The 72089-nt window shown below is 37.5% G+C and overlaps 4 protein-coding genes and 1 long non-coding RNA gene across 7 annotated transcripts in view; 4 read left to right on the forward strand and 1 right to left on the reverse strand.

Moving 5' to 3' along the window:
* Positions 1-890: 890 nt before the first annotated feature.
* Positions 891-39112, forward strand: LOC136824993 (uncharacterized). 3 transcript variants are annotated; one of them, XM_067080991.1, is made up of 3 exons: positions 891-988; positions 16528-17344; positions 37851-39112. In XM_067080991.1, coding segments are annotated over exons 1-3 (1269 nt in total). In that variant the 5' UTR covers positions 891-987; the 3' UTR covers positions 38302-39112. The 3 variants fall into 3 exon arrangements, with proteins under 3 accessions (XP_066937092.1, XP_066937091.1, XP_066937090.1); XM_067080990.1 differs by lacking the exon at positions 891-988 and adding an exon at positions 8049-8140; XM_067080989.1 differs by lacking the exon at positions 891-988 and adding an exon at positions 8068-8205.
* On the reverse strand, positions 24704-28826 carry LOC136824998 (uncharacterized). The gene is made up of 3 exons (XR_010849204.1): positions 28693-28826; positions 27619-27706; positions 24704-24811 (listed from the first exon to the last, which is right to left on the reverse strand). It is a non-coding gene; the product is annotated as an uncharacterized lncRNA (long non-coding RNA).
* A 5143-nt stretch (positions 39113-44255) lies between the features above and the next one.
* LOC136824996 (uncharacterized) lies at positions 44256-64333 on the forward strand. The gene is made up of 3 exons (XM_067080993.1): positions 44256-44781; positions 54678-55491; positions 62329-64333. Coding segments are annotated over exons 1-3 (1266 nt in total). The 5' UTR covers positions 44256-44780; the 3' UTR covers positions 62780-64333.
* A 3434-nt stretch (positions 64334-67767) lies between these two features.
* LOC136856698 (uncharacterized) lies at positions 67768-68397 on the forward strand. The gene has a single exon (XM_067134757.1). The coding sequence runs from the start codon at positions 67768-67770 to the stop codon at positions 68395-68397; it is 630 nt and encodes a 209-aa protein (XP_066990858.1).
* Positions 68398-70859: 2462 nt separating this feature from the next.
* Positions 70860-72089, forward strand: part of LOC136824995 (uncharacterized) — a 6150-nt gene continuing 4920 nt past the window's right edge. Inside the window, exon 1 of the mRNA XM_067080992.1 lies at positions 70860-70937. Coding sequence (XP_066937093.1) covers position 70937 — 1 coding nt within the window. The 5' untranslated portion in view covers positions 70860-70936. The remainder of the gene's footprint in view (positions 70938-72089) is intronic.

A 72089-nucleotide genomic window follows, 5' to 3' on the forward strand; every position in this document is an offset into this window, starting at 1 on the left:
GGTTGAGTAACTTTTGTTCATAAAATTCGTATTTCTGTTTTTCTCGACCATTCCTTGAATTTTCCATGCATTTCACAAACCCCTTCCTTTAATTACAGTTAATTACTCAATTATCTTATCACATAGATGCTGTCGCTACATTTTTATCAAACTCTCAAATAAATACAATCATACCCACTTTCTGAAACCTTCCTCTGTTGTTGCTGCAATTTGCCTCCACTGGACAATGATCAGAGATGCTTCCAGCCACCCTCACGATTACAATCACCTTCCATGTACTTCTACTAACATATAATCTAAAAAAATTTTTTCTCTATACATTGTCTTTTCTAAATATATGTGCGACTGTGCATGTCCGTTCTTTGAAACTAAGTAAATATTATGATACCTTAGCAATTTCCTATTTTGCTATCAAATACATTCGTGAATCTAAGTAAGGTCATGGCCAGCCTATTCCATAAACTAAACCCGAAGTTCAACCCGTTTCCATTTATCATAGACTCCTTGTATGACCTTAGCCGTGATAAAGATCACTGACAATTACTACAAATTTGCGAAAATGTCGCTGATTTTAGTTACTTTGATGGTATTTAGCTCTGAACGATACAAAACATTAAATGTTATTTCAGAATGTGTCGTAATAAGGGCACTTGCTCACAAGCGGGGGAGTTTTTATGCAATAAGTTTTATTTCCTTCTCATCGAATTCGATCAGAAATTTAAAAATCTCTACAAAGCGGATGATCTCTCGTGGTCCTCGGTGTTATGCAACTCCCGACGCTCGATACTTATAGAGGACGTGTTTACCTAACTACACACAGGTTGCCCAAGGACACAGGAACCTCTCGGGCGCAAAGTCATCCCCAACAACGGCAACTGAACTGCAGTGTTTCACGAGACCGAGGGGCAGTGCAGGGTCGTTTCTGGTGGAAGGAAAGTCAAAATTGCGTGACGGCTCCAAGGCGGAATATTTTACCTGAACTTCACAAGTACTGAACAGTCTGTTGTTGAATGTTTTCGCAAACTGTTGTGTTCGACGCTGACTTGCCAGTTATCATTGGCTCTTTTAGTAACCGCCAGAGTAATTAATTATCTTTTACTCAAGCAGTGAAGATTTGAACTAGTCGTTATCTTCTCTGACGTACAGACACAACCTAAGTAATTAACAATATTAAATTATCATTGTAAACAAGAAACTTGTGAAACAGTGTAGCTTTAATACGTTAATTGTACCATGAAAAATAGTGCCATTTTTATAGTATTGTAGATTTTTTCATTAATATGAAAAGTGAATAAGAACAATGGACAGGTAGCAGGACTTCAGTCAGAATGGGAACAAATGTCTGAGAATACGGACATTTGGGGAATCAAAGGATATCTCGAGCGTCTTGCCACTCTGTTCAAAATTCCTGGTGAAGAACAATGAGTGAAGGCTATTCGGAAAATTTCGCATACGATGGGCGCTCTCTGAAATGCATTGATCTTTGCTAATCAAGTTTTCTCCTCTTTGGAATCCTTAAGATTCCCGTAGTTTATGCCATCCAGGAATGGCATTATACAAAAGATCAATAATTCCGCAGATTTGATTTTCTGAAATTTAGGCGATCAAACGAAGCCCTTAGCCACTTTTAGCCATTCAGCCCTTAAGGCAGTGAACCAAAGAGATTGGGAGTGGCTGGGCACCGAGATAAAGGAGGTGTAGGAACAAGGATCTACCAGTGGATCTGGGTGAAAATTCCACAGTTGCACAGAGAAGTAATAGCTAGAGAGGTTGGACAGAAGACTGAAGAAAGGTATGTCTACAAAAATAAAAGCGTGGGCGCCAAACATGGAAAGAAGCGCTACAAGAAAAGAAATATATATTTTTTTTCATTCCTTGTAGCATTTCCATCCATGTTTGGGGCCCACGCTTTTATTTTTTTGGACATGATTAATTGTAAAAAAATCCTGGTGTGTCTCAAAAGATTTATTTTTTACTTTGTAGTGCATTTTAATAAAAGCGTGTTTTAAGATATGTTTTTTATATTTTTTTTTATTTTATACTTTCTAGTTTTGACAGGCTGTAACCGGTTTATGATTGCAGCTAACGAAATTGATATCCTGTCGAGCCAAAGAACGTTTGAAAAATCCGAAGAGTTATTTACTGAGTCAAAGAAGTTGTGAAAAACCCAGAGTTTCATATGAACCCGGGTTCGTTTCCCACTATCGCACATCAGAATTTCTTCATATTTCTTGCACATGGATCTTAAGGCTTTGCAGTGACAAGGTTCATTTCCTGCTACCGCACATCAGAATTTCTTCATATTTCTTGCACTTGAATCTTAAGGCATTGCAGTGACAAGGATCATTTCCTGCTACCGCACATCAGAATTTCTTGCACTTGGATCTTAAGGCTTTGCAGTGAAAAGGATCATTTCCCGCTACCGCACATCAGAATTTCTTCATATTTCTTGCACTTGTATCTTAAGGCTTTGCAGTGACAAGGGTCATTTCCCGCTACCGCACATCAGAATTTCTTCATATTTCTTGCACTTGGATCTTAAGGCTTTGCAGTGACAAGGATCATTTCCTGCTACCGCACATCAGAATTTCTTGCACTTGGATCTTAAGGCTTTGCAGTGAAAAGGATCATTTCCCGCTACCGCACATCAGAATTTCTTCATATTTCTTGCACTTGGATCTTAAGGCTTTGCAGTGAAAAGGATCATTTCCCGCTACCGCACATCAGAATTTCTTCATATTTCTTGCACTTGGATCTTAAGGCTTTGCAGTGAAAAGGATCATTTCCTGCTACCGCACATCAGAATTTCTTCATATTTCTTGCACTTGGATCTTAGGGCTTTGCAGTGACAAGGATTCATTTCCTGCTACCGCACATCAGAATTTCTTCATATTTCTTGCACTTGGATCTTAAGGCTTTGCAGTGAAAAGGATCATTTCCGCTAATCTCAGAATTTCTTCATATTTCTTGCACTTGAATCTTAAGGCTTTGCAGTGACAAGGATCATTTCCTGCTACCGCACATCAGAATTTCTTCATATTTCTTGCACTTGAATCTTAAGGCTTTGCAGTGACAAGGATCATTTCCTGCTACGGCACATCAGAATTTCTTCATATTTCTTGCACTTGGATCTTAAGGCTTTGCAGTGAAAAGGATCATTTCCCGCTACCGCACATCAGAATTTGTTCATATTCCTTGCACTTGGATCTTAAGGCTTTGCAGTTACAAGGACCATTTCCCGCTACCGCACATCAGAATTTCTTCATATTTCTTGCACTTGGATCTTAAGGCTTTGGAGTGACAAGGTTCATTTCCCTTCTACCGACATCAGAATTTCTTCATATTCCTTGCACTTGGATCTTAAGGCTTTGCAGTTACAAGGACCATTTCCTGCTACGGCACATCAGAATTTCTTCATATTTCTTGCACTTGGATCTTAAGGCTTTGGAGTGACAAGGTTCATTTCCCGCTACCGCACATCAGAATTTCTTCATATTCCTTGCACTTGGATCTTAAGGCTTTGCAGTTACAAGGACCATTTCCCGCTACCGCACATCAGAATTTCTTCATATTTCTTGCACTTGGATCTTAAGGCTTTGGAGTGACAAGGTTCATTTCCCGCTACCGCACATCAGAATTTCTTCATATTCCTTGCACTTGGATCTTAAGGCTTTGCAGTGAAAAGGATCATTTCCCGCTACGGCACATCAGAATTTCTTCATATTTCTTGCACTTGGATCTTAAGGCTTTGCAGTGAAAAGGATCATTTCCCGCTACTGCACATCAGAATTTCTTCATATTCCTTGCACTTGGATCGTAAGGCTTTGCAGTGACAAGATCATTTCCCGCTACCACTCATCAGAATTTCTTCATATTCCTTGCACTTGATCTGAAGGCTTTGCAGTGACAAGGATCATTTCTACCACACATCAGAATTTATTCATATTCCTTGCACTTGGATCTTAAGGCTTTGCAGTGACAAGATCATTTCCTGCTACCGCACATCAGAATTTCTTCATATTCCTTGCACTTGGATCCTAAGGCTTTGCAGTGACAATGATCATTTCCTGCTACCGCACATCATAATTTCTTCATATTTCTTGCACTTGGATCTTAAGGCTTTGCAGTGACAATGATCATTTCCCGCTACCGCACATCAGAATTTCTTCATATTTCTTGCACTTGGATCTTAAGGCTTTGCAGTGAAAAGGATCATTTCCCGCTACTGCACATCAGAATTTCTTCATATTCCTTGCACTTGGATCGTAAGGCTTTGCAGTGACAAGATCATTTCCCGCTACCACTCATCAGAATTTCTTCATATTCCTTGCACTTGGATCTGAAGGCTTTGCAGTGACAAGGATCATTTCCCGCTACCACACATCAGAATTTATTCATATTCCTTGCACTTGGATCTTAAGGCTTTGCAGTGACAAGATCATTTCCCGCTACCGCACATCAGAATTTCTTCATATTCCTTGCACTTGGATCCTAAGGCTTTGCAGTGACAATGATCATTTCCCGCTACCGCACATCAGAATTTCTTCATATTTCTTGCACTTGGATCTTAAGGCTTTGCAGTGACAATGATCATTTCCTGCTACCGCACATCATAATTTCTTCATATTTCTTGCACTTGGATCTTAAGGCTTTGCAGTGACAAGGATCATTTCCTGCTACCGCACATCAGAATTTCTTCATATTCCTTGCACTTGGATCTTAAGGCTTTGCAGTGACAATGATCACTTCCCGCTACCGCACATCAGAATTTCTTCATATTTCTTGCACTTGGATCTTAGGCTTTTCAGTGACAAGGATCATTTCCCGCTACCGCGCATCAGAATTTGTTCATATTCCTTGCACTTGGATCGTAAGGCTTTGCAGTGACGAGATCATTTCTCGCTACCACACATCAGAATTTCTTCATATTCCTTGCACTTGGATCTTAAGGCTTTGCAGTGACAAGATCATTTCCGCTACCGCACATCAGAATTTCTTCATATTTCTTGCACTTGGATCTTAAGGCTTTGCAGTGACAAGATCATTTCCCCTACCGCACATCAGAATTTCTTCATATTTCTTGCACTTGGATCTTAAGGCTTTGCAGTGACAAGGATCATTTCCCTTCGCACATCAGAATTTCTTCATATTTCTTGCACTTGGATCTTAAGGCTTTGCAGTGACAAGGTTCATTTCCTGCTACCGCACATCAGAATTTCTTCATATTTCTTGCACTTGGATCTTAAGGCTTTGCAGTGACAAGATCATTTCCCTACTCGCACATCAGAATTTCTTCATATTTCTTGCACTTGGATCTTAAGGCTTTGCAGTGACAAGATCATTTCCGCTACCTCAAATTTCTTCATATTTCTTGCACTTGGATCTTAAGGCTTTGCAGTGACAAGGATCATTTCCTCTTCCGCATCAGAATTTCTTCATATTTCTTGCACTTGGATCTTAAGGCTTTGCAGTGACAAGGATCATTTCCCGCTACCGCACATCAGAATTTCTTCATATTTCTTGCACTTGGATCGTAAGGCTTTGCAGTGACAAGGATCATTTCCCGCTACCGCACATCAGAATTTCTTCATATTTCTTGCACTTGGATCTTAAGGCTTTGCAGTGACAAGGTTCATTTCCGCTACTGCACATCAGAATTTCTTCATATTTCTTGCACTTGGATCTTAAGGCTTTGCAGTGACAAGGTTCATTTCCCGCTACCGCACATCAGAATTTCTTCATATTTCTTGCACTTGGATCTTAAGGCTTTGCAGTGACAAGATCATTTCCCGCTACCGCACATCAGAATTTCTTCATATTTCTTGCACTTGGATCTTAAGGCTTTGCAGTGACAAGATCATTTCCCGCTACCGCACATCAGAATTTCTTCATATTTCTTGCACTTGGATCTTAAGGCTTTGCAGTGACAAGGATCATTTCCCTTACCGCACATCAGAATTTCTTCATATTTCTTGCACTTGGATCTTAAGGCTTTGCAGTGACAAGGATCATTTCCGCTACCGCGTCAGAATTTCTTCATATTTCTTGCACTTGGATTTTTGCTTCATTTCCCTACCGCACATCATTTCTTCATATTTCTTGCACTTGGATCTTAAGGCTTTGCAGTGAAAAGGATCATTTCCGCTACCGCACATCAGAATTTCTTCATATTTCTTGCACTTGGATCTTAAGGCTTTGCAGTGACAAGATCATTTCCCGCTACCGCACATCAGAATTTCTTCATATTTCTTGCACTTGGATCTTAAGGCTTTGCAGTGACAAGATCATTTCCCTTCACGCACATCAGAATTTCTTCATATTTCTTGCACTTGGATCTTAAGGCTTTGCAGTGACAAGGATCATTTCCATACGGCACATCAGAATTTCTTCATATTTCTTGCACTTGGATCTTAAGGCTTTGCAGTGACAAGGATCATTTCCCACTACCACACATCAGAATTTCTTCATATTTCTTGCACTTGGATCTTAAGGCTTTGCAGTGACAAGGATCATTTCCCACTACCACACATCAGAATTTCTTCATATTCCTTGCACTTGGATCTTAATGCTTTGCAGTGACAAGATCATTTCCCATCGGCACATCAGAATTTCTTCATATTTCTTGCACATGGATCTTAAGGCTTTGCAGTGACAAGGATCATTTCCGCTACCGCACATCAGAATTTCTTCATATTCCTTGCACTTGGATCTTAAGGCTTTGCAGTGACAATGATCATTTCCGCTACCGCACATCAGAATTTCTTCATATTCCTTGCACTTGGATCTTAAGGCTTTGCAGTGACAATGATCATTTCCCACTACGGCACATCAGAATTTCTTCATATTTCTTGCACTTGGATCTTAAGGCTTTGCAGTGACAAGGATCATTTCCTGCTACCGCACATCAGAATTTCTTCATATTTCTTGCACTTGGATCTTAAGGCTTTGCAGTGACAAGGATCATTTCCTGCTACCGCACATCAGAATTTCTTCATATTCCTTGCACTTGGATCTTAAGGCTTTGCAGTGACAATGATCATTTCCCGCTACCGCACATCAGAATTTCTTCATATTTCTTGCACTTGGATCTTAAGGCTTTGCAGTGACAAGGATCATTTCCCGCTACCGCACATCAGAATTTCTTCATATTTCTTGCACTTGGATCTTAAGGCTTTGCAGTGACAAGATCATTTCCCGCTACCACACATCAGAATTTCTTCATATTTCTTGCACTTGGATCTTAAGGCTTTGCAGTGACAAGATCATTTCCGCTTCACGCACATCAGAATTTCTTCATATTCCTTGCACTTGAATCTTAAGGCTTTGCAGTGACAAGATCATTTCCCGCTACGGCACATCAGAATTTCTTCATATTTCTTGCACTTGGATCTTAAGGCTTTGCAGTGACAAGGATCATTTCCCGCTACCGCACATCAGAATTTCTTCATATTTCTTGCACTTGGATCTTAAGGCTTTGCAGTGACAAGGATCATTTCCCACTACCACACATCAGAATTTCTTCATATTTCTTGCACTTGGATCTTAAGGCTTTGCAGTGACAAGGATCATTTCCCACTACCACACATCAGAATTTCTTCATATTCCTTGCACTTGGATCTTAATGCTTTGCAGTGACAAGATCATTTCCCGCTACCGCACATCAGAATTTCTTCATATTTCTTGCACATGGATCTTAAGGCTTTGCAGTGACAAGGATCATTTCCCGCTACCGCACATCAGAATTTCTTCATATTTCTTGCACTTGGATCTTAAGGCTTTGCAGTGACAATGATCATTTCCCGCTACCGCACATCAGAATTTCTTCATATTTCTTGCACTTGGATCTTAAGGCTTTGCAGTGACAAGGATCATTTCCCGCTACCTCACATCAACGCAGCCACCAGTTGACTAAGGACTTTCGAAACCATCACAATCCAAAGTCCACGGGTGATGGCGGCGTTGGTGGGTGTGGATGTTCACTTAGGGAGTGTAAAAGATTCTTTATCAAATAACTCTCTCTGTTTCTATCTCTCAATCTTTTCTTGGTCCCGATAGTCAGTCGCGATCGTTCTTTTTCCTAGAAAGGAGGTGTTCGTTCGTCGCTGGTGCCTCGAGAAAGGGAAACACCGGGAAGTTGAAAGTAGGAAAGTTTGTTGTGCATTTGTTCTTTCTTGCAGTCTAGGATGTCAGTCGCTTCTGACGTCGGTCAGTATCTGTCTGAATAATTAACTTCGACATTTCATTTCAGTTATGTACAAAGTACAAACGGGCGCATTGCCAAACAGACACGCCTCTCTCTCTCTCTCTCTCTCTCTCTCTCTCTCTCTCTCTCTCTCTCTCTGTGCCGCTAATTGTTCGGTTGATTCATAAAATTTCCTAATTGATGATTATAAATAGTACTAAATATTACAAAACAAAAACTCTAATGATACCCGCTATCAGTTTGGAATGACTTCGCAGTATTAATTTTGATAATGTAAAATCTGAATCACAGGTCCCTTAAATTCTTTTATTAGCTGCGCTTTTTTTTTTAACGCTCTGTAGCATTTCTCATATACATAACATATTAAAGCGTCACTAACACTAATGAAGAATTAGAGGAATTTGTTTCTGGTGATAGAAATTAATTTCTCGCTGTAATGTGGTTGGATTCCACAATGAGCTGTAGGTCCCGTTGCTAGGTAACCAATTGGTTCTTAGCCACGTAAAATAAGTCTAATCCTTCGGGCCAGCCCTAGGAGAGCTGTTAATCAGCTCAGTGGTCTGGTAAAACTAAGGTATGCTTAGCTTTTTCAAAGAACACAATAAATTTAGAACAATGACTTTCTTAACTTTGCAAAATTTCAAGTTTCTTGGCTTGTATATTGGTTGGAAAGTCTTAAGTTTTCTATTGCTTTCGTTGAAAGGAATTTTGGTTCTAAATAGCACACAACTGTCTTCCTTTGCCTCCATTTCATCAATTCGTTCTAGGCGACCATCATATAAGAAGAACATATTGGTGATCGGTATTTAATGACTTTGGGTATATATCCCCTACTTGTCCCCTTTTCTACCAATCTTTTGGAAAACATGAAATGGCCTACTTTTTCACATGCTTTAACAAAGCCGAAGTAAATTACCGATTTCCCTCCCTGCTTTGAAAATATGATAATCGGGTTAGTCATGTAGAGGAGACTGCTTACATTAGACACTTCCCACTTACTGTTTACTATTTTCCTAGTATCTAGATAATACGTGAGGTTAGTGACGAAGTCCAGTACTGAGCATTTCAGAATGTTTTTAGGTCCTTGCAAGCATGAAAATTTCCTACTTTGATAGTTGTTAGCATGTTTTTTTTTAATAGGGTTACAGAGAGCTGGTCCGATCCCATTGTTGAGTTTAATCTTATTGTGGCAAATTTCTTTTTATCATACATACGAAAACTTGATATTTCTCCGTCGTGGGGTAGTTGTTGGTCAGGTTAAAGAATGTAAATGCATCTTTTATCTCTTGATTTAACGGCGAAGGCGTATACTCTAATTAGTATTTTTTCTTCTGTTCAGAGGTGTGATAAATAACCCGCTTGGTTTGAGAGGACCAAGACCTATTTTCACTACCAAATATCCAAGTGTTCGTTTTCTTAAAAGGTTCCCGCCATTTCTGCTCCAGATACAGATAACGCGTGTCATCAGGTCACGTCGTAACCTGAAAGAGTGATTTATTAGTCTAATATGTGTGTTTATTTATCTTTACATTGATCATCTTCATTTTTACTGGTTTAATTTTAGAAGTGACGATAAGCCCAGCTTACATGAATAAGCGTAAATAGTTATTTTTCACTATTATTTTAATAATTTCATCACTCACCTTACGATGAATGTTTATTTATCTAACCTAAGAAGACCTCACTTAATCGCCTAAGTCAAACTGTGAGAAATGTGGTTCTTAAGGGATAATGCAGTTGGATTTCTTCTACGTATGATCATACCTGCAAGCGCATGTATGCCAATGTATTTTACTGATAGAAACATACGCGTGCTCACGCATTTTCTTTTTGTTATTCGATGTTAATATAATTAATATCATTAGTATCATCATTTCTGCAGTCATACATATACCTATTATAATTATTATCTGAAACGAGTGTAACCTCTTTTAAACAGGTTCTCTTAAGGCAAGAGTTCTGGATTCTTTCAGGTTTTTAGAATCCAAAACTCCTGCCTTTCTTTGTACCATTACTATGAACATCGGCAAACTTTTAACAAATATAGCTCTGGATAAGAGAGAGTAATAACAAGAAATGAAAATATTTTGCATAAAATCATTTCAGTTGCTGCCGTTATCTTTTTCAACAGAACGCTATAATTATCAGAGTTGTTGTCACCCGCAGAACTGAGAAACCATTACCGCGATAAGCACTTGAGTCTGTAAGTGGGACCATTTGCGCTTACGTGAGGCTCCCCCGCCCCCGCCCGCCTCACCTCACTTTCACCATCCCCCTAACGAGGTACTTGCATGATAATAAGAAACAACAGAATTTATCACTTTTACTCTTATACCCTAATCGCATTTTACTATAACGAGTTGAAATTAGCATTTCTCCCTTTTCTTTTATTTTTCATCAGTCTACTATTTCAGACTAGTTCTACCAAACGCATTTTAGTAGGCCTACAGAGAGAAAATAGAATGTCATGAACGAAAAGATGAACTGAGTAGTCATATCGATCAGGGAGAAAGAATGGGCTCTCCAGCCTCTTGAAAGAATAATGATAAGATATGGTATTCATCAAGGTCTGGTAATCAATAAAAAGGGAAACGCGAACATCAGGAAAACCGATGTTATCGAAAAATGACAGAAAGATATATTTTCCGAAGATGACGTGAGCGATTTCGTTATCTACAATCTCTAGATGAGTGGTTCGTCTAGAATGTCGTTAAGAAGCATACAGTTAAAAAAAACTATCGTACTATGAGGGAATTAAAAGGTGGATTAACAGTGTTCTAATTTTTACGTGATGTGGATTAAGAAATTATTGTAAATAAAATCTTCACTTTCTTGTTTCCATCCAATTCACAGAAGTCAGAAGTAAAATGTTAAACTTTACCTCGCTGCAACATATATTTGTGGCTGTTTGTGTAGAGGCGAAGAAAAAAATAAACAAACGCTCATTTTGTGTGTAAAGACATTTTAGTGTTATTCCCTTATTAGAAATGAAAGGTTAACTGACACTTTTAGCATATCAGCTTATAAAATTAAACTGATATAAATCCCGGTGTTTGTAAGTAAAGTATTTCTTACATAAAGTTCTTGTTTCTATTAATTAAGCACGTAAGAGAATTTTGCTAACTTTTTTTTTTTTTACAACAAACGAACTTCACATGATTTCCCTCAAGATCTCTCAATACTTATCAAAATATGACATTAGTGATTGTACTGATTTAAATCAGCCTCATTTTTTTTTTTAGATAACATCCCCAAGTTTCTTTTAAACTAACTTAAAACCACTATATCATAAAACACTTATCGTTTTATAGTTGTCAAGCGAACTTGATCAAAAGTGGGTCTCGGGAGGGCGAAGGAGCACTGCCAGACGTACTTTCCTCGTTATGCGAAAAAGGCAATCGAGATTCTTTAAAGAGATCTATTCCACAAAAATGTCAAATTATAATTAAGGTGATATTGTAGTTAAAATATTTCTAGAAATAGCAAATGAAAATATCAACTGTGCTAATGTTCCTTTGCTTCAAGTGCTGCCAAATCTGCGTTTACCAAAAGGAGATGGAGAGGCAGAAATCAACGAACAAATTTTAAGTCATTTGTATTTTTCTGGAATATGAACCATCGCTTTCATACGTGAAGTTCCCCACGCAAGGCGCGTTTCGGCTGTCATTGACTAACTAGAAAAACAAAATCCTATTAGGGCAGGCTTGTGGACACGCAACCAAGTCTACTGTTGGAATCAGCCTAAAGCTCATATGACGGGAAAGATCGGAAAGCCAGGGGTGTTAGAAGAGACCAAATTCCTTTATAAAAGCTATTAGTCCTGAGGCCCAAATGGAAAACCCCACCATATTTTGAAACTGATAGCACCCCCCCGCCCCTACAGAAAAGGTTGACACTTATATATGAAGGAATGGACCCTAAGAAGTAAATTCAAGGGGATGTGGTTGTCTGCAGCGGCAGCATCAGGGAAATATGAGCGCTTTTCCATATCATGTAATACTTGTCCCGGTAAATGTGCTGAAATGGTGCGAAACTTCAGTCGACTTTCACATTCGTATAATCTTAATTGTTTTACATCTTAAACTGTTATAATTTACATTTAACAATTATAAATATTGTCTCTGATTAATTGTTTAGATATGTCAGTGTCATTGTGCAACTGTAAAAAACGTGATACAGTTATATCTTTAACCTTCAGTATTTCTTGCTCTTTTGTGTGTGCGTGTGTATTTTGAGAACTTGAAGAATAAATTTGATAACATAATGTTACGATTTAATTTGTGAGGCAGTAGATCTTTGTGAACAGAAAAAATGCTGCCATGGCAATTGAATACCATTGAGGCAGATGCCAATTTTATCATTACTAGTAATGAGGTTGAATTAAGAAACATTAAAGTGTTTCGTAGTAGTAGTAGTAGTAGTAGTAGTAGTAGTAGTAGTAGTAGTAGTAGTAGTAGTAGTAGTATGAATGATGGAAGTGCAGGTTGTACAGTATAAAGTGAAAGGAGGCATAGTGGGATTAACCATGAAACTAGGAACTTGTCTGGGTGTTTCAATACCGCACATGAACGTACCGCTATTACTGCTTCCATGAAGTTAATGTGTGACATGGTAGACTTGGAACATTCACATGGAAAACACAAGGAAGCTGCACCACGTCGCATGTAGCAAGATGAATCAGATGTAAACAAGATCGTTAATTCAATCACTGAGTCCAAAGCAGACCTGTTTGACATGAACGCAGAATTGGGTCCATTCTCGAATATTGCAACTGGCATTGTTCCACCGGAAGAGGTATCCACTAAACTTCTTTCTGCCAACGAAATTGGAATGAAAGCCGTGAAACAGTTTGTTGAAGAGAGACCAACCCTGGGTGCTACTGGATTCTTTGAACCACTGCCAAAGCTCAACATCAAGACATTTGCATCTCTGAACAAGAGGTGCAAATCAAATTCTAGCAGTGAGGAAAGACTAGCCATCGATGCAGACAGGGAACTATTTAGTCGTCTGGTTGTAGCAGCGCAAACCAGAGAGATTGATCTCAAACAGGTATTCACACATGAGCTTCCTACAGTTCCATATTCCCTAGTACATTCTGATGGCAGCCTAAATAAAACTGCTAAGAGCAAGCTATTGCCCGAGTTAGAAAAAGAAGCAGAATCAGTGTCTCATTTGCCAGCTTCCAACATATCCACAGCTTGGATCATTGATGGTATGGCTGTCCTTCAGATGATCAGGCAAGGAGGTACAACATGCTTTGGGGAACTTGCAGGATTGCTCTTTAGAATAGTATATACTGGCCTTTACAGGCATATGAAAGTTGCAACAGAGATGATGTTGTCTTTGATCAATATGACCTCAGAGGTTCAATAAAAGCAAATCCCTTCTCCTTTGTCAAACTTCTCTCACTAAACCTATCTTTACACAAAGGCCCACTGAAATGAGACACTGATATACAAAACAAACTAGACTTTATTGACAAATTTAACAAAAGTAACTCAGCAAAAGCTACGGTCATGAAATGGCGTGATTCACACCCCCTACCAATGGAAAACATAGCTAGAGGGAATACTGTTTCACAAACAAGCTTAGTCATTATTCTGTGCCAAGCTATACTAGTGAATAACATCCTGGTCATCAAGCAAAGTAATAAGGTCATAAAGACCACAATAAATGTCATATCATATGTAAGAGTAAAAATACCACTTCCAAATATTCGTCCTCCCAGGACAATGTTCGATTCCTGTTGGGAGAAACATATCATTATATTAAAACCTGAAATGAATGTACATACATACATGTTCAGACAGAAAAATGCCTAATGGAGCATAAAATGGGAAAATACATTATGTAGACATCGTTCAATTTCACTGTTTCCAAACCGGGGGTTTTCCTTCTAAGGTCTGGAAAAGATATAAATGTCACTGGCCAATTTTCAGACAGAAAAATGTCTAATGGAGCATAAAATGGGAAAATACATTATGTAGACATCGTTCAATTTCACTGCTTCCAAACCGGGGGTTTTCCTTCTATGGTCTGGAAAAGATATAAATGTCACTGGCCAATTTTAGTGACTTTACTACGGCCGTAAATGATGTATCTTCATAGAGGTGATCTTATCACACTACCACTAACCAAATAGACCCAGCTCTCTTACTGCAATTCACTTGCAAGCCTCTATCCCCCAGATAATATACCGTGGGAGATCGCACACACATACGTACATACCCCACCGGAACCTGGGCACTTCCAGCGCATCGGTTCAATGTTCTATCATGCTGTCTCCATGTGATCGGACCATGATCAAATAGTTCTCTTGTATCCAACTGAGCAAATTCCAATGTTAGCACAAATGCACCTGCTGCGAAGAGCCACTGACAGGTCATCACATAGTTCTCCTGTTGTCCAAAGACTTAGTATATATATATATATATATATATATATATATATATATATATATATATATATATATATATATATATATATATATATATATATATATATATATATATATATATATATATATATATATATATATATATATATATATATGTATGTATAAACTGAACCAAACACTGACCTTTCCCTTTTAAAGCTGTCCCTTTTTTAATGATACTAACTGATGATGGAGAATGACAGGGTTATATATAGTTCACCTCAACATGATCACAATTTTCACAGGATCACAGGATTAGATAAACACTGGTAATGGCAACCTTACTGCCCTGCCTTAGTCATGTGACCTCACACACCTGATTAAAAATATTACTGGATTAGGCAGCCTCTGGTCACATTAACCTCACGTAACTTTAATTCATTCAAGGTTGATGTTACTTATAATTTTTTTACAGAGGTTTAAGGCAGCCGTTTTATTTAGCATCCTTCGGGCTAGCCCTAGGAGAGCTATTAATCAGCTCAGTGGTCTGGTTAAACTAAGGTATACTTAACTTATTTAGCTACTTTGCTGCAAAAAATTCATAAATTTACCAGCAGTTCTGTGCAATACTTTTTTGAGAGACAAACATATCCATGAACAAAAGGAAATGATTCAATGATCAACCGTTCCGTTGAAGAAAGATAGACAATGGCTCAGAATGACTGTTATGAACTATAAGTTTCATCTGTGAAGTTTTCCGGACTTTTGCTTGTAACTACAGTATTTGTATTTTCGCATGGCTTTTTTTCTTTCTTTGACTTTTTCCCGGATTCGAAAATCGGTGGGTCGATCGATCTACAAAGCGATGAAGAACCGGTGAAATAGTAAATAAGGAGGAAAAAACAATGATAACAAGAGCAGCAAGTATGATGGAATAAGAATCTGCTTCATCCTGGAAACTTGACCCGTCAATTCACTTGTCGACTCGGTTAAGTATGCATAAATGATGGCTATAATAAACACAAATCAAAAAATATACAGTAAAATCGTTGACCTTCGAATCATTGATAAGAGGGTTCTCAGATACTGAGGGAAAAGAAATGATTACTCTCGAGTGGTATTAGTAAATAACATCGTCACGGTTACGGTTCGATTTACTCAAAAAAAAGTAAATCTAAGAAAATCTTTAGTTTGAAATGGGAAATGTGGTAAACTTGACATCTAATAGTTTTGCAAATGTAGAGATGCTCATTCCATCGTATTTGGAAATATATCATGATACTTTTGAACCGGTGATGATAATGATTAAAGAAAAAGAGATCAGACCTCCTGGCACCATTGTAGGCATTAACATTCATTATGGATTTCTGTGTTAAAAATAGATTTTATCACGGCAATACATTGCTTTCCTTGTAAATATTTTCTATAAGAGTAAAGTAACACTTCTTTGAATCTTAGATGTTAATTATTCAATAAGGAAACGCTGATATGAAGATGATATAACTCCTCCCTCGCGTTAAAAAAAATGATTGGCATAGCATTATTGGTTTTTAGCTTTTTTGATGCGAGTGTATGTGTATTTTAAGTTCTCAGGTTTTGCAAGCCCTTGGGTTGAGGGTACCGTAGGTTATGCCCAAAGTTTCAAACGTCCTGCATGTTGTACTCATGATCTTTATAGGTTACTAGAGGTATGCACACTAAAAAAATTCAACACATTCTGCAAATAATTATGTGAACTGGTGTCCTCTGGATTTAGAGCTGAAGGGGAAAGGATTTCAGAAAAGAAGGAAAACTCTGATATGCACTTTTAGAGCAATCCAGTGCAGAAAGAAAATGTAAAAAATAATTCAATAACAATCTTAAAAGTAGTATAGACAAATGAATGAACGACTGAAAACACAGGTAATTACATGAAAACTGATAAATGATTTTCTTTAAACTTTTCCAGTGTCATCGCCAACAGCTTCTGTCACTGGTCCTAAGAGCCTGATTACTACAGACAATGTAAATATAGTGCTCCAAGCCGACAAGGGAAATGATGCGCTTTTAAAATCATGGAGTATTGTTGATTTCACCAAACGTGGAGATAACCTGGCCTGTGAAGTAACAAGTGTAGAAGTTAAGTACTCCAAGTGTGGTCAAGAAAACTGTGACGTCACTTATGTAGTGAAACTGAATCCATTTAGGAATTTTGGAGATTTTCAAGAAATGGAACCAATTTTCTTTACAAAGGAGGGCAAGTTTTATGAAGAGCTTGTTCCAGTGTTAAATGAAGCTCTAACTTCTGCAGGCCAAGAACCTCTTCGCCTTCCAAAATGTTTCCTTGTTTCCTTAGAAGAGGGAAAAGAACAACTTTATTTTGAGGATTTAAGAGCAAGAGGCTTCAAAATGTTTGACAGAAAAAAAGGCATGGATAAATATCATGTTGCTCTTGTCGTTTCCGAGCTTGCCAGACTGCACAGTGCATCTTACCTCTTGAGGGAGAAGCTTCTGGAGGGAAAGCCTGTAGCATCAAAATACGAGTTTCTTTCGAAAGATTTTCTAACTTTCACTCCCAATTCCGGAGAATTATTTGTATCATGGTTTCAAAGGTCCATTGATACAGGAGTAATGATGCTGGAGACCATTGGTGGATATGAGAATGCCATTGCCTTCTTGAAATCCATGAAAACTGAAGTGTCCTACTACTTATCTGCTGGTCTTCAAAGTAAGAAAGTCAACAATATATGCCATGGAGATTGCTGGAACAACAATATCCTGTTCAGGTAGGAGAAATAATGTATGAATAACGGTATTTCTAGTCTAATCAGTTCAATATATATATATAGTATATATTATATATATATATATATATATATATATATATATATATATATATATATATATATATATATATATATTATATTTATATATATTTTAAATTTACATGTACATAATAATTTTATTGTTGTGAGAGTTCAGGTATCAGGTATATATATTGAATACACACACACACACATATATATATATATATATAAATATATATAAATATATATGTATATATTATACAGTATATATATATATATATATATATATATATATATATATATATATATATATATATATATATATATATGTGTGTGTGTGTGTGTGTGTGTGTGTGTGTGTGTGTTTTGTGTGTATTCATGCATATATATAAATATAAATATAAATATAGATATATATATATATATATATATATATATATATATATATATATATATATATATATATATATATATATATATATACATATATATATAGATAAAATCCATGAAGGAAACGGAAACATTGGAGTGCTGCGAGGCCTTTCGACACTATGTCCTTTACTTAGCAGACTGAAGAAATATAAAAGTATGTTTACAAAGAAAGCTCATATAAATGACAGATGGGAATTATAAAGGAAACAGATGTACCTGGAATCCAACACAATTGAAGAATTAGTAGAACTGCCAAAACAGGATTAAATATTTAAGAGGTTTTTACAAAGGATTAGGATCAACCGTTCAGGAGCAGGGACAGGACAATTAAAAGATTATATAGGTTCGTGACTGACCACCTAAAAATTTTTTTAGTACAACACAATAATTCTCTTTTTTTTTTGTAAACAATAATAACTTTTGGCAAGGTGAACATTTTTACAAATAAAAAATTATATTAAACATACGGATACATAGAAAATATATATCAAGTAGCTAACTTGTAATTAAGTCAGTGATTTTATCTTTTAGGTCATTCTTGAACATTTTTCTAATACATTAGTGAGTCCTTTACAGCAAAATCAACATTCCCTGTCACCAGTTCACACGACAGGTGCAAGTGGCATATAGGAGTTACCTTTTCTCCTTCTATGCCCTTCAAAATAACTGAATCTCCTGTGAGATTCTTCTCCAACTGTGGGTGAGCACCACGAACTACCACACTATGGGTACTCCCCCGTATCACATAATACCTTGACTGGTACCTGCACACTCCCTCCTTGAGTTTCCAGCGTACCTTCATGGATATATGGCCCAAAGGCCTCCTAGCTGTTCAGCAGCTCACTGCTTGAGGTTACATTTCCACTGGTTGCTAAACACTCAGCTTGTTTAGTCTCAGTCTTCCCAACCATCTCAGTCTTCCTCACACTGCTCTTCGTAGTTTGTTTCACCTGGTTAACTTTAACCACTTGACCAACTGGCTTGGTCTGCTGTTGTGTCTGATAACAATCTCGACTGTAGTGTCCTACTCTTCCACACTTGAAGCAGACAACATTAGTCTTCTGTATCTGTCTTGAGAAACTGGATGATGAGGATTTAACATTTAATTGCTGATGGGTATATTGCGTTGCATTAGTATCATCACTAGAAGGATTCCCACTGGTAATAAATTTGTTCCTGAAATTTGAATGAGAACTAAAACCTTTGCTTTATTGGTTCTGTTACCTGACATTATAGTTCCCTTTGCTACTTATTATATTATAATCCTCACCCAGTGTAGCAGCTTGGTCAAGTTTCTTAACCCTTTCCGGTCTTCGGCTTCTGGGAGAAGCCATCTGTCTCTCTCGCACTAGGTATCGAGGGCTTCTCACAGAAGCCCACCCAAAACCGTCCATAACTTTGTAATAACTCGATATAGCGTCCCCAAAATTTATCCAATTCATAGCCTGTTTTCTCTGCTTGAGCTCTATAAATTAAAGAAATCCTTTCTCCCCCCAATAAATCCATAATCTACCCCAGAAAATAATATTCAAAACTACGCCAAAAATTTGGCTTCTCTCTGGCGACACTAGTTCATTTCACCCGCGTGTTTCCCAGGTGAAAGTCGCCTCTCGCTAGTTGCTGGCTTAGTTTTCACTCACGTGTTTGTAACGCTGTCACCAAGTCGGACTACATCCCCAAAATTTAATTAAGAAGTAACTGGTGGTCTTCCCTCTGATCCGATATCTCATTTCCTGACTCTGAGAAACAAAATTTTCACTGCAATCCATATTTGTAAAAAAAAAAAAAAAAAAAAAAAAAAAGTCATTCATCGTACGATAAACTAGATGCGTTTAATCACATGTTGAGATCGAAAACGTCTCTCCGAGACATGATGATGCCAGTTAGTAAACTGCTAATGAATTATTTCTAATTTAAAAGAAACAAATCCTTTGTGAAGGCTCATATATATATATATATATATATATATATATATATATATATATATATATATATATATATATATATATATAATATAAAACAAAAATGCAGAAAAATACAAAATTACTGAGAGAACCATCAAACATACAAAACCAATATTCTTCAGATATGTCAACAACATCGTATATTCATTATATTGTGGTCCAGGTACATTTACAGACCAATGTCTCATCATCCAGGCTAAAATCAAAGATAAAAATGTTGATAAGTAAATATATATATAAATTATTTTTATTGATATATAAAATACATTGAATAAATATATATAATATAAGATACATCGTTGAAATAAAAATCACGTGTGTGAAAAGAAACATATTTAAAGTTAAGTGTAGTTAAAATATACACCTTGTCTTAACAAAGTTGGTCAGTTGTATGGAAAATGTACCGGAAAGTAAACAACAAGACATACTGGTTTACTGTATATACAAGGGCGTAATGATGAAGACGTGTTTATGTCCAAGTACTCGAAATGTAACAAGTTTCACATAGAATGAATTCTAATTATTGGAAAATGGTGGTGCTATATCAGTCAGAAGGGCTTCAACACCATTTTATTTCTTAAATGTTATAATTTATATCATTTTTGAAAATTTCCACATGATTCCTAATACTTATATAAACAGTTCTGAAACTTGACAAGTATAACTGAATATGTTTCATTGATAACATCTGTGCAATCACATCTCATATTTACAAATCACAAGTAAATTATAAGTTGCATCGTGCAAATTATAAAATTTGACAACACCGACTGCATTATTTACGTAATCGTTCTTATGTAAAAGAAAAGAAGTGAATATACCAATAAGTGTGACCATTCATTAAGACAATGTCCATCTTCAACACGTAGTAAATAATTTCATACGTACTAAAGAGGAGACGCTTCTCCTTACCTTATCAGGAACAGTGTTTCATTCCTTCATATATAAATATATATATAGCTATATATATTTATATATATATATATATATATATATATGGAGGATGAAATGAAATATATATATATTTTATATATATATATATATATATATAATATTATTTATATAATATATCTGATTTAAAATAATCGTATATATATTATATTTCTATATATATAAATATATCTATCATATATTAATATCATAATCTATATATATATCTATATATATATTAATTTAAAATTATATATAAAAACTATATATATATATAAGGCCTGTATAATATATATAATCTTTTCTAAAAATGCTGTCAAAAAACGGTCGTCATCTGAAAATACTGGAAGCCCTGTGAAACTTGCCCTTCAGCCCGACCAAACACTGTTCATCCCGACTCCACTAATTGACAGAATGATGGATAAGAATGACGATTGTTTTTTTGTGGACAAGGCAAATAAACGCCTCGTCCGATTCCTATGCCCGACGAAAATGAGTGTCATCCATTGACGAATGATACATTGTTACGTCCCAATTCATTTTTATTTAATTTTTTCCATCGTTATTTTAAAGAATTGGCCGACTGAAGAATAAATCTAATTTTATTTTCCTAAAAGAATAAAAGATATAACATCCAAAGAAAGTATGCAACGTTAACTTACCATACAAATGTCTGTTGAATAACTACTTTTATATTACTGACTCATCAAAATGAAAAGCTGAAAAGATTTCCAATGACATGGATGTGCAATTGATTTGCAGTTGTTCTCTATGTCTAAAGATTATAAATAAAACACACAACAAAAATAAAAATATAATATATATATATATATATATATATATATATATATATTTAGGATATATAGTACAATAATACTGAATTAATAATCTGATTGAACATACCGAATATGGAAAAGCATGCAAGTAAATAGTTAATGAAGTTATGAACTATAATTATAGAGTGTGAGGTTCAAGACCTCAGGAAAATGACATAGTTGTCCAAGGAATAGTGACCCAGACTAGAGGGAAACCTTGTGGTCAAAATCAACCTTTATAATCCCACCTGGAATTAAATGTGAAATCCGTGGACATTTAGTTTTACAAGTGAAGATAGTCTTGCATCACTTGCCCACTCACTACAACCTCTTTCAAGTGGGGATCAGTCTTTTATCAGCTTGTAACTTCTTTCTATAATCCTAGGGATAGTCTTGCATCACTTGCAAACACACACATGTATAAATATATAAATAGTATTTCAAATTTTTGCCTAAAGTTTATACATACATATATTGATATATGAATGTATTTTTTAAACCGGTAATAAAAAATTTAGGTACAGGAAGCTTCTAACACTGATTTGTATTATTTGCTGCTCATAATCACTTGTATAATTATATATGTAGTTCACAAATCACAAAATATTTAGAATAAAATAGAAAAGTATATGTGTGTAAATTTTTATCGATTAAATTTCAAAGATAAAACAGAATTTTAGGACAAAACAACTGTAATAGTGACTGATATAGTTCTTCATAAGAAGAGATATAAAAGGAAAATTAAGATGATTTTTCAGTTGGATAAATTTGATTCTTGTCATCACAGGCACTTTTAATAATCATAATTTTCATTCGTTTTAAATGCAATTAGAAAGGAAGGAGTGGTGCCTGGGAGATGATGTAAGTGGGCTAACATATTCAAAGCCCTGTCACACTTGTTTCTGTTCATAATATGTTCAATCCCACAGATTATCTAATCATTGTACTTAAAACGTATATTTCATTTGGCGCTCGCTTCTCGTGGACATGGATTGCAGGGAAGTGTGATGACAACTGTCCAACAATCCCCAACCAAATACACGTAAGAAATCAATAAATTATTAGACCCATAAGAACAAGAAACAAAATGTAAACTAATATATCAATGTAGTTACCACAATCCTGGACTATATTATGTACATATAATTACATAATTGACCACCCCAAGTAACTAAGCATTGTAAATATAAACCCAAATCCTCTCCCAGTCACATTCCCATCATACGCACGCACGGATACGCTAATCCTCTTGCTGTCTAGGTCAAGTAAGGAACCCTGAAATAATGAAAATGAAGACACATCCACATGACAATATACTTTACTGATACTTTCAGTACATGTGGCTTTATTCCGGACGTACTTAAAAGGTTTCACCCACAAAAATGTTTTCAGTTTTATCATTGGTTTTGGTGCCTTGCAAGGAATCAGCTTTCATTTGCAATAATTATCAAGTGTATAATTGCAAAATTTTTTTGCTTACTTCATGAACATTTATCTAGGATGTAATCCTATGATTTTACTAAATTCTTTGCATTTGTTTTACACATCAGAACATTTACAGAAAAAAAATATACAGTTTAAGTAATATAATTTGTTCTACTGATTTTTACCACAACTTGCCATAAAATTAAGACTTTTCTGACTTTATTCCTGTGATTTTATTACCGTCCACCATAACTAATGTGACCTTTTTTCGGGCGCAATTCTCTTGGGCGAATTTGGGCATTAGTGAATATATAATTTGGGCGACTATTCATTATGTAGTTTGGGCGACAAAATATCAAAATCCTGCAAATTGGCACCAATCATTTGGGGGAATCAGAGTAAGGAAAAATAAGTATTTTAGGAAGTTTTCACGTGGTGATAACTCTAAACACTTGGCGGATAACTCAGTTAATTGGTTAATAATTTTGAGTTTATCAGCCTTAGTTATTCATTACTCGGCCATGTTAGAAAACCTCAAACAAACCGACGAAAAAAAAAGCTTGATATTTTCTGGCTTTTCTTTGTATAAAAATACTGAAGAATGTTTAGTGGCGATGCAAAAACAAAAACCAGATGTGAAGCCAGATTAGGTGACTAACCTAAGCTATCCGAAGTTTGCGGATCGCAACCAGGATAAAAGACCGATTTTTTAAAAATTTTTGTCCCGGCGCTCTCAACTAAAGCTATCCCAATTTACTCAAATTCTAAGATTAAATATTAAGATTTTGGCATAACTACCAAAAGCATAACCCCATCCTCAAATCCTTTGAGCAATTTTAACATTCAAAAGAGCCAGAGACAAGGCCACCACCTAATTGAACAATGCATTATGCAAAAATCCTGCATTTCTATCGCCTCACTTATCCGATACATACAAGTCCAATGATAAAGCCTGTGTTGTAATAACCGTCGACAGTCCAGTAACTTCCAACAATTTATAAGCATAAGCAATAACCACTCCCGGGACAAATTACACAATCACTATTGAAAGTTTGCTGCCTGCTTAGCTATTTTACAAACTAATTATAACCCTTACATAGCAATTTGGCCAATTCAACCCCGGAAGATCCTTAAAATACTTTCTTGGCGTTATCTGTCAGTGAATTTTCACTTAAAACTATTATCGCTTAACTCACCTTAAGTGTTCAGACGAATGCGATCTCCGGATCATAAGAAATGATCCTAAACAATTATTCCTGTCATCAGAGGGGTCAAAATACAATATCACTTTGCTGATTAGAAGTTTTAAATCTGCATAGACTATTGCAAGTAAACACCAAAATTCGAGGTTAATATACTAGAATCTCTTCAGAATTAACCATTTCAGTTACTTCATTTCTCATATCAATTTCCTCATCTTACTTCTGTCAACCAACCAATCAGTAACTACCATTCCCTTGAATTCATAGGACATTCTTTGTCTTACAAGGAGTATTACGAAGTCTACACCATCAGATGACAATTTGGGGTTAAAGAAATGGACAAAGGTTTACAGACATATGTATTAAGCTGGTCTTCATACATGTAAATACTATTACATATCCAAAGTATCCAGATTAAAAAACTGAATAGTAGGTAGAGCACAGCATCTACTAAGTTCTAGTTGTCTGGGTAACCGAATTTAGAGCACTTCTAAACCTCACAGGGTATGCACAGCGTCTACAAGTCGAGTTCTAGTTGTCAGGGTAGACTTTAGCAACCGTCACAGGACACGAATTCAAGAGCGTCTTCGAATCACAGGATATTCAGTCTTAACGAAAGCGTTGCTTTCCATTAGTATTAGTGTCGATATTATGGTCTGCTGCAGCTACACCAAGAGCCTGTGCATAAAAAAAGTAGTTAAGTTTGGTTTTAGGGTATACTAAAAGTTCCCATGAAATAACCTACCCTCTTAAAAAAAAAAATAGCCTGTTCAGTTAGTCCCAGCAGCTATTCTAAGGTTATTATAATTAAATACTATATCCATTAACAACCCCGTGTAGTACAAACCCCGTGAATTAGTATTGTTACCATTAACAACCCCGTGTATTAGTATTGTTACCATTAACAAACTGCCATCAACTTTCACATTAAGAATCCCATTATATTACCACCAGTGTTCCTTCAAACTCCCAAAAGGAAAGGAGAGTATTGTGCATCTTTAAGATATATCTAACAGGGCACCAATCTTAAAACTGAAACAACCTCATCTAACCCCGTTTTAGTGCTACTTAACTATGAAATATTACCACCATTGCAATGCAAACACTATCTGGCAACTATTTAATAGGGCGTCCTTTAGTATATTTACAGTCACAACAGGAGAATTTAATACAACAAAATCCAAAACAGGGCAAGAAATGAAAGTTGGGAATTCAGAATAAGAAAAGGGGTTCCCGAAGCAAGCTTCGGCGCTGGAGGAAAGGTGGATGAGGGTAGGGTCAATGAAAATATGCAATGCAATCTGAACTATTTCCTAACATGAAAGCTTTGCTTGAGTAAGAGGGGGAGGGGGTGGGGGTGTTGAGCGCATTGACTGAACGACGTTAACAAGGCTGCAAAAATTTGAATTACAATTTCCACTATTAACCAGCCTATTAAATACCTGACAAGTCCACATAATCCAGTCAGAAAAACTAACTTCCCATGACCTAGGCCTCTTGGAAAATAGTTAAGATCCACCTATCACCTGTATTTCCTATTTACTAGTGGGAATGAAATTCTGAATTATAAAAGTATGTCAGTTACCCTACCCTATTCTCAGCTCCACTAATACATTCAAACTTACCATCCCATGACCAAAAGGGCTCAAGTACTGTAATACCCTCTATTAATAACCTGCACGGTCAAATGTCTCCCTACGTCTGACTAACACGTTTTTAATTCCCAGCATCCTTACGAGGAACTTTAGCATTTATTACCTTTATCCTAACCCCTCCAACTATATAAAATTAGCACGTTCTTCACCCTATTCTAGCCTACCCTATATTTCAAGTTCCATACCCAACTTCCCATTAAGTGCTAGCTACACAAACTATAAACCATGCAGTTCTAGCCTAAGTAAGAAGTTGGTTGGTTTGAAATCCCTGTTGTGCATGGCGACAAAGTCACCATGCTTGTTTTTAACTTCCTGTTGTGCATGGTGAACAAGTCACCATGCACAACGTGAAAGTCCACCTTTAAGCCTGGCAAGTGGCAAACCACCCCGGCAAAGGTGGACTATGGAAGAAGTTGGATGAATTTAAATTACTTTACTTTACACGCAAAACTCACTTTGCTTTTTTTGAAAACTCACTTTACTTTACACGCAAAACTCACTTTACTTTTTGACACTTCACTTTACTTTACATGGTGAAACTCACTTTACTTTACACGCAAAACTCACTTTACTTTACACGCAAAACTCACTTTGCTTTACACGCAAAAACTCACTTTACTTTACACGCAAAACTCACTTTACTTTACACGCAAAACTCACTTTACTTTACACGCAAAACTCACTTTACTTTACACGCAAAACTCACTTTACTTTACACGCAAAACACACTTTACTTTACACGCAAAACACACTTTACTTTACACGCAAAACACACTTTACTTTACACGCAAAACACACTTTACTTTTTACACGCAAAACACACTTTACTTTACACGCAAAACACACTTTACTTTACACGCAAAACTCACTTTACTTTACACGCAAAACACACTTTACTTTACACGCAAAACACACTTTACTTTACACGCAAAACACACTTTACTTTACACGCAAAACACACTTTACTTTACACGCAAAACTCACTACTTGTGCAGCTGAAATAATTACTCAAGAGCTTTAAAAATTATCAATGTTCAAAAACTTCAAAATTCCAAAGTACAGACTTTACTAAACTTCACAATTTAAAAACAATTAGCTGAAATTACAAGATCAAACCACAGGGCAAAAGTTTACACAGTAAACATGTTTAAATCCACTAACATAAATAAAATATTAGATTTACTTTACTTGTGCAGCTGAAATTACTCACGAGCTTTAAAAATTATCAGTGTTCAAAAACTTAAATTTCCAAAGTAGAGACTTTACTAAACTTCACAATTTAAAAAAATAACTGAAATTACAAGATCAAACCACAGGGCAAAAGTTTAATATACAGTAAACATGCTTAAATCCACTAACTTGAAAAAATATACTAGATTTACTCAAACTTCCACACACAACAAACTTCCACACACAACAAACTTCCACACACAACAAACTTCCACACACAACAAACTTCCACACACAACAAACTTCCACACACAACAAACTTCCACACACAACAAACTTCCACACACAACAAACTTTTGATGCTGAAATATAACTAATCAAAAATAAAAATTAACTTAATTTAAAACAGTTCTGAAAATGAAAAATGCTAAAATTTCTTGAAATGTTCAGAGCTGGAAAAGTTAAACTTTGCAATTCTGATGAAAAAAATTTTCAAAATTCTCAAAAACTAAAGTTTTAAGGCTAAGAAAATAAACTAAATGCATTAAAACAAAGAATGAACTTAAAATGAAAACTTAAGAGTTTTGAATCTGAAAAAACTAATTTCAAAAATGTTTGGGGGTTACTCAAATCACTCAAATAAAAACAAGAAATACTCACCCATTAATCATGTTTTTTGTCATAAGGTATCGGTACATCTAAGAACGCAATAACTCGTTGTGGCACGCTTATCTAACTATACCCTGACCTGAAAAAAAATTACATATTAAAGCCGAAAATGTTCTAGCAAGTGGAAAGAACCAAAGGCTGACTATTGGTTACAATCAGCTGGGCCATCTGATAAGTTCAAAATACTAAGACAAGGAGCAGCAAGCATGGCTTTATAAATACTGATAAGCGTTATTACTAGTTTATTGCCACTTAAACCTACAATAATTAAGTTAAAATCTACTTAGTACACCCCATAATAGGAAAGCTAAGGCAGTCTAGTTGGGCCTCCCTAATCCTCAAGAAACTTTAAACCCTACTACATCTTAAGACTTGCTCTATTGCAGTAGAAAATTAAAATTAAAATATCCGTATCACTGCATAAGATTGCTAGTATGGTTCAAAGTGCATAGAATTACCACTCAAAGCGATCTAGCTCAGCTTAGTAATGAATAACCTTCAAAACAGTCTTAATACCATGTTGAAACGCAATTACAACAATACCAAACAAACATTTTGAACAGTGATTGTAGCAATTTACAAAGAATCGAAAATAACAATATTTGAATATAAAAAACCCGCAAACTTAAAACTTCCATACAACAACAAAGTTATATCTCAAATACCACAAACTAAATATTTGAGAAAAAAACGCGAAGCTGGCAATAGGACCCACTCACCAACCCAGCAAACCTTGAAGCACGCCTTCACGCCTAAAGTCTTGCAAAGTCTAATCACAATAACACATGAGAAACCGCTCAAGCTTCTCTATACCTCAAATGAATATTGGTTACACGCAAAACTCATTGTAACAAAACATGCACGTGAAGCAAATAGGCGATTTCAATCTAGAACAAACGAAGTCAGGCTAGAGAGCATTTGTACACTGCGTACCAAGACCATACAACAAAATATCGCCTGAAGTGAAGATTGAAAGCAAATTTAAAATAGAACTACTCCATTCTGCAGGAGCTACGATACTGACGAGAAAACGCAATCCATTACAAAATATAAAAAGCACCTTACTTTGAAAATGTACAAGGGACCGTCAGTGAAGGAATCATCCCTGTGGATGACTGTACATAAAACCAAAGTGAAACCAACCACCGTCCAGTACAGCACGGCCGAGAACCCAAACGCAAATGAACGAGACAGTCGCGTGTAGTATCAACGAAACCTGTCTTACCAAGCCGGAGACTCAACAAGCTGTTCTTGAGGATAACTGCCAACGACCACTGCAACTACCTGTTTGTGGGACGTCAATTTATCGCCCTTTCGCCACCGAAGAAGTTCAAGGCGATGATCAGAAAATCGACAGAAATATAATAATAATAATAATAATAATAATAATAATAATAATTATTATTATTATTATTATTATTATTATTATTATTATTATTATTATTATTATTATTATTATTGAGAGTTGCCGGGCACTCTTCCTTTTTAGCGAACTACCCCAATTATGCATCAGTAGTTAGCCCATCTGAAAAAATTATTATTATTATTATTATTATTATTATTATTATTATTATTATTATCATTATTATTATTATTATTATAGATATTTGCCATTTACTCTTCCTTTTTAGCAAACTACCTGAATTATGTTTCGGTGTTTGGTCTTTATCTGGAATTATTATTATTATTATTATTATTATTATTATTATTATTATTATTATTATTATTATTATAGTCGTTGCTGTTGTTTTCAGCAGCGCTTGGGCATAAGAGTTCATGGATATAATTTTTTAGTAGCGTACTTAATTTAGAATACTGTACTGTGTTCATCTTATCGTTCATCGTATATGGTACGGAGCTGAAACAAAGGATAATATCATTATATTATTAGTTAATGCAACATGGCGTCACAATGACATGGTCATAGACAAAAATAGTATAGAACACTTTGTTAAGGTGATTCAACGGTGAGCTTATCAACTCGCACCGATGAATGCAAGGTAATTTTTATAATTAAATTTATTACTAAAATAATAAAGGTGCGTAGGTTCGTAATCTGCTACGGTAAAAGGCCACCTTCAACGATTTGCCATATGGATTCAAGGCTTGCAGTGATAAATATATCCCAAAATTTTGGGGAAATTGAGGAGGTAGGAGGACAAAGTGGCATTAAATAAATAATTTATATATGTCGTAAGTTATATAATTAGCGGCTAATTCGAACAGTGGTCAATGAATTTACTGAAACCAGATCATATTGTTCGATCATCGCCTGATATTCGAATCCTGTTTCGATAGTATTAGGTGGCGCTATGAAAACTATTATCATCAATATTATACGTACATACATACATATATATATATATATATATATATATATATATATATATATATATATATATATATATATATATATATATATATATATATATATATATATATATATATATATATATATATATATGTGTGTGTGTGTGTGTGTGTGTGTATGTGTGTGCGTGTGTATATGTATATGGAGCTCTGGAAAATATGATCATGTGGATTATATATATATATATATATATATATATATATATATATATATATATATATACAGATAGATAGATAGATAGATAAAAGATATTAAGCCACCAATATACTGTAATATCCAGTTCACTACGCCTCGGGAATAACAACTTACATCCAAGAGGAATTATGATTAATAAATGTTTCGTCACCAGTTCTCAAGAGAGGTATAAGGTGACATCGGCTCTGCTGTACACGCCTGTACTTAGAATCGATATCAACCCATCTTCACCATGATAGCTGATTGGTAAATTTGTAACGCGTGGCTAATTATGCATTTGCCGAATTTGTCTTATACACTAAGGGTTTTTCTTATATTCACAAACATTAGGCCACAAATATCATAAAATATCCAGTTCACTACATTAGGTGGAGCTCTTAAAAATATGATCACACACACACACACACACACACACACACACACATATATATATATATATATATATATATATATATATATATATATATATATATATATATATATATATATATAAGCCATAAATATCGTTTATTGTCTAATTCACTATACCTCACGAATAGCTTACAACCAGAGGAATTATAACTGATAAGTGATTCGTTACCAGTGGTATTCGAAACGTTGCTTTATTTAGAAACAATGTTGCACTTTTGACCATGGGCTGATTTACAGTGACTTTTGACAACTGACCCATCAAGAAAGGTGTAAGTTGATATCAACACTGCCGTATAGGCATAATACTCTTTTATTTTGTTGGACATTAATAAGAGCATTTTCTACGATTCTTCGATATGAAAGCAGAAGGGTAGTCAGGTTCGATGTCCATATAGACTTGTTCTTAATGCCTCTACGTACGGGAGTTTTATTTTGCCGGTATATCCCTTATTTTGTTATGCCCATTGGTTTGAAGAGAGATCCGTCTTACTGGCTTGGTTAATGGCTTTTCCGCCGTCACAGTGAGGCAGCTGGTTGTGTTGTTTACTGATGAAATCGACTCGTTTGTCTATGTAACCGTCAGAACAGGTTCCTGGTCCCCCGAGAAAAAAAGTACACTGATACCCCAGTCTTCACTGACATTGCAATGTCATGATAGTTAGGAAATGAATGCAGGAAATAGAGAAAACTGGTCTTCTATAGACGTTGAAACTGTACTTGAATGATTCCCTATTGATATATCTAAGAAGGCTAGTTCCTGTCCTTTTCTCATTCAGTTTTGAACGTAATGCTAGAAGTAAATTCATTTTGCTGCAAATAGATACCAAAATCTTCTCAACTATTATTCCAGAACGTGAAAATGTCATTAACGTGTCGCACCAAACCGCTTTGGGACTGAGTCATTTAGTACATGCAGACATTGGCTTCAAGAGGAATAGCAGGCTGCCTATCCCACATTCAAATCTTTGTAAACCTTTCAGTTAAAAGAGGGCATGTTATTGGTTACACGGAACTTGATTAATTTAACTTTTTTTTTTTTCACTGCCCAGAGGAAATAGGTCTTCGTAAGGAGTTGACTTTTTCCCTTATGAAATTCAGGATGTCGTTTACAGGAACCTTTGTGAATAATGATTCCGCGTCCTGGCTTATGAGCGTTATGTCGTTCACTGTAATATTTAATTTATAGAATTTCTGAATAGAGTCCTCTACCTAGGAAATGTGTCAGCAAACCCGCTAAGTTTCTGACAGAGTGAAAATGAACGAGACTTAATTTCACAAAACTGTGAGTCAGAAAATGCCTTTCTTATGGGTTATGGCGAGTCCGTAGAAATATGGTAAAGAGTTGTTGATGAATCCAGGTAAAAAAGTCACAAAAAAGTCATGCTTAGGGCGCCGATGCTAACTACTGAACAAGATAATCACGATAATATAAACTATATTGCCCGGAGATCGTTGAGAATATAGAATCAATAGTCACAAAATTTATACTTGCTAGGCAATTATCCATAGCAAATTAACCTCTGAATTACCTTATAACTACTGAATGTTCATTTTAAGATTGACTTTTCACTTCTGCTTAATTAATCTTGACTATTTTAATATTTCATTGTACATATGAAGAAGTATGTTTGGAAACATGCGAAAGCTCATGTTATTATTACATTTGCATATGTATATACAGCTATGGATTTCGTAATCACCATAAATTCTTCAATATTTTACTATTGCATACCACTATAGCCTTCTGAATGAACATACTCGACAAAAGCCGAGGAAGAAATACCAATGAGGTCTATGCCCTGGGGAGGTGAAAGACAACAGCTGGTGGATCTATGCCCAAGGAGATGAATACCAATGTGGATTCTGACCACACCCAGATCGGTTTTCCTTATCCAGATTTTTGAAAAAAGACTGAATGTAAAAGTGAGAAAATATGAAAAAAGTCAGACAAAGAGACAAACACAAGAAGAAACCAGCATTGCAAGAACTGATAGACAACACCAGAATAAAATGCAAAAGCAACACATGTCGGTATCTAACAATAACAAAGGCTGTTTATATAACAACCAAGCCGACACTGAACGTCCAGATGGAAGGAGTTAGAACAAGCCCTCCCCACCAACTGCCTGAGGGGAAGAACACAAGGTCAAGGTCACTTTATAACAATCCCCAACCAAATGCTTCGGAAGAAATCAATAAATTTATTAGACCCATAAGAACAAGAAAAAATGCAAAACTAATGTAATGATGTCGTTTCACAATGGAATTGCATTATGTAAATTATAAAGTACATAATTAACCATCCCCTAAGTAACTAGGCATTATAAATATAAATAATAACCCCAAATCCCTCCCCAGTCACATTCCCCTCATACGCATGCACACACAATATACTGTATATGACACATTTTCCTACCTTTTTTATGTTTGTGATGTAACATTTATTTATGTAGCATTTTAAATATTTCTTGGTAATTTAACATTACATACTTGATTTCATTTTTCATTTATTAAGGTTTTCTTCTCAAATCTTGAGTAATTCTCGATAGTTTAAATTTTTCTTGATTAATTTAAACTCCTGATAAATTAAAGTTTTTGTGAATTAGTTTTGTTTCATAATTTAATTCAAGAATTAATTAAGTTTTGTGTTGTTTTCAAGTAAGAGTAAATTTTTCAGATTGTGAATTCTAATTATAAATTTTGAATTTAAAAAATAAATTTTTTATTTAATATTTTTCAAAAAACGGTGTTTCATTTATTGACCACTAGTGAATAGGATTGTGTGTGCATAGGGCAAAGTGATAAACATGTTTTGCTCTTTTAGTTTTGCTAAAGTGAATTAAGACCAGGGAAACGATTAAAGTTGTTTGATGGAGTGATGCCCTTTTATTCCAGTATATTACTTGTTTTATAGTGGATACCTCACACTAATCCTGATAACCCTAGTTTGATTTTTCATGTGATTAATGAGTTTTTTAAGGGACCACTGTTACCTTTTGGGTATTCAGTCGTAATTTCCTATTGTTATGAGAGTTCAGGCATCTGGCTGAAGTGAGGTAAATTTTTGAATTTTGAAATTAGTTGTGTAATAACCAGGTACTTGGTACGCATCGTGACAATATTATTTGGTGCCCAGAGACCCGGGAACAAAACAAAATATCAGTCTGGTTTATGGTTTATACTGGTGGTGTTAGGGATATATTTTGATAGGAGAGTGACCACATAGTTATTTTTTGCTTCGTATTGTGAATTATTTAGTTGAGTAACTTAGAGAAAATGACTCTGTTCGATGTTCAGAAGCTTTTAGCAGCTCCTTATATCCAAGAGTTATCTGAATCCAACCTGACTAAGGCACAGTGGACTGCTTTAGCAGTGGCAAGTGGGGGTAATGTGGCTAGTGGTATGATTAAGGCACAAATCAAATGTACTGCAATCCAAGTATTGATGGACTCTGGTAAAATAGATGAAGAGTTAGGAGAGACACAAAAGTTGTTGAATGCAGCTGAGGCAGAATTTATAAATAAACATGAGCAAAAGAAAGAGAAAAGTGATGCAGAAGCAGAGCTTAGACGTACAGAAGCAGAAGAAAATTTGATTAAGCTGAAAATGCATGCAGAAAGAGAAAGAGAAGACAGAGAAAAAAGGGAAAGGAAAGGAAAGAGAAGAAGAAAAAGCAACAGAAGAAGAAAAAGAAAGAGCAAGAGAAGAAAGGGCAGAAAGATAACAACGTAAAAATTAAAAGCAGTACTAAATGCTTTGCTAAAGTCCACTTGACATTTCTCCCTTGCCTTACCCTCCAGTAACAAAGACCAGGTGTCAAATGAGATGATTTTATGACTGTACCCAAAATCATTATCAACCCCTGACCTGACCATAGTAATCTTTGCTTGCAGGGAAAATCAGAAGCCCGTTACATATTTATGCAGACTCTTTGAGAGTTAGCCTATTGTTAACCGCCCCCAGTCAATCTCATCACGAGATCTCCCTGAGAACCTGCCCCTCATTGCTTTTACCTGTCATGCCATTAAGGTCACCAGCTTGACCTGACCCACCTGGGACTCCTCCCACTCATCCTCGCTCCTTCTCGCTAAGTATCTCCGCATTGTACCCTTCCTTCCTCGAGGCTTTTATTGTCCGACCTTCGACGGCCTTTCCAGGTACCTGGCAGGATTTGCAGCGTCCCCAAGCCGAGGATAATAGATGAACCAATTACGAAGAAACTGTCTAAACATGACCACCGTCGGTGTATCTTGTCTATCAGCCAAGAAGTCTGTCTGTCAAGGGGCTCTGATCGTGCGCCCCTAGACTTCTCTCTGATGCCGTCACTCCTGAGCGCTGATGCCTCTGCACATTGCCAGCGCCCTTTGCTTCGTCTACTCCCTCTGTGGTGGGGGAGAGTACTCAACGCAGCTTCCCCTGACGCCCTGCTGTGGGAACCTGGCTCTGAATGCCTTCATGTCTTGTCCACGGACTAAAGTAATGTGATTGGAAGTTGATTGTTCGACCTCATCATTTTAGCCTTATCCTATTTTCTACCTGTTTTCCTCTTTCCATAGCCTACCCCTTTGCAGCTCTCCCTCTGAGACTCATGTGATTTTGACCATGGTGCTTTGATATTCAATATTTTGGAATACTAGTGTTAATTCTAACTTCGCCTTGATCACAAGTGCCAGTACACAGTAAAAGAGTGATACGAGTGCCTTGCTATTTCTTACGTATTCCAAGATAAGTGTCATTCCATTTCCTTCTACATTTCAACATCCCTGGTCTTGCAGATCCATGTTTCGAGTACCTGTTGTGTGGAATTCCCTGTGGGTCAACGGTGCCATCATCTTGCAAACTACAAGTGCCATATCTGGTCAAGATATCTGGAAATTACAGTGTGCTCCCACCTCGATTACTGCACCCCATCCTGCACATTCTAGGATCCTCTCCCATCCTTGCATCATATCGTGACACTGCTTAGTGATTTATGAATCTAGTAAAGTAATTTGAATAGTGGCAAGGAGCTCCATTGATAGCTCCTGTAAATATTTTCTCTGCTGATTACTTAGTGAATTATACTTTTAAGTGACATTCTAAGTTTGTCTTAAACCCTTAATGTTATGGTAATTTGAGTATAATCACTATTACATATTCTGTTCACCAAAGCGCAGCCCCCTTGTAAGTCAGTTGCAGTTATCTTGGTCATAATTAGAGCCATTCTTTTCCTTTCACTGCTGCATGAACGTGGCAACATCTAATGTTTCATTAGAAGATAACCCCTTCATCTTTTAACGGCTGAATGAAGGTTAGCCTTCTATTGTTGAGCACTTTCAACAAAAACCACAACATAAAACGATCAGCAGTAGCGTATCTGCACATGCTCACTGCAATAGTCGCCTCCGCCTGGTGCGAACTCCTCTGCTCCCGTGATAACTTAGTTTATCCACTCCAGCACCTTTCCTCACTGACCTTAGCAGCAGGTAAGTTCTTCATTGGATGGATCGATACCGTACTCGCCTAGCACTCTTCTAGGCCTGCGTTCGATTCTACGGCCGGCCACTGAAGAATTAGAGGAATTTATTTCTGGTGTTAGAAATTCATTTCTCGGTATAATGTGGTTTGGATTCCACAATATGCTGTGGGTCCCGTTGCTAGGTATCCAATTGGTCCTTAGCCACGTTAATTAAGTCTAATCCTTCGGGCCAGCCCTAGGAGAGCTGTTAATCAGCTCAGTGGTCTGGTTAAACTAAGGTATATTTAACTTTTTTTTAGCAGCAAGTTCTCCATCTCTCACTTTCTGCTCCTATCACTTCAGAACTATACCCATTTTTCCTCACTACTTCATCCTCCATTCTTCCCTTCAATTATACTTCAAAACTCTTAATTCAAATTTGCTGAATCGCTCATTCTATTTTTTGCATTTTCCTAATCCCTCCTTCCATTCCAGCAACTTCAAACCTGTCCTATTTTCTTTCCACGTCCATAATATATTCTGTCCTCACCTTTTCTTAATAAACTTATTTGTTCTCATTACTTGTATAGCCTCGTGCTGGGGTCTTGAACTTGCAGCTATAATTTAGATAATTTCTCTTCATTCAAAGGTATTTTATGACTATGTTCATTTTCCTTTCTATCACTAAAGATTAGGTAAATTTCGGTCACGCCTGTCTTTCAGTTGCAGCTGTGAACTCATCTTCCATATAATCTATGGTGATCACACCCAAAAACCTCTCTTCTTCATCATTTTCTCTGTTGTATGAAAAGGCTAATGGTGTGCTTTTGAATCCACATTGACAAATATTACTCTTTTCACAGCACATTTCCAGTAGATTATTTGTGTCCGAACTCTCTCCAGATACTGCAAGTCTGCTAGCCACGCTACCTGTTTATCACCAGCATTTGTATATTTCAACATATACGGATTTTTACTTATTTCTGTTTTATTTTATTTTTACGATGGGCCAGATCTCCCTGCACAACCACCCTTTTTCTTTCTCCAAATCCAGCCAGGGATAGAATCAGATTCCCAGAAAATTGTTGTTTCATTTAATTTTCCATTTCTAATTCATGTATAGTTTCTGTCATAATCTTTTAATGCTGCTACACTCAGGTTCTTACAAAACAATCTACCCTAAAGAACTCGGTATTCTTTTATAATGCAGTCATCTGCACACAACAAGAACTGCCCTCTCTGTCCTGTTCCTCTCAACAACACCAGACGCAATCGCCTTTTTTTTTTTTTTTTTTAACGCAGAACATCATGAATTTCACTTTGGTGTAACTAAGCGCTGTGGCACCTCAAAACACATTCAGCACCTTCAAAGTAAAGAAGTTTTCTTTTTTAAATAGATGTTTCATGGGAACTGGTGCTTGCTGGAAGCCCTAGAACTCAAGAAATCTCTTATAAGATAGCTGCCCAAAGCAGTCATCATTCAAGAACAAGTAATGATTGTAATTAGTCTCAGGGAAGGAGGTTGATAAGTCATTTAGGGGTGCATTTTTCCATTTTGTGGCCCTATCGTCCACTCAAAATGTGGAGTGCGCACTCAAGTAAACATAAATGTACCTGTTAAAATTGCTATAGACCTTTATGTACAAATTTTGATATTTTGGCTAAAACCTCGCTTGCCTACAAATGCTAGTTTTCTTAGCTTCTGTTACTGACTAAATAACTCCTAACTGTGCTTTAATTCTCGAGTATTTTGGTACTGTCGCATGTGCATGAGGAATGATTAACAGTCGGGGGTTGTTCTCTTTTCAGATATGACGAGGAAGGTCATCCAGTAGAAGTTATGTTAGTTGACCTTCAGGCGTGTCGTGAAGCTTCGATTGGGTGTGACTTGAATTACTTCTTGTATACAAGTGTCACCGGAGATGTGAGAAAACCAAACCTTGACCATTTTATGTCCCTTTACTATTCAGCCTATAAAAGAGTCCTCGAAGGAGGTAACATGCCAATGCATTTTACCGAAGAGGAAATCGCGGAGGAATTCAGAAGCAAAAACACATTTGGTTTGCTTTTCGCCGTTATGATCATACCAGCTATTTTGACAGAACCTGAAGAAACTCCAGAGTTCTCTGACACAGATCTCGAGACCCTCATGCAGGACTTTAGAGTCCTCGCTATGAAAAAGCTCAAAACTAATCCCTTATGCAAACCTCGCTTTCTGGCAGTTTTTGATGAGCTCATGGAAAGTGGACTGATTTCCTAGTAAGTTAGTGTGGGAAAATTGTTAAGTCCGCCGAATTATCTTCCTGCGAATGTTACTGAATTTTAAACTGCACGGAATATTTTTGAATGTTAAGTGACTTCAATCATGGCACGCGATTTTGTAGAATCTTATAACAGTTGTTGGATATGTACTTATGATGTTTAATATATAAATACTTACTCATTTATTCATCTTTGTGCTTATAGTGTTTCTTGAATATCTATTGGATGGCCAAATTCACGAAAAAGTATTAATGAATTCATTGCTATACAAAGCGAAAGTTCATAAGTTTAGAATGTCATTTACGTAAAGAGGTGAGATTGTACATCTCTCCCACATTCAGTCACCACTGGCATAAGCTTTACCATTTATGTAGCAGGCCTTGGAGTTTCTTTTACGATAGGATTCTCCAGAAAGACATGGTATTTCTAGGGTTAAAACACGGAGCTAACTGTAATCACCTCTACAGCCAGGCTTCATATTTCCTTCCTGCCTCCGTTTCTCTGTTCTTTAGAGAATTGTCAAAACTGCAAACTCTCATATCGCTAACTGGCAACTGTCAATGGCGCCTCAACGATCTCGCTGTTTGCAGATCACCTTCTCTCGGCACGACTGCCAAACTGAGTCAAGAACGGATGCAACAACATATAAGACATATTCTTCATTTTCTCTTCACATATCACACGCATCTAAAATCTGAAAGCACCAGCGTATTTAGGGTGAATTTATTGTATGAAAACACAAGTTTTATTTTATCCTGATCGCATGAATGATGTAAAATCCGACGATAAATAAAAACAGGCATGAATAATTAAATGTTTCTCTCTTCACTTTTACTCGTTGTAATTCCTTTGTGTTTTATCTTACTGATTGCAAGAAATCATGATTTACTTGTACAATTAATACCGAATCCTATGATATGACAAAACTTTCCTATCTTGTGCAAAACGTGATAAATGAAGAAATATAAACATACTGCTAGTTTTCTGAGCTACAGGCATAAAAATGAGAGTGGGGCAGCCGCCTACCTCCCGGTACCAGCCAATCAGAGGCCGCCAAACATACGTCTCGTAAGCCCAAGAATCTACCTTAGTGGACCAGCTGTAAACACCGTGTGGTAAATGTAAAGTAGACGGCCGCGCGAAGATATCGTTTTTAATAAAATTTGTGGACCATACAGTATAGAAATGGGTGTATATAATCTCTGATCCCCGAGGGGCTAGTACTAAACACGGCGTCCAAAGGAGCTTCCGCCATGTTTAGTACTAGCACCTCGGAGTGGGTGACGCGTAGATAATAAGCCAAAGTAGCACCTACAGAAGTCCGAGAGTGCATGATAGGCCTATTGTATGGAATATGGAATATTATGGATTTTTAAGGAGGAAATGGGATGCTGATTATGATGTTCAGTAGATGGGATAATACAATAATGAGAACGTTAAGGTGGATGGTGCTGGGTACTAAGGAGAAAAAAGTGCTAATATAATATGGGAACGGCATTGCCAGATTTTTTTCCCACTGGATAATCGTACATGGGTCTTAATTTATCGCTTTTCATCCAAAATTATCGCAGAAACATATCGTATTTTTAAATGAATTATCGTGCGCACTTTCAACATAACATAATAAGGAGTAGGATAAAAGAGTTATTGAAAGATATTTTAATATACTTATTTAATGAAACTGGAAGTTCAGTTTTTAGAGACGTATTTTAAGAATAATTGCTATCCCTTCAACATGTTCAATAAAATCGCTAAAGAATTTTTAGAGAATATTTTTAAGCCAAAATCTGCAGTCTGCACCGTTCCCAAAAAGATAATGTATGTTTCTCTACCCTTCACTAACAATTCTGCCCTAATCAAACGAAAGTTATTGTCACTCTTGAGCCATCTGTATCCGTATGTTGACTTCAGATTTACTTTTAATAACCCTCTTACAATCGGAAGACTGTTCCGCGTGAAAGACACCCTCCCGGAGTTGATGCGTACCTGCATAGTTAACAAGTTTAATTGCCCTAAATATAATTTTTGGGACCTGCATTGGGATGTACAAGCGCCTACTTAAGGTCATCGACTCTCATAGGGGTGTCAGCCACCGTACAGGCTTAGCTTTAACAAAAAGAAAATAGTGCAATTAGACTTCATGCTATATCTTGCCACCATCACATACAATACAGTGATTTTCAAATACTCGGACAAACAAAAACAGCCATTCGCTTCCCTTTTTAAAGTCCCTCCATAATCACCAACACTCAATAGCCAAACCACCTCTGTTCCATTGATCATTGCATAGTTTGCTTTTTTTCTCACACCATTTCACCCTCTTCCATTTGCAGTCTCCTAACTCGCCCCGTTATCATTTAACTACGACATGAACAGTAGGTTCTCCAGTATTTTGTACTATATTATTATTTTTTATTATTTTGAATATTCGTTGTTTTTTTTTCTCTCTCTCAATATGTATCTTCTCAGTGATTTTATTTGACGATTTCTGTTTATTACGTGACTTATTAATTAGTCATTGCTGTTTTGCAGTTAACTTAGGTTTTTATGTTCCTTTTTTACTTTATATTATTATGTATTTTAAAGTTTTGTCAGTTATATATAACTGTTTTAATATTTTAAGATTTAGTCAATCGGTATAGTTTTCTTACTGTTTCTCTTTATTTTTTATGTAGTTCTTTAGATAAGTGGCCCTGATGATGGGAAAAGTTACGTATTCCCGAAAGCTCGGCTGTGCCTCTGTTGATTCCTAAGAAATAATAATGTCTGCAATTTTACCACGTCTTCTGGATATCCTGTTCCTCCTTTAATGAAACATACTTGTCAAAATCACAGTTTCTCTAATTTGTCTAGAATCTAAATACAAAAATATGAATATGATCTATTACAAAAAAATCAAAATTACTTTTTCTTGAATGAAATTAAAATAAAACTGCTATAAACTCACCGAAAGAAAACTAATTATTCCCATACAAAAATAAATCAATGATGATTCAAATACAAAACATATCAGCGAGAAAGAGAGAGAGAGAGAAGAGAGAGATTCAGAAGAGAAAGAGAGAGAGAGAGAGAGAGGTATGACTTTATTCATCCTGATCTTCTCTTACTTTTTTGTACAATAGTGAACAACTCGTATTTCTAACTCGTGCTTTCACGTCACTTGACGGTCTAAAGTTAATACAGGATTCTTGTCTTTCGACACATTCTGCAGTTAACAAAGCACCGTTAACAGTATCAGTATTCAGTCTGTTTCTTACTCTAGTCTAGTTTTATAAAGATTTATCTTGCTAAAAACTTTTTCACATTCACATTTGAGTGAGGTAAACTTAAAATATTGGGAGCGAAATTTGCAAGATCAGGAAAGTCATCCTCCTCTCTCTTCAAAATCTCAACCCAGAACTTATCAGCTAATATCTTATCATCAGTGACAAATGAACTTTTAAATACTGGAAGAAGTCTCCATTGGTCATCTATTCTTTGCATCAGTGACTTATCATCTGGCGACATAATTAAAGGACATTCGAAAATGATAGGGTATAAGGAAGGAATTGTTTCTCTAAATGTATTGGACAATGCATTTTCAGGCGTAAACCAGCTTAACTTGGAGATCACTTTGCCACTAAAACCATACCTTTCCTTTATTTCTAAACAAGCTACTCTCAAGAAGTCTCTACATCATTTATAAAAATCTTCCAAGTCACAAGTCTTTTTCCCTTAAATCTAACCTGTCAAGCTCAACACCTACTCCGACACCAAAGGTGCATTTCAGTATCGGGCCAGCCCTAGGAGAGCTGTTAATCAGCTCAGTGGTCTGGTTAAACTAAGGTATACCTGAAGTATCCTCAAGGTACTTTTCTTGTCTACATGGATCCACTGTTTCAAGTCTGGTCTTTACCACGTACTCTCTTTCAATAAATGAAAATAATAACTCCTTCTATAGCAATGAAACTTTTTCATGTAGTGCCGTAATAACTATTTTGTCTGACAAAAAAAAAGGCATTGAAATTAGTGAACTTCGGCAAAACCCAGTCAAGAAAATGGTAAAAGACTTTAATAAAGGGATTATGAAGACTTTTAAAAATGAATTCTGCAGACATAACTCTCTCGGACAACCAGGCATCATTGAAATAAAGCCTCAAGGCTTCCCATTGCTCTAATATACACCCCACAACAGCCACCAACGAAAGCCAACTTGTTTGGGATGGATGTAACATCATGTGTGGTTTCAGGTTAAAAACTCTTGAAACAGCACTGATGTGCTCTGCCTCTTACTACTATATACATCTAAAATTATTAAAAATGTCCCAGGCCAAATCTTCACAGGATCTAGGGAGTGTCTTATAAGCTTCACTTGCACAGAGATGTGCAGAGTGGCAAACACATTTCGTTATAAAAATCCCTGGACATTGTTGACGGAAGCGACTAGTAACAGAGTTTTGGGATCCCATCATCACGTTGCATCCATCAGAACCAAACCCAATCATGTTGGCAACCAGAATTTCATACTGGTTGAATGTTTTTATTAGTCCTTCAAAAAGATTTTTAGCAGAGGCATCTTCTGTAATACGTTCGGGATTATTAATATCATAGACATTATAGAGTTCCCAAAATTTACACTCAACTGCCCCAACATTCTTATCATAAAACCTTATTACAACACACGAAGTTTTGACTGAACCTATATCGGTTGATTCAACACAGAGTACACTAAATTTGTTTTCTTTTAATTCCTCAGCAAGCTCTTCCTTATAAGACAAACCAATGACATTTTTAACAATTTCGGTTGCTTTAGTACATTTTAACTGGAGAGCTTTCACCGTCTCTGGATCTTGGAAAATGTCCTTTAATAAATCCGTCATGTGATCCATCACATGAAAAGGAAGATTATTTCGGCAAGGACACCAAATAATTTAATTTCAGCTACAGGCTTTTTCACTTGCTTCTTATAAATCGAGGATACCGAAGGCTGACTGGTAGCTGCTCCTTCAAAAAGACTATGTTTTTGTCCTTTGCTATGATTTGTAATAACTGTTAATGCTGCTACCATCGTCACACTGCAGACTTTACATCGGGCTTTCAATGAATTATCAGGAACTTCCTGCAACCAGCTTTTAAATTCAATAAGCAATTCCCATTCTTTTCTAAACTTCTGCTGTCTATGAGCACTTGGATTAGGCCTAAACTAATATATGCAAAATATACAGCATCAGATTATTACTTATATTTGTTTTCCTAACTACCTTTTCCCATTACTGATAAATGTTCAAGAGTCAAAGTGACACAACCCTATTTAACAAACACATCTAAAATTGAGAAAAATCACAAGTCACACTTAATTCACATATTCATTATCCTCCATATATATATATATATATATATATATATATATATATATATATATATATATATATATATATATATATATATATATATATAAAAACTTAGTCTTCGTGCCTTGCTATATTTTGTCCTTTTAAACTCCGTATCTGGCTACGCTTTACCCGTTTATTTACTTATATATTTTTTTTATATCACTCAGAATTACAGGTGACCTAATAAGGAAATATAAACAAATCTTGTTACCTTTTTGGATTTAGGTGGTGTCCTTGCCACATCACTCTCTTCATCACTTGTACTCGATATCAAAATAGTATGGTAACTTTGACACCAGTGAAATCCTTCAAAACTTTCTTCGTTGATACAATGAGTCAGACTAACTATAAACTGGTTTCCCATTTCCAAATCTTGTAGAAAGACGACAGACCCTCTGATACTGACTGCTTGAAATTTATATAGACAAGTGGAGTACCTAGTTATTACAAGTTCAAGCCTAGATTTCTACTAAATTCATATCACGTCAATGTATATTTCCCATTTTTACGGTATTATTACTTGTCGTAAGGTCGTGATTACATCAGGTTACGATGACGCAATGCCCGGCTTATATTGTGCGTTTCTGTTCAATCAGGTATAGGACCCACCAATGCTTGCAAGAACGCCGTGATTCTATTTAATAGGCTAGGTTTTTAGTATAATATTTTTAATATACTTAATTTGCAACATACCAAGATAATAATCATAAAGGGAAATTATCAAGATCATAGAAACTGACTGGAATTGCACATTATATTTTATAACCTAAACCAGACGCCAAGAGTTATCGTACAAGAGCGTACGACACCTATAGTTGGTATCGTACATCGTACCAGACCTTCAATTATCGTACAATTACGATAATTATCGTACGATTGTCAACCCTGACGGCAACAGTGGCTCAACAAGAAGTCTGCAGCGCCCTCATGCAACTAAAATCCAAAGTCCACAGGCGTGCAGTATTATACACCAAGCTCTCTCTCTCTCTCTCTCTCTCTCTCTCAAGTCCACTATCTTATAATCAGTCTCGATTATTCTGTCCTCGCAGGAGGAAAGTGTTCTCTCGTCGCTAGTGTACAGAAAGAAAAACACCCGAGACTTGAAAGTAAGAAAAAATCCTGTTGTAATAGTTTATCCTCTCTCTCTCTCTCTCTCTCTCTCTCTCTCTCTCTCTCTCTCTCTCTCTCTCTCCCCGACTGATTCTAGGAATAAAAAGAAATTTCCTACGCAACTGCATATTAAAGGTACTGACATTTTATAGATGTGTAAATTTTGTAACTGAAAAAAAAACAATATATTTACAGTAAACAAATCAACAGGTAATTTACACGAGGTTGAGAGTTTAGTATAATTTTTTTAGCATAATTTCAGCCATCACGTGTTTTACGTATTGCTTACACTTTTTAAGAACATTAAACGTTGCAAATTCCCGTTACCAGATTTGACAACAGAATGATCTCTAAACATCGTTGATTATTACAAGTTGCCTCTTTTCGCAGTGTTCTCTATATCTTTTATATGAACAGTGTTTATAGAAGTAAAGTTTCCCGTAACTGTCATACAAGAATGATCAGTTCGTTCAAAAAAGTTTTCGTAACGTCGAGAAGTTGACGAATTATCAAACTTCTGGTAGGTCTAGACAAGTCCTTGACTGAATTAAGTTCCTCAAAAGCATGTTAATGCGACAATTAACCCCGATACGCAGTAAGCAGATGCAGGAGAAAGAGAAGTGTTTTATATTTGCTTTTATATGTACGATTACACCATTACATATTGCATCACTTTCAGGATCGTTCGGATATTTTATTCTTTTTTATTTTCCATATAATTAGTTTCAGAAGTTTGTTGTAATATGAAAATTGCAATCAGTTATCCTCAGTAAAAAAAAAAAAAACTGCCAGGAAAAACCTTGTTGTGTGCAGGTTTTAAAGTATTTTGTCCGCAACATTATGAAATATTTCATTATGTTTAGATATGAACAGTCCTACCAACCGTGTTAACAGAGTAACGCCTGTATAAAGAGCTGTTATTTTACGCAAATCATACGTGAGTTGAGTTTGGCATATCTACTTTTGTCAGATTATCATCTGTTTAAAGATCTTACTGTTAAAGGAAAGAACGTTATTTTAATTTAATAAATAAGATATAATTATCAAAAGTATTATATAATCTATAGCTTCCTTTCCTAAACTAAATACATGTCGCTTGACCGAAGGGTGATGAACTGCATTGAAGTGTAAGATTCGGTTGGCACACCTGGAACGCCGAATTTTGAGGAGACTATTTATGCCAGTTTTCTTTTTAATATCATAAAAAACCGTCGAATTGACATAGAATATTGCCATAGAATATTTTTTTTAAATATGGAAGAGGAGGGATATATCAAATAAAGAAATTTGGAATATATTTTTTTAACAGATGAATGGTTTAATGCGAGTCACGTAGGCCTAGAATAAAGGAGTGGTAACGACATAATATGTGAACAGAGTTGTCGGTGCTCTTGGGGTCACACTGAATATCAGAATGAATATCTTCCATGAACTAAAACTGGCTATTTGTTGTTCTCTATTTATACTGGTTTGTTGTTCTCTAATACTGGTGTAATTTGTTTTTTTGTTTTTTTCTGCCAAATGAAATTTTTTTAATGTTTACGTATCAACTCGACTTTATTCACTATCAGTATCATCAACTAACTATTCTTGATGCAAATTATATATGGAAATACATTAATTTTGTTTTCCTGTTGTACCTGACCATGAAGAGTATATACATTTTTCTCTCAAGGCATGAATACTCTAGTCCTCAAGCATACAGGCTCAGAATTAAGCCAAGTGGACAATTTTATGAGGCGAGTCAGCACTGTAATGATCAATCATATATTTGCGTAACAACTGTAAATGAATAACATTATTGATTATGAAAGATCTAATAGCACACTAACCCTTATTAACAAAAATCATAATGCTTATAGTAGGATACCCAGATATACACAAATCAGGCAGGGATCAAAAGGCCTAGCCAAACATAAGTTGATATTCAGCACCTTTCTAAATTTTGCTTATGATCAACAAGACGCAATAAATAGTAATAAAAATACTTTTGTCTTTTAACGCTACATACGCAAAACATATAGGCCTACAAATTTTGTGTGCTAAAATAAAACCCTCTTCAGACGAAAAATAATGGTGAAGGCCAGGTCACAAGAAAAAATATAATAACATAATTCTAAAAAAATAATATATATATAAACATAAAAAAATAAGAAACAAATCATAATAATTGTAATTTCCTTTAAATGTAATGTTTACTTAAGCTACCAGGACACTGATTACCCACATGATACCATGAGCAAGTGATTAATTTGTTGGTTTAAGCTTAGGCCCGGCCTTGTTGTTAGCTCTGGGGCAACCCTCACCGAGCAAGTCTGTCAACTTGGCACGTAATGGACCCGCGCCGCCTGGCAAACAGTTGCCAGATACCACTTCCTGATTACTCCGAAATGCCATATGTCTGAAACATTAAGGCGACTGATGCAATAATTTTTAGCGTAATGGCACGAGCAAGCTGCTTATCGTTCCTTTGAAATGCCAACAGCTATCGCTACGACCCTAAGTACAACCACACATGCAAGAATTCCATGGAGACCGCATGTTGCCGTAGCTTCCTTGTAAATTGAGGTAAACGTTAAGCCTTGTTGGAGGCCGTTCAGTGATTTCTGTTTAACTGTACTAGATGGTTCAGCTATGGAATGGAATCACTGGGTTCTTCAAAGTCAGAAATACAAATTTTGTGTTCAGTGTTCTGAGCGTTTACGTAACAGGGATATGATAGTTTTGCAGTGCATTTCATTACATGAGCTATTTTATTTTGAATGATAGTTCTCTCAGAGTGTACATCTCACTTTTGCAAAAATATTCCAGGCAAATTTTTTCAAATCACGTTTTTGATATTACGTTTTAACCACCATACTTATTCCAAGGTTACCATAGTTATTCTCACTTATATGACGCAATAAAATCAGTAGCATGATTTGAAAAGTCAATTGGTACTATTGTTCTCTTCTGAGAGAATCATAGTGAAATCTAAAAGTATTTCAATCCATGTTTCCATGCTTAGCTAAGAGTCATTGTTACATAATGCAGAGGCGACAATCAAAAACATAATATTAAAAAATACGTAAGGAGAGATTTCACTAATTACCCAGTTAAGGAGCCCATCGAAATCATGTTTGGGTAGGGAACAGGACATGTGTGCTAAATCGGCCACACAGTACATACCCAGTTAAACATTCATGGCGGTAGGGAATATTGACTATTAGGCTTGTCCCCAACCACCCCTTTAAATAGAAAAGCAGGTTTTTCTGTGTCTAGCAAGCAAGTGCATTCATTCATACCCTCTAAACAATGATAGAAGAAAAGGGCTGAATGCAGGTTGAACACATCTATATTGTACAGTTTGATGCAATGTAGTAGAGTCCCGAGAACCACGACAAGCGAGTGTTAGGATCACACCCCTACTTAGAGTCAGCCAGATGTGTCACATTTTGGATCACTTGGGAAGAGCTCTGGGATTTTGTCAATATTTCCAAATATGTGTACTGGCTGATGTGTAAAGGTCAGTACACTTTGAAGGAGATAACAACAGATGAAAGCTGCCACAACAAGCACAAGTCGAGCAATCTTATCTGTGCTATGGTGCGGTCTAAGTGATTTGTTTACTCACAGAAATCCATAATGAGTGTGCAGGACTACAGGGAGTTCATTTCTCTCATAGAAAATGCGCTTGATTTTTAAGGTTATGAATAGCTACGTTTTCTAAGGTTTTCGGCGTGAGCTGGCCATGTCAGGTTGTTTTTTTAATTTAGACATTTTCATAATCATATTTCTCTTTAGATCAAGATACTGGATAACGTTTTGGATAAGCACCTGTCAGTCCTGGTTTATCTGCATTAAAGATGGTTTCTCTATGCTCAAGAGTGAATGAATTCATCTACTGCATATTCAAATTTTCTAGATTCTCTTAGGGGTATGACGCCAATGAGGCTTGAGAATATTTACAGAAGAGATATATCAAATTAACATATCACAATATGTCACATATACTTATAACTAAAAGAATTAGATAGTAACTCCTCCTAGTAGGATTACAGAAGTACTCATGGATGATTTGAAAGATGAAAATTTTGCCAATAATGGAAGCATCTAACTTGAAAGTTCATACAAATCGTCTATCTTTTCTGATATTGTTGCACATTATTAAATTAAAACTTTGTCAAAGATTCACCAAAGTCAACATGAACTGTGTCAGTTTTGCTGATTAGTGGTAGATCGCTAAGATGTGTGCCTGAGTTATCAGCCGAGAAACTTCAGTAGTTCTGTAAATAGTAATGTTATCAAGCATTTGACAAATGGTTAAATAATATTTTTAAAAAATTCTTGATTTGAGACGCTAATGATAAAGGCTGCTTCTACTGTTACTAATATTATTGCTTAATCTGGACAATCATTCAACTGAAATTAGTCAAGAAGGTAATTAACTCTCAAAACCAGACTTCTGCAGAGGAGAATACCATATGTGAAACACCGAAAAACAGTAAATAATGAAGACATGCAAAATGAGTTTTAATGAAGCAGAATGCAGAAATAGGTATATAAGCTGAAAACATCGCAAGTCAGGAAACCCACAGCAACTGTGCCTGGGCACTTTAAATTAGCATTAGCTCTTTTAATCTTATCATTAACACCATCAATAACGAAGATTGACAAACAGAATATTTTCTGGTGTTTAATGATTTAGATCTTGGTGGGTTACTGGCATCAAGTGATGTAAACAGTATTCCATGAGTGGTAAAAGCAGAACCTAGAACCTGTAGCATGCTCATTCAGGCCACCAAAAACAGCAAGCTTTATATCAATATTTACCCATTTTGCAGATCTAAATAAAAATCTTTTGTCATAAAAATTAGATTTTGAGTAAAGGCAGCAACAAGTATTTACATCTCTCCAGAATCAACAAGTAAAATATCAGAGTGCACAGACTCAAGGGCCAGGCCTCAGCATAACCTCAAATATCAAATAAAGTCTTGGCTTTGCTCGAGTTCATCTTGATTCGCAGTGACAATACCACTTGCTGATCCACTTTAGATCTCTGCTAAGGCTTGCACATGTGAAGCAAGAGAGAGCAGAGGAAGCTAGACTTTTTTAATTAGTAGATGATATTAAGCTCTTTTTTAAATCTGATATTCAAATCACTACTAAAGAAAATGAAAATAAATAGTCCCAGATTTTCAAATTGTGAAACCAGACAAAATAGTGCAGAATCACTAAAGTTATCAGCATCACTGTGTTGCTGCTGGTCAAGTATATAACAGTAACCATCAAATTTATGAAGTTTACATATAGAAGCATTGGTGTTAACCAAGTACAATGCTATTGGGTATAAAATGCAAATTAAAAAAAAATCATACATAATTGTTTATTCTAAGTACACTTGGCGTCAGGCAGTAAGTACTGCTGTGAGAGTAACCACACACCGATACCCAGCAGTTTCATAATGAGTTGTAAAAGTCTGCCATTTTTATCGTACTGTCATGATTAAGGCAGCGAAAGCGCCACTTAAGATACATCAGCCACCAAACAATGTACTTCGCCAAGTTTAGAGGAGTTATTGAAAGATACACAGTTGATATCTTTTTCAACCCTTCCTATGTCCGTGAAGCAACACCTCCAGTTGTAGAAGAGATCTTATAAGATGTGGTTCTGTCCTTGAGGTGATAAAGTCCTTATGGACAACTTTCTGAGTAATTACTTTAATCTATGAGATGCCAGTAGTCAAAGAGAAGATGCATGCATCCGATCTTCTGTTCATATGGTATTTAGAAGATCGCCTTCATGATAACTAGATCATGATAAACTTGGAATTTGGAGATCATCAGTTATATAGCTCATGCCAAGCCTACTGAGGTTTCTCCGCTAAGCAGCATAGCTTTGAATTCACGCAGTAAGAAGGATTTATTTTTATCATTGATATCAACAGGAGATTCAGGAATATTTCTAAGCACTTTACTTTTTATAACAGAGTAAATACACAAATATAATAAGATTTCTGGCAATACTCTCCAGAAAAATGTTTCTTGTCTCATGGCAATCGGAATGTCCTGGAAAGCGTGTCTAAGTGAGAGCAACAGAATTCAGTTACCAAAGATGCATTTTACTATGAAGGGACTTGCTGTCGTTAGTTTCTTTGCTCAACTGCATGAATGTAATGTCCTCACAGGGCATTTACAAGACAAGAAGAGTTAGTGAAGTGTATAATGTTAAGGACACCTATTCCATGCCCTTTTTCTGACTGAGGTGGAGAAAGGTGTCTGTAAACAGGGCTACAAGGGGGGCCATATTGCTTCTGCATTAGGCTGTTATGACCATCATAATTGTGCAGTTACATGAGTAAGTAGTGTGCTAGAGTGTTCACCTCTATCAGAAGCCATCCATTTCACTGTTAATATAGCTGTTATCATTAATCCCATGCCAAGTTGCAACCCTACAAGTCCAATGGCTCTAATAAGGAAATATGACCTATTCAAAAATAAATTGAGAATTACAGAGTAAATTAAAATAGATAAATAGGTAAAGGTAATACAAATAAAGTAAAGGGAATATGATAACTAAAAAATTGGCTATGTGGTGAGACTCATACTATTCTGCTTGAAAGGCAGACATATGTGTGATAGCAAGGTTCAAAAAGAAGATATCTGCACGAAAAAAAGCTGGAAGCAATGTGCAATAAGCTAGCCCCACTATTTTGACTTCATAAAACAGGACCCTGAAAGCCAGGGATATCCACGATAGTCAGTAACCTACCCAAGGGATGAAATACCATACCAAAAATCCCAGCCATTGTTTGAAGATTGCCAAAGATGAAGAATGGTGAGAAGTTTGATTTTGGAGTACTGCCTCTTCTTAAAGCCACATAATGTAGTTTATTCATGCAAAGCAATCACTCTATGACTGATTTTTCAACAAAACTCCATAAACCCAGTCTTCACCTTATATTATCTTTTCAGTGAAATCATTTGTCACACACCCATTAAGCTATTTGGAATCCTTGTTTTTGGTAATTCAGCTGTCACTAGATATCAGTACCTGCGTTATGTTCTTTCTTACTTACTACATCCACTCCCAGTTATGCTTTTCAGCCAGTGTCAGTGGAATCAGTCATCTTCTCCACTCTCTTCTACCTGCAGAAACTCCCTATCTTCTTAACTGTGCAATTGTTAACAAGTTATTGTTTGTCAGGATCTCCCCAACTCCATCCTTCCAGCATTTACGTGGTCTACCCCTTGATCTCCTCCCATCAGGTGGCCGGCCCTATCTCCTCTTCTTGGCAATTCTTTTTCTGTCCAATCTCATTAGATGACCTAGCCACCTCAGTTGTCCTATGTCAGTTTTATCCATTCCAGGAACTACTCCCACTAGCCAGCTGACATTCTCATTCCCAACTCTATCTCTTCTATCTATTCTTGTTTTCTGTACATTGGTTCTCATTGTTTCCAACTCTGAGACTTGACTCTACATCTGTCTTTTCTTGTCACTGTCCAACTCTCCGAACCATAAGCCTCATTGTTGTAAGCAATCCTTAAAACATAGCTTTTTGATACATAAGCATTTTTCATCATTGGGTAAAGGGTCCCAGAGAATTAATTGTATTTCTTTTTTCTTCCGGTGATCTCCTCGCTGTTCTTATTACCTCTATGGTGAAAACTCATCCTAGATCTTTGAATGTCTCTATGTTCTTTATAACTGTATTACTTATCATGATATTTGTTGGTGCTTGAGGTTGTTTGGTGATTGTTAATATTTATGCAAAAGTCATGATGTCTTCTGCAATACTAAATTTGTCTTTAAAGTCCAATATCAGAGTGTCTATATATGCAATAAATAAGAGTAAAGTAAGAACCCCTCTGTTTAACCCACATCATCACTTTGTACCCTGTCCTTATATATTATCCATGCATGGGCTCATATGTGTGCCTTATTGCGGCTCCCAGCCTTCCACCGAAACCATAAACCTCTCCCAAACATCTCCATAAATTATTTCTAGGTACTGAGTAAAATGCTTTTTTCCATATCAATACCAGCTATAGACAGCTGCCCATTGCACTCCCATTATTTTTCAGTGACTAATCTCGAATTTACTTATATTTTCTGCATCCACTTTGTTCTTCACCTAACTAGAGGTTCTATAACATGTTTTGCTCTCTTTTCTAAGATTATCTCAAAATCAGTCTGACAGCATGACATATTAGAAAGGTTAGGCTGTACATCTGTAATTCTCAGTCTTTCCTGAGCCGCCTTTACCTTTGTAAACATGGATCTGCTTTATGTATAATAGGATAATAAGTAGTTTAAGATTATATTTAAAATTAGTAAGCCTAACAATCAATGGCCACAACTGTTTTATTCAAAATTTATAAATAAGCGAGACCCATCTTCTTGTATATTAAATCATTACAGTGCTACAAATACTTAAAATCCTTAACCTTTATGAGTCTGCTGTCCTCACTATCAGAGGGAATGAAAATACATCGAAATTTTGGATTGTCGTGGTTATGATGCCCACCTTATGGGGTTCTGAGGGTGGAAAGTTAAGTATACAGTACCTTAGTTTTACCAGACCACTGAGCTGATTAACAGCTCTCCTAGTGCTGGCCAGGAGTGTAGCAAAGGAGAGTTAATCCTTGGTGTGAGTCACAAAGAGCACGTATTTGGTAATATATCAATCAAAGAAGTAAGTCTTAAATATTAGCTTACGTAACGAATCTTGAAAGTTGAGTTACTCTGAGTACATGACTGGCAATTATCTTGTCTAAGGTTATTTTCAATTGTTAGGAATGACAAGTTTGTTTTTCACTATACTGCAGCACTTTAACCTCTTGCTTTTGTATTGCCCATGTATTCAGGCACCTAATATCGCTCAAGATTTAATACACAAGAAGTGGTTGGTCATTTATCCTCATCTTTAAATGACGTGATTATTCTTCATATTCTTCATTCGAAAATATGCTTTGATATGATCATTTAAGTGGTTGGCAGTCATAAACATAGTCTTCTCTATAGTTTCTGATTCCTGTGACTGCCAACCATTTAAATGGTCATATCAAAACATATTTTCGAATGAAGAATATGAAGAATAATCACGTCATTCAAAGATGAGGATGAATGACTAACCTCTCCTTGTGTATTAAATCTTGAGCGATATTAGGTATCTGAATACATGGGCATGCAAAAGCAAGAGGTTAAGGTGTTGCAGTATAGTGAAGGGAGTACTTATTAACGTCATACTAACGGTACTGTAATTGAAAGCAAATCCTTGAATTCCTTAGACAAGATAACTGCCAGCCATGTACTCAGAGTAACTCAACTTTCAAGATTCGTTACGTAAGCCAATAATTAAGACTTACTTCTTGGACTGATATATTACCAAATACATGCTCTTTGTGGTTCATACCAAGGATTAACTCTCCTTTGCTACACTCCTGGCCAGCCCTAGGAGAGCTGTTAATCAGCTCAGTGGTCTGGTAAAACTAAGGTATACTTAACTTTCCACCCTCAGAACCCCATAAGGTGGGCATCATAACCACGACAATCCAAAATTTCGATGTATTTTCATTCCCTCTGATAGTGAGGACAGCAGAATCATAAAGGTTAAGGATTTTAAGTATTTGTAGCACTGTAATTATTTAATATACAAGAAGATAGGTCTCGTTTATCCTTATAAATTTAGAGATCAAGCACAAATTTTTGTAAATACATTGCTAACCTGACCATAAGACCTTTCAATAAAACAGAAAGAGTTTGAAAATTAACATAACTGTAATTACATTACTTTTATACTCAAATGTAGTTAAAAGATAATAGGAAAATATGGGAGGTAATACAATAAAAATGAAAAATTGCATATACATGTGATTTCACACTAAGAAATTTTCTCCTTCTTTTACAGTGTCACTTTCAACGGCTGTTTCGGACCCTAAGAGTCTCATTACGGAAGACCATGTCAAGAAAGCTCTCAAGGCAGACAAGGGAATTCAGGCTTTCTTAAAATCCTGGAAGGTCGTTGATTTCACCAAACGTGGAGATAACTATGCCAGTGAAGTAAGAAGTGTAAAAGTCAAATATTCTACGAATGATAAGGAAGATAGTGAGGTCACCTATGTTGTAAAACTGAATCCTCATAGGAACTTCGAAGAGTTCCAAGAGGCAGAACCATTTCTCTTTGAAAAGGAGGGCAAATTTTATGAAGAGCTTGTGCCAGTGCTGAATGAAGCACTAATATCTGCAGGCCAAAAGCCTCTTCGTTTTGCTAAGTGCTTCCTTGTTTCCTTAGAAGAGGGAAAAGAACAAATTTATTTTGAGGATCTAAGAGCAAGAGGTTTCAAAATGTTTGACAGAAGGAAAGGTATGGATGAATGTCATATTGCTCTCGTCATATCCGAGATTGCCAGACTGCATGGTGCATCTTATCTCCTGACAAAGAAGGTTCTGGAAGGAGAATCTGCAGAAGCAAGATATAAATTTCTCGCAAAAGATTTTTTGGATTTCACCCCAAATACCAAAGTAATGTTTGTCTCCTGGATGGAGAGATGTGTTGATACCGGGGTAATGATGCTGGACAGAATTGGTGGTTATGAGATTGCCAGTGCTTGGCTGAAGTCCTTCAGATCAGAAGTTGAAAATGTTTTATCCTCAGGAGTGCAAAGTACAAGATTCAGCAGCATATGCCATGGGGACTGCTGGAACAACAATATTCTATTTAGGTAAGATAAACAATATTGCTAATCAAATTCAAAACGTCGTGAACACATATGCCTTCCTACTATTTGTTTCACCCGTTACAGTGCCAGGAAATAATAAAAAGTCCAACTCCCATGTTAAAACCACGCTTTGTTGAAGGAAACAAGTGTTGTTTTGCACTTCAGAATAGTGGATGATATATGGATTTTGCTTTGTATTTCTGAATGTTGGCTTACATATGATGAAAACATTAATTTTGGGCCTTTTGTTTGTTTACTCTCTTCGATACGAGAGTAGCCTGAGGAGTAGGGTCTGTTATGACAGAGGCTCCATTCTGGCTGCTTAATCTTTGTATAGTCCTGCTCTCATGACTTGAAGGGAAGGGTCCTTCTTGCTCTCTGAAAATACAAACATGAGTTACTAAAACTGAAAGCTCTAAAGCATCCCTGGAGTCCTTTCATGTAAGCAGTCTTTTTTCAGAAAAAAAAATGTTTTCTTTAACTAAAGACAGCTTATTCAGTAAATCGCTGGCATAAAAAGACGAAAAATTTAACTGAATTTTGCAAATTCTCAGCATAACCTAAAAATGAAAAATTTTTGTTAATAAGAAGTTTTAAGCTTCCCTTTTATAACTGAATAGTCACAAATTACCCCTTTTTTATAGATATGCATAACACTTAAGGCAACAAGAAACAGCAACATAGCAGTCACGAACCCGTGAAATTTGTCCAGAAGTCAAGTCTTGTGCTGAACGAATTTCCTTTTTAGATTTGGGCAGATAATGGTTGATAAAATTCCTTTTCAAATCTTGTGGTGAAGATTTAAGTTTTATGCAGTCAAAGACATAAAAATTCAAGTGTTTAGGTGCTGGAGGCTACATACTTAGCATCATTTATCGGTTTTCAAGTGATCAGAGAGACAGAGTTGTTGTTGCCAGTGTTTTTCAAGTAAATTAGCATCAGTCATGTCCAATGGTCCACAGCATGGTGTTCTTGGACCTTTCTTGCTTTCAGTCTTTACAAATGGCATAGTTGTTGATATAGGAAAGGATATTAATTGTTTGCAATGTGCAGACTTTTAATATCCTTAATCCACTTCCGCTCAACCCAAAATTAGGGTACTGCTGCTCTTTAGATCTGGAATAGGCTGGAAAGTGATGTGGTCACGAGAGTGTGAGCCTTGATCCCAGATTACTGACAACATTGATTAAATATTTTCAGAAAGGAAACTTTCAAATTTTAAAAGGTTGTTTATACCCTTCCTATAGGTATTTAAAACGCCACGAAAACATTTGATTAAATTTTTCCATTTTGCTTTATAAATTGAGCTGTTGCACTGAAAAAATATGTCAAATGCACTTTTTTTGTAGTTCAAAAGAAAGGACAGTCAGGGATCTAATATATGCAATAATTGAAGACGAACAGGATAATAATAATAATAATAATAATAATAATAATAATAATAATAATAATAATAATAATAATAATAATAATACAGAAAGAGCTTTTAAATTATGGAATTTAAAAAAATATGTATAATGATAAATATTAATAATAGTGATAAATAAAGGAAAATTATATAGGTAATTAAAAATTTTGACGACTTGATAACTGGGACAATCCATCCAAGTTTCAAAGGTTTTTGAAAGAATTGTTATCTATATCTTTGAAACGTCTATAATACAAAAGGTAAATTTAATTTATGTGAATTTAAGTCAGGTGCATGACTTCGAAGCTTATTGACAAATAGAGTGAAATCAGGTTATCTGGTGGTTGTTACAGGTTTGAAGTTATAGTTAAAAAGACAAATTGAACACTCACCTCAGGCGATTGTGACTGCTGCCAAGATAGACCACTAATACAATTTAGAGTACAACTATATGAACTGAAACTGGCAAGTGCAACCACCTAACTCAACTGGAAAGACTTTTTCTTCAACCAACCTCTTAAGTTTCAACAACTACTACCTACACGCTTCTTCTTCCGCCTTCCTCTTCACCTCCTCCTCCTTCTACTACTACTTCTTCCTCCAACCACATCCCCCCCAATGATTTACACATCAATGACTCACATAATCGCGCATCCACACAAGCGGCCGCAGCTGTCGAAACATCCTGGAGGACTCAGGTATGTCAACCTGCTCAATCACATCTGATTCACTCTTCATCTCATCATCTTCATCACAACCGCCACCCAACTCCTCATCACTTTCATTAAAGATCCTATGTATGTCTTATACATGACGAGGTACACCATTAACATCAACATTATTCTCTGACGTTACCTTTGTCATGACCCTTTCCCCTGTTTAGAAGCGCACTTTGCATTAGGAGGCTTCACAAAAACTTGTCACCAACTCGTACAGCAGACTCAGCCACTCTGCCAATCTTGTTCCGCATCTCTGGATTCTCCAAGTACAGTTAAATAACATGTTACATGGAGCACTCTCAGTACTAACACCATTTTTTGCTGAAAGCCAAAGCACTATCATCAAAGCCTCATTATTTGTGCTGCTAAACATTTTATAGTGATTCTTCAAGTCCAATAGCCAAATAAATGTTAAATGGAGCACTAACTTTTCAAATTGATGAGATCTGAATGTGGCACTGTTATCTAGAAGAATTTCATTGGGAGCCCCCTCTCCCGACATGCCTGCACAAATTTTGAATAAATATCTCTGGCATTTTCTAACCCAACCTCTCTCCAAGTGACAAATCTACTTGGTCCACAGTCCACTATTGTCAAGTAGCTCATTCCTTTGTAATGTGTTACATCCATTGGTAATCTACACCAATTTTTCTCCATTTAACTCACCAGGATCATGCTTAACAGGTGCTGGATCAATCGACCTGCATTGCAAACACTCACAAATGCATTTCTCAACATCATCTCTCTTCACTTCAGGACTAACTAACTGTGCTAAGTAAAATGATCTTTCAACACCAAAATAATGCCTATCATGCTATTTGTTCAAACTCACTGTACACGTGGGTACCTGAAACTCACTACAAAGCCACTCCTTCCTCACTCTGGTTAGTCCATCAGATTTGTTCTGGCAAGTTTTTATCAATGTCACAGTGACATCCAACTTATATTCATCAATTATATCTCTTATCACAGACAATCTGTGTTTCATCAACATCTCTGACATACCAGAAACCTTTACCTTAAACTCTCCAATAAAGATTCCACACAACCAACTCAATAAGGTTGCTGACTCTGTTATTATCTCAACCAACTAAAGATCCCATTTCATTGATAAATCTATTCCTTTTGACCACTGCATCTAATTCAGCAACCTTGATGTGAACTGCATCAGCTGGCTTACAAAACCATGACCCATCCTCAAAAATCACTCCTTTCATCTCCAAACCCACACCTAAAGCTGGCTACTAGCATCATGCCAGATTTTGCTAACTTTAACATTAGGAACAGACCAAAACTGCAAACAGGATAATCATCCTGCACCCTTTTTAACCAATCCCTTCACCAATGACTGAGCTTTAACTCCAATCCAGTCATCCCAAGCATAACCTTCACTTATTCTCTTCACGCAACTACATGCCACACGAAGTCATCCACAGACTGGATAATGCCCCACTAGCTTACCACAAATAGAAAACAAATTTCTGCATGACAATTTCTCACTGTTCACTGAAGGGATCAAATTGCCACATCACAGTTTTCCACTACTACCACAATAAAGAGACAATCCCAACACACGTCCACCATCCAGTGATTCCGGAATCTTTGTTTCTAACTCAAACTTATACAGATTAGAAATTGCCTCTTCCACAGAAACTATATTTTCATTTTTAATCATATCATCTGTATAACTATCTGTACCATGACACACTTTCTTACCTCTTGACAAGACCTCTTTCAAGATCTTCAACACTATTTTAGGTGGGCAATTTAACCTCAAACCTATTCTCGTTAAGTAATATAATTTATCTTTATATGACACCTGCTGATATGACCATAAACTACTGTTAACTCTGATCTGAAAATAAGCAGACTTCAGATCAACTGACCATAATGGCTCTGGAATCCACTGCTAATGACACATGGTATCATCACAGACAGCAACATCAACAGCTGGGTGACATTCCACATAATCATTAAGTTCTCAGAAATCTAATATTGATCACACCTTCTTCCTATTAACCTCCTCTATGGCCATTGGTGGTATCAGACCCTCATGGGCAGTGTTTTCAGCTAGGTTTCAGCCACCCTTTTTTTAAGCAGCTTTCAATTTATTCATCAAATTTCTCTCTAATTGTAGGCACAGTAGTGCTTGCATAATAACTAACCTCATTTTTTAATTCTGGTGAAATTCCATTTTTCCAGCAACATGTTACTGTCCAACATTCACCATCAAAGTTTGCTAAAAAGTCCTTATCTTCAACAGTCATTCATTTTGGCAATGCAGTAAACTTTTCAGCACAAGCATGATTCCTGTCACTTAGCTTCAGTGTCTCCATCACTTTGCCACTCTTCAAAAACCTCACCTGATCCCCAGTCACCACTATGCCCCCTAACCTCTTTACTGCATCCATACCTAGCACGACACCCACACCAACCAACATGCTACCAAACACAACACAACTCAAGAACAACGCTTCACTACCCTCACACGCTAGCAAAGCTGACTCACCCTTACACACAACCTCACGACCATCAACTGCAACTACCACATGTGGCCTACCACTCTACCTCACAAACCCAAGGAGCAACAACAGTTCTAGAACACCTGGTATCCACCAAGGCACTCACCACTTGACCCTTCACTCTCACCTTAATAACAGGGAGCTTCGTTAATGCTGACTTGGAGGAACTGCTGGCGCATCAGATCCTCCGATTCCATTTCCCTGCTCACCTTTTGAACAGTTTCTAGCTATGTGACCAACCTCACCACAACTAACAGACAAAATGATAACAACCAAATGTGGTCCACACATCGAAAACACTTCACTAACAAAGCATGTTCATATTAGTCACCACTTTCCCTTTCAAATTAGCTGTACCTTTAGAACTACTACCATTGGTTTTTTAACCAGTTCGGATATTAACACTTCAATCAACAATGCTGTCAAGGTTCATATTATCAACTCTTGAAATTGTGCCACTTTCTGCCCCCAACCACAAACACCTCAACAACAATGCATTAAGAAAACACCTGTAATCTTAGGAACTTCTAAATCAGTATTCAACTGGCTCATCACACCAAATTGTTCATAAGCTTGAAATGGACTAACAAAAGCCTGATTGATGTTTTTTCACGTCATCAATTCAATGCTGTCAAAGAAAGAAGGTCATAACTTGTACTTATCAACTCTTGAAAAATTGAAAACGTGCCCTATTTAAATAGCTTTTTGCTTCATGTGATGAAACTGCTTTTGGTGGCAAAAAGCAACAGAAAAGTAATAAACAAACACCCTTTTGGGTGGGGAGTTAACAACAATGCATCAGAAAAAACACCTGCCAATCTTACAAACATTTGCAAAACTCAGAGGCAAAATCATATACACAAAACTGGCTCACCCGCCAGTCTGCATACAAAAAGGTTGTCACACCACTGACCCGCTAAACACAGAGGCAAAATTGGGTTTCTGCTGGCCGTAACGCATAAAAATCTGCTAGCAAACACATTGTGATTGTTCATATTTAATCCAGTAGCCCTAGGGCTTGAAATGGACAGAATTAAATTTCCTGGGTCAAAAGTTAAGCCTTGGGACTATGGGTTTTTCTTGAACTCAGGAGAGCGCTCTGTAATTCAACTTAGTTTTATGCACGAAAATCAAGCAAATTGGTCTTCAAATCTGAAAAACATTTATTCTGTGCAATTTTTCATTTAGGTCGTTGCTATTGTAACTACCCTGTACTTCCTTAATTTAATTAAGTCTAGCAACCATTTCAAGTTTTCCAAACCATTCTCCAACATCACTGGTTCCATCAAATGGATGTAATATGTCCGTCATTTTAACAGATACCCTGGCTGCAGGCATCATTCTGACAATTGCCTAGATAGCTTGTAGTTAAAAAGACTCTCACATTAAATGATTGTTACTGCTGCCAAGATAGACCACTGTGACAACAGTTTACAGTGCAGCTATACAAACTGAAACTGGCCAGTGCAACCACCTAACTCAACCAGAAAGACTTCTATTTTTTTCAACCAACCTCTTTTAAGTTTCAACAACAACTACTTGTTTACTTCTTCCTCCTTCCTCTTCATCTCCTCCTCCTCCTCATCCTTCTAATACTACTTCTTCCTTCCTTCAACCACAGAAGTATATATTTTTGATAGTGGAAGTAGGTACTACAGTGCAATATTTGCTATTTTAGATTTTGTCTTCCATCAGGGGCCCATGGTTTTACACGACTGGAACCTTTATTTTTAAAATTGTCAAAAGTATTGAAGGTCAAATCTCTGAGAAGAAACTTAAATTGCAGTTTATTACCAATGAATATTCTTATCGATTATAGCAATCAATGGACAACAATATCCTGAGCCATGTGTATTAAACATAAGTTCAAGAAATATGACCAAAAATACATAAACAAATAATTCCATGGGGTTTTGTCAGAAGGGGAACAACTTTTGGGGGGTTGTAAGTGATAATTCCTCCTTTGCAGGGTGGAGGAGCTGTACTAACTGAGGCGTACTTTGGAGCTAGTTTGGCCATTGCGGTCCTTTTCCACTGAAAATTTAAGCTTTTATGATCGATAACATTCAATGTCAAAAACGGGAGGTAAAGAATGAGATTAGGAAAAAGAATAGTATGAGCAACAGTGAGAATAAAATCTTAATGATAAACCTTTTTGATTTCTAATGCGTGTAAAATTCTAAATTTCCAGATATGACGCTGAAGGTCGTCCAGTGGAAGTTATGTTGTTAGACCTTCAGATGTGTTGTGAAGCTTCTGTTGCAAGTGATCTGAATTACTTGCTGTTTACAAGTGTTGACGGAGACGTGAGGAAACCAAATCTCCGTCGTTTCATGTCCCTATATTATTCGACCTACAAGGAAGTCCTAGAAGGGGGCGATATGCCCATGCATTTTACCATAGAAGAACTCATGGAGGAATTCAGAGACAAGCATAAGTATGGGTTGATCTTTGCCATGGCTATCGTACCAATGATGTTGACAGAACCGGAGGAAGTTCCAGATATGTCAGGCGCAGACTTTGAAACTCTTATGAATGACTTCAGAGATATATCTTTAGAAAAACTCAAAACAAATCCCTTGTGTAAACCTCGCTTCCTGTCAATTTTTGACGAGTTTATGGAAACAGGCGTCATCTCATGATTTTTACTGCAGACCAGATGTAATTCCATCAATGAATGACTTTCTGAAGACATGGCATGCCAAATCTGTTTAATCAATTTGCTTTTAAATTTCTGAAAATTTATTCATTCAGTTTTCCTAAACCATGCAATATGCTGAGGAAATTGATGTGTGCAAAGTACCAACATTCTTAGGTTTTCTGTTACAATTTAATCAGAATAAGTAAATTATTCCTCTTATAGAATTAATATCTATTTCTAAAACAACTCCTGCAAGCCTCACTTAGTTTTTTGCTATTAGATAGCTGTTTCTTCTGCGTCTGCTATACAAAATGTAACATTCAAGTGCTTCTAGTAATACCTCCCTTTCATAATAAGTTACCAAGACCAGTTTTAAATACTAAATGGCACTTTCCACATTGTCTATGTTTTTACATTTAAAAAAAATTACTTTCCACTTATTCTCTTTTCTCTTTAGACTTTGGTTCCTAAAATTTCACATGATCAACCCAAAAGTAAGAGAAATTTTCAGCAACTCCAAAAACGTTAACTTTCGAAAACCTGTTTTCTTAAGATGTTTCACAGTATATAGAATTATCTATATATAGTATGTCAAGATTACACTGCTTGTGGTGCTGAACTCCACTGAAATTTCTCCATAAACTTCACCCCTAAACAGTTACACATTCTGTGAAGCACCTTCCCTCCAAGCACGGAATTGGCGAAGGCTGCATGCCAGCCACGCTAAAGGAATTAACAGCCTACAGAGGCCCATCATCCCCCTTCCAATTATGCTACAGAGTAACATTAATTAAAGAAGGCATGGGAAATGGTTGAACGGCTAAATGGATTCATTCGAGTTTACAACATTCCTGTCATTTTCTATAAATGAAGCATGCACGACTAATCAAAATACTAGATAACATGGACGCAAGAGCCTCCTTGTATTCAATTTCCAAATTTACTGTGTTTATTGTACTTTGACATGTACATTATATATATATATATATATATATATATATATATATATATATATATATATATATATATATGTTTATAAACCTCTATCATTTAAAAAAACATTAAACACTAAGGCCAGGGGCAAATTATCCGGGTGAGGCGCCAGTTTCCTTAACAAAACTGTTAGATGTCTTACTTTTTTTGTATTTCGATAGATTTAAAATGCTTATAGTCTTAAATCCGTCATTAAGTGTTCAGAGTTAAATGGGCGTCTTGATATGCAATAAAATATGTTAAAGATTTTTTTAAATATAAATATAATACTCACGTGCGACATACCTGGTATGCATTAGGAATGGGGCCTACATTAGGAATGGAGTATATTAAATTGTTTTCTGAATTTCTCTTGAATATAAAACTGTTTTTCGTATGGTGTCCATTTTTAGCTTAAATCAGCTTTTCTCTCTTTAAAAATAGAAAAAAGGAATGAGATATTCCTATATTCAACCGAATACTGAAAGCTGTTTTAGGCAGTAATGATAAGATATAATCATAAATACATATGCATACCTTAAGAGGTATTCGAAATTCCGAAAAAATAAAGTGTACAATGCCGCTTCTTTTTTAATTACCTATAGAAGGGAAAATTTCAGTAAATCAACGTCTCCAGTAACATATTTGAATGTTTGTATATACAAGAACCGTTACACCGTATCAAAGACAAATGAACAATGGGCTTTCCAGTAGCAGCGTTTATCTCACTTGTATAACCCAGGCTACACCTGTAAAGTGTACTGGTTCGCTGTATTTATTGTTATTTATTATCGACCTCAGGTCACTGAGGTTTCCATTGGGCTGTGTGTAGTCTGCGTGATTGGGATCATGAAAATCAACCTCTCCAGTAACTTTTTTAGCACCTTTGTAAATACAAGAACCGTGACACCGTATCAAAGGCAAATGAACAATGGGCAAAATCACCAGTAGCATTAGCGGACTCATCTCACTTTTCCAACCCAGGCTACACCCAGTAAAGAGGGCAAAGAGTTATGGACGCTGTATCCCTTATTGTTAACCGCTTTACCTTATCGGATGTCCTCCCACAGATCACCAGCGCCGGTTTCCATTGTATTCACAACCCTGCCCGCGCCCTGCAGTCTGCTGCCCGGCAGGACAATATAAAAAACTGCCACCGATCATGAATACGCATCGTCAGACTGTAACCCAGTTATCCTGGAACTCACCGACGGTTTGCAGGCGGATTTAGCACACCAGTCTTAAAGCATGATAAAGACCCCAGAGTCCCAGGTTCACCGGAAAACAAAACATTAAGCGGACCCATAAGATGACTCAGTCTTGGTTCAGACAACTTACCCACGCCATCCACCGGACCTAATCCGCGGGTGCCTGAACCAGCGTTTGGGCATGCTGACTCCAGTCAGCACCATCCAGCAGGAGGAGGGCGCAAAATCACCAGCGCCATTAGCGGACTCACAACAGGTGGAATTCCCGCTGTGCCATTACTACAGGCAGTTTTGCAGGGACACCCCACTGCCTGCCGCCCTGTTCATTCAGTTAAAAAACAGAGGGCAAAGGACAGTATGGCAGCAGAAGAATCCCTTCCCCAGAATCAGTTAACCACGTAACCTCGTGGCAGGAGATGCTGGTCGACACCGTTAGATCAATCTTCCCGCATCCAGAGAGACCTGAAGTGAGAATCGGACCCGGCTGCCTTCCACAGCCCCAACGGGTCCCCATCCTCTCCCCGGCACCAGGCCCCTGTCGATCTCCATCCTTGGCCGGAGATATTCCTGGGACTTCGTCATCGCGGATTTCCTTGCCCACTTCAGGCTGGCAGTCGATGTCGGTAGGAAGCGCCTCCTTGACACCGATTCCTGCCAGTCCCTCCCGTTGGCAACGGGAACCAAGGCACCCACCACCTGTTCTGCCACCCCCCACCCGTACGCACAGCTGCTGACGGAGTTCCTGGAAGTTTTCAGGCCCAAGCTCTGCCAAGCCCCCGGGGCCCCAGCCAAACATGGCATCTACCATCACATAAAGACAAAGGGGGCCCCTGCACACACGACGTTCCGGAGGCTTCCCCTGCGGCACCTACAGGAGGCCAAAAATGCATTCGCCGAAATGGAGCGGATGGGAATCTGCAAGAAGGCCTCCAGCCCGTGGGCGTTCCCCCTCCACATGGTGCAGAAACCAGACGGCTCCTAGAGACCCTGCGGTGACTACAGGCAGCTTAACCTCACAATGGAACCTGACCATTACGCCCTGCCAAACATGCAGGACCTAACGACTTACTTAGGGGGCCAAAATTTTTACTAAGTTGGATCCCTTGAAATCCTATTTTCAGGTACCAGTCGCACCAGAGGACATAGCAAAGACCGCCATAATCATGCCTTTTGGGTCCTATGTGTTCACCTTCTCCACCTTCGGCCTGAGGAACACTGGGCGACTTTCCAGCGGCTCATGGACAGCATCCTGGGGGACCTGAAGTTTTGCGTCTGCTACGTAGATGATATCCTTATATTTTCCAGGTCCCACAGGGAGCACCAGAAACACATCCGGGCAGTCCTGCAGCCCCTGCAGGAGAACGGCCTCATCGTACGTTTCGACAAGTGCACCTTCGGCATCGAGAGAGCCGATTTCCTGGGCCACGAGATATCCCCGGATGGTGTCCGCCTGCTCACATCCAAAGTCGCAGCTGTCACCAGGTTCCCCGTCCCACCTCCATCAAGGCCGTCCAGGAGTTCCTCGGGATGGTGAACTACTACAGGAGGTTCATCCCCGGGACCGCGCACACCACGGCCCCCTGACGGAAACACTCAAAGGCCATCCAAAGTCCTTGTTGTGGGGACCCAGCCAGCAGCAGGCCTTCTCCCTGACGAAGGCTGCCCTTGCCGAGGCAACCGCCTTGGCCCACCAGGATCCCAACACCCCCCTCCAGCTGACAATGGACGCCAGCAACGTTGCCTGTGGTGCTGTCTTGGAGCAGGTCATCGACGGCGCCCCCCAGCCCATCGCCTTCTTCAGCAAGAAATTCAACCCCGCAGAGGCCCGTTACAGCACCTTCGACTGGGAACTCTGCACAGTGTACCGTGCAGTCCGGCATTTCAAGTTCCTCCTGGAGGGCATGCCCTTCACAATCTACATGGACCACCACCCTCTGGTACACGCCTTCACAAAGCAAGGGGACGCATGGTCTTCCAGGCAGCAGCAGCATCTCTTGGCCATCGCCAAGTTCACCTGCTCCATCAAGTACCTCCCTGGCAGGAAGAACCCCGTGGCGGACGCCCTCTCCAGGGTCGAGTTGAAAGCGGTGCAGCTCGGGATCAACTACGAAGACCTCGCCAGGGAACAGGCTGCCGACCCAGAGACCCCAGCCTACCACACCGCCATCACGTCCCTGAAGTGGCGGGATGTGCCCCTCGCCCCAGGGGGCCCAAGTCTCCTCTGCGACGTCAGTACCAGCCAGCCTCGCCCCCTGGTGCCAGCCTCCCACCGCTGCCAGGTATTCGACATCATCCACGGCCTCTCACACCCCTCTGGCAGGACGACGGCCAAGCTACTGTCAGGGAAGTTCATCTGGCATGGAATGCAGAAGGACGTGAAGTCCTGGGCAAGGCAGTGCCTGCAGTGCCAAACCAGCAAGGTGGGGTGTCACACCGAGTCCGGGGTAGGCGAGTTCCCGCAGCCATAGCGTCACTTCGGCCACATCCACATTGACATCGTCGGGCCCCTTCCCCCATCACGTGGGTCCAGATTCCTCCTGACGGCAGTAGACCACTCAATGTGGTGGCCCGAAGCCACACCAATACAAGAAGCCACTGCCAGGCATATGCCAAGGCCCTGCTCTCCAGCTGGATCAGCCGCTTTGGCGTCCCAGACCACATCACAACCAACAGGGGTCCCGCTTTCCTGTCCAAATTGTGGTCCACCCTGGCTCGGCTGCTGGGGACAACGCATCACACCACCACGGCCTACAACCCAGCGGCCAACAGCTTGGTTGAGAGGTTTCATAGGTCCCTGAAGGCGTCCCTTATGGCCCGCTGCACCGCCGAGGACTGGAAGTACCAGCTACCATGGGTCCTCCTCGGGTTGAGAACTGCCCCCAGGGCCGACGGCACCCCATCCACGGCTGAGAAAACCTACGGTGAGTCCCTCATGGTCCCGGGTGAGCTCGTGACAGAGGATCGCCACAACCCATCAGTCCAGAGGCTTCGCGACATAGTCAGCAAGTTCGCCCCCTGCAAACGGACGTATACCGACAGATCGGCCACCTTCACGCCGCCCGGGCTGGCCTCCACCACCCACGTCTTCGTCAGGGATGACACCGTCCGCCCGCCGCTGACCAGGCCCTACAGGGGTCACTTCCGCGTGCTGGAGCAGGACACCAAGGCGTTCCTGTTCGCACTTCACGGGAGGGACGACTGGGTGTCAATTGACTGGGTCAAGCCCACCCTCCTGGAGGAGGACACAGACGTCACCGCACCGCACCCTCCGCCTGCTCAGCCTTCGCCACAGCTGGGCCCTCATAAGGGGCGGAGACGCGGTCGCCCCCGAAAAAGCCAGCCCACACCCGCAGTCAGGCAAACCCACACAGAGGGCGTTCCCCCGATGTCCTCACGCAGCCGGGGCCCCCTGCAGCGCCCCAGCAGATACGCTGACTAATCAGACGTTACCCACGTCTTGGGGGGAGTATTTGTAAAGTCATCTGTAAAGTCATTCGTGAAGTCTCTGCTAAAAGTGTTAATTGTAAAGTCTCTGCTGGGCAAGTTTTCTGTGGTGACGTCCCATTTTCTTTGCCTACAATTAGTCACGCCTAACGCATCAGGTCATTCAAAGTTCAATCATTTAAACTATGTATATATTTTGTTTACCTGCTGTCAAAATGTATCACATGTTTCTTCTTTCACAGGCATCAAGATTATATCCAATTCCATTTCTGTCTGTTCTTACACTGTAAAGTGTACTGGTTTGCTGTATTTATTGTTATTTATTATCAACCTCAGGTCGCTCAGGTTTCCATTGTATTCTGCGGCGCGACACCAGTCTGCCGCTATATAAACTGCCTGGATCATGAATAAAGTAGCAGTAACCTTATCCTGCTTGTTTCTTTCGCACCTCTTAAACACCTAGACCTATGCCCTCAAACTGTGGGGATCATGAGATTTCTTTAACATCCAAACTTTATTCTACGTATACTTCATTGCGTGAATATGAAAATAACTTTATTATGATATCAAAGTTATATCCACGTCAGTTAACAGAAAAAAATCACCTTTAATGATGTTGACTGCAAGAACACAAAGCACTGACGAGCGACCGATAGGCCTACGCCAGAGATTTGATTTTACTGGCCTTTTCTTAAGTACACTTTCGTTTCAAATCAGTCAAAATTACTTGCTTATTGTAGCCATTATTTAAAGATTCTATTTAAGCGTCGTTCCAGTGCCTTCAATTTGAAAAAAAAATGTCCTAACTAGCCCATCATGCCGTATATAAGTCATCAACATACAAAAGATGGTGGGAACTCAATAAGATTCCAAACTTTCGCTCAATAAGTTATTTGGCAAAATACTCTTGAAATTGCCCAGTCACTGAGCTATTATAACGATTTGTATGGTTAAGAAAAATATGTAAATGTGCAAAGTATTCTTAAAAAGAAAACCGCAATAGCATTGTAGTGTATTACAGAAATTTCCCGCTTTCCAGCTACTGTTTCAGTGGCTTTTCCTTTTACCTACCCCAGACAGCCTCATAGAAGATAATATTTCATGCCTAAAGACCAGGAGCAAATAACAGAACACAGAAATCACAGGGATATAGAAAATAAGTAAGCCAAAAGGAAATGCCATAACACACAAACCAGAATGGAATGACACAGAAAGCCAAAGAGGAAATGGCAATGCATAGAAACTAGAGAGGAACAGAATAGTGAGGAATCCCAAGAGGAAATAACATAGCACAGAAACCGGAGATAGAATGAGATAACACAGAAGTCCAAAAAGAAATGGTACTGCACAAAGACCACAGAGAGAGTGAAATAAAACAGAAACAGAAAACAGAGAATGGAAAACAAGAAAGTCCAAGAAGAAATAGCACTACAAGAAACCAGAGAGAGAGAACAGATAAACAAGGAAGCCCAAGAGGATATGGCATAGCATATCAAGAAGAGAGAGAATGGAATAACACAGAAGCCCAAGTGGAAATGTCGTTGCAGAGAAGCCAGAGAGATAATGGAAAACAAGGAAGCCCAAGAGGAAATGGAAAAAACAGAAACCAGAGAGAGACTGGAATAACACAGAAGCCCAAAAGGAAATGGTATGTAAAAGAAACTTAAGAGAGAATGGAAAACAAGAAGTCCAAGAGGAAATAACAACAAAGAAACCAAGAGAGGAAACAACATGGAAATGACATGGAAGCAAAGAGGAAATAGCACAAACAGAAACCAGGGACAGAATGGAAGACAAGGAAGCATAAGAGGAAATAGCACAACACAGAAACCAGGGACAGAATTGAACAAAACAGGAGTACAAGAGGAAATAACACAAGACAGAAACCAGGAAGAGACAATGAAATAACCCAGAAGCACGAGAGGAAGTGCCTAGCAGGGATGAAAGAGAGGGAACTGAATAACACGAAGATAGTGCAAATAACATTGCAGGTGCACTTAATGGATTATGACGCTATCCCATGAGTAAGGGGAATCAGAATGGTAAGTCTAGAGAAAGAGAGGTCTCATGGAAGTGGAAGTGGAAGTGTAGACATACACAAGTCCGAGAGAGAATGGTAATGTATGGAATATGGAATATTATGGGGTTTTAAGGAGGAAATGGGATGCTAATTATGATGGTCAGTGGATGGGATAATACGATATAATAATAAGAATGTTAAGGTGGACGGTGTCAGGTACTAAGATGAAAACGTACTAATGTGGGAACAGCAACAGTGGCACAGTAACAACAAGTATGTAACGTCCTTGTGCAACCAAAATCTAAAGTCCACAGGCGTGCAATATACACCAAGCTCTCTCTCTCTCTCTCTCTCTCTCTCTCTCTCTCTCTCTCTCTCTCTCTCTCTCTCTCTCTCTCTTATCAAGAGTCCACTTCCACTATCTTATAATCAGTCTCGATTGTTCTGTCCTGAGAGAAGGAAAGCGTGCTCTCGTCGCTGGAGCGGCCAGAAAGAAAAACACTTGGGATTTGAAAGTAAGAAAATTCCCGTTGTGATAGGTGATCCTATCTCTCTCTCTCTCTCTCTCTCTCTCTCTCTCTCATGAACTATTTTATTTTGAATTATAGCTCCTTCAGAGTGTACATCTCACTTTTGCCAAACTATTCGTCATATTTTTTCAAATCACATTTTTGGTACTATGTTTTTACCACCATACTTATTCCAGGGTTGTCATAATTATTCTCACTTATTTGACACAACAAAGTCAGTAACATGATTTGAAAAGTAAGTTGGTACTATTGTTCTCTTCTGAGAGAATCATAGTGAAATCTAAAAATTGTGTTTCAGTCCATGTTTCCATGCTAAGAGAGTCATTGTTTACATAATGCAGAGGCGACAGACAAAAACATAATACCAAAAAATACCACAGTTAAGAAGCTCATCGAAATCATGTCTGTCCTCACTGGGGAACAAGATAGTGTGCACAGTACATGGCCAGTTAACCATTCATAGTGGTAGGGAATACTGACTATTAGGCTTGTCCCCAACCACCCCTTTTAAATAGAAAAACATTTTTTCTGTGTCTAGAAAGCAAGTTACTCACTCGTACCCTCTAAACAAGGATAGAAGAACAAGGCTGGGTTCATGTTGAACACATCTACCTTGTACAGTTTGATACAATTGTAGTAGAGGCCCGAGAACCACGACAATGGAATAATTATCGCCGATAAATGAATATATACGAAATCACCTTAGAAACCAGCATATTTTTCGTAATGACGTACCTTATCAAAACCACTTGTTCCTTCAAGACTTCGTGTTACTGCGAGAAAATAAGACTACCAGCAAATAATAATGAAGGAGTCATCAGGTAGTTTACCCTTGAAACGATTTACCGTCAAAATAAACAATATGCTGGCTTTCCTTTCAAGAGCAAATGACCACTTATATAAGTTACAATATATAATTAATCACTGGAAACAAATAGATTTACCCAAAAGGAAAAAACTAACAATGTCTCATATAATGACATCAGATAACAAAAGGAACAGAGAGACATTCTCAACAAAACAGATTATTCTCAACAATAGGTCTCTTCCGAGAAGCCCACAGAATTTGCATCATTACTTTTTTGTTGAAAAGATAAATCTAATAAAAACTTGCTTCTGTGATTTAGTTTATATTAT

The sequence above is a fragment of the Macrobrachium rosenbergii genome, chromosome 36 (assembly GCF_040412425.1).
Source record: "Macrobrachium rosenbergii isolate ZJJX-2024 chromosome 36, ASM4041242v1, whole genome shotgun sequence".
Classification (NCBI taxonomy): Eukaryota; Metazoa; Arthropoda; class Malacostraca; order Decapoda; family Palaemonidae; genus Macrobrachium; species Macrobrachium rosenbergii.

What these genes read in the sequence shown, in the direction of transcription:
- LOC136856698 (XM_067134757.1), top strand. Translation starts at nt 67,768, where the DNA reads ATGGCCCGCTGCACCGCCGAGGACTGGAAGTACCAGCTACCATGGGTC.
- LOC136824993 (XM_067080989.1), top strand. Translation starts at nt 8,184, where the DNA reads ATGTCAGTCGCTTCTGACGTCG. An exon ending in GTCAGTCGCTTCTGACGTCG is followed by an intron (nt 8,206 to 16,527) that starts GTCAGTATCTGT and finishes AAACTTTTCCAG; the next exon opens with TGTCATCGCCAACAGCTTCT. An exon ending in AACAACAATATCCTGTTCAG is followed by an intron (nt 17,345 to 37,850) that starts GTAGGAGAAATA and finishes TTCTCTTTTCAG; the next exon opens with ATATGACGAGGAAGGTCATC.
- LOC136824996 (XM_067080993.1), top strand. An exon ending in AACAACAATATTCTATTTAG is followed by an intron (nt 55,492 to 62,328) that starts GTAAGATAAACA and finishes CTAAATTTCCAG; the next exon opens with ATATGACGCTGAAGGTCGTC.